General features: G+C 38.4%; 1 protein-coding gene and 1 long non-coding RNA gene across 3 annotated transcripts; one reads left to right on the plus strand and one right to left on the minus strand.

Annotated features, from left to right (window-relative positions):
• Nucleotides 1-7,181: 7,181 nt before the first annotated feature.
• Nucleotides 7,182-14,797, minus strand: LOC142028610 (uncharacterized). Its single transcript, XR_012649639.1, has 4 exons — nucleotides 14,565-14,797; nucleotides 12,332-12,563; nucleotides 9,929-10,172; nucleotides 7,182-7,463 (listed from the first exon to the last, which is right to left on the minus strand). It is a non-coding gene; the product is annotated as an uncharacterized LOC142028610 (long non-coding RNA).
• Nucleotides 14,798-15,159: 362 nt separating this feature from the next.
• KIF5B (kinesin family member 5B) lies at nucleotides 15,160-54,310 on the plus strand. 2 transcript variants are annotated; one of them, XM_075046309.1, is made up of 26 exons: nucleotides 15,160-15,528; nucleotides 24,829-24,916; nucleotides 26,592-26,665; nucleotides 27,134-27,238; nucleotides 27,652-27,700; nucleotides 28,019-28,074; nucleotides 28,186-28,273; nucleotides 29,795-29,919; nucleotides 31,501-31,605; nucleotides 32,022-32,167; nucleotides 34,669-34,817; nucleotides 36,187-36,380; nucleotides 37,205-37,273; nucleotides 38,389-38,595; nucleotides 41,108-41,251; nucleotides 41,900-42,088; nucleotides 42,949-43,066; nucleotides 43,410-43,471; nucleotides 43,576-43,685; nucleotides 43,843-43,944; nucleotides 46,021-46,081; nucleotides 46,242-46,313; nucleotides 46,489-46,593; nucleotides 47,117-47,333; nucleotides 49,184-49,316; nucleotides 51,710-54,310. In XM_075046309.1, the coding sequence occupies exons 1-26, from the start codon at nucleotides 15,403-15,405 to the stop codon at nucleotides 51,714-51,716; spliced, it is 2,901 nt and encodes a 966-aa protein (XP_074902410.1). In that variant the 5' UTR covers nucleotides 15,160-15,402; the 3' UTR covers nucleotides 51,717-54,310. The 2 variants fall into 2 exon arrangements, with proteins under 2 accessions (XP_074902410.1, XP_074902420.1); XM_075046319.1 differs by having other exon boundaries at nucleotides 41,903-42,088.
• Nucleotides 54,311-60,948: the final 6,638 nt, after the last annotated feature.

Consider the following 60,948-nt stretch of genomic DNA (forward strand, 5'->3'; position numbering starts at 1 on the left):
TGAGAAGCAAAAATACATGCCTTAAGAGAAGGAAACAGCATGTACTTTCCAAAATGAATGAAGAAGTTTTCTGCGCAGACTTACAGTAGTTTATGCAGAATTGCTCATTGTCAGACAGCAGGCAATCAGCATATTGTGAAAACAATATAATACAGTCAGTTGTACAGACCTAATGTTCATGATTTAAAATTATATAGCTTGCTAGGGCAAACATTTCAAGTTTTGTCAATGATATATTTGTTCCTCTGACAAAATAATTGAGTATTCTGTTGGAAAGGATATTTTATTGTGGCAACCTCAGAAATATCAAAACATTTATGATAGATATCCATTGCATTCATTTGCACAGTTGAAAGGCAAATGATCTATTATCTGATTGATTATCTCTGACAGCCCTGAAGCTCCATTAACAGTATTTGAAAAGATAAGCAAGTGTAATGCTGTCAAATAGTTTGAATTTTGGCAGTGTATCATCATATACATGTAATATTAAGAGATGATACTTATTCTTCCGTCATCAATTTGACTCATCTAAAAATACAATATGGCAAAGCAGAAAAAAAGATCAAAAGGAAATTCATTCAATCAAAATAATTCTTTCATATTTTGATTTCAGCAAATAAGATTTCCATAGTCTCATTCATCAACTTTTTCCAATTATTTAGGAAATCATAAGCATTGCTGCAGGGTTAAAAATGAATAAAAAAAAAATCATAGATATTGTTTGAATGAGGACTGTTGCATATAGATGAATCAGTCTGCGAGCGCTTGCTTTCAGGAGTCTGGTATTAAAATACTAAACCATTTCCTATCTTCAAATTCTACATCTTGAATGATGTGGAATTCATTATTTTCACTTATAACTCAATTGCAACAGTGAAAACTTTCTCTTGGAAAACTGAACTTGAAAAGATTGCAGAAATTTTCATAATATTGATACTGCTCTTCTCTCTATATTTAATTTTGTTTGCACATGCTGAGAGTTTTGTGATTTGATTCTAAATTATTAAAATACATTTAATGATAATAAGGACCATTTCATAAGCTTTCATAAGCTGGAGCCTACAAAAACGAACTGTGTATTTAGAGACAAAAAGAAAATAGCAAAAATATCCCCTAACATAACATATGGTAGCCTATTTTTCATGCGATTGTCTTCACTGACCTTTGCAAAAAAAGATGATCACTCTGATAACCACATAAAATGATATATAAATTAAAAGGAAAATTGTATGCTGTACTCTGCCAGTGGAATGTCTGATTTTGATCATTGCAAAGTGTCAATTAAATACATATAATACACCAGTAGATCAAATTTTTTAACCCTGTGTGGGTAGGTAACCTCACTACACGATTCTGTACTTAGGGTTTGTTTTCATTCAATATGGCATGCATTCAGTGATAATAGTGTTTCTGTTCCCACCTGGTGGGAAAAGTGCATAGTATTCTGTTACTGGCAGGCTGTTTAGTCAATCTGTAAAGGATTCCATTTTGAAGCAGATTGTTCCTTACTTTTCTTTCAAATATACCACAGACATTTGCCAAATTTGCCTCTTTGACATAAAAATGTTTCTTTAAAACATTTTAAAAGCCAGTTTCAGTTTGGGGGTTTTTTTAAGAGGCAGTGCAATAATAGGGCAGACAGAACAACGGAGAAGTCATGGCACAGGGGGAGGAGAGGAGGGGATGTATGTACATGTACTGCCAGAAGTGCAGTTATCCCGGAATCACAGAATATCTGAGGCTGGCAGCGAGCTTGGGAGATCATCTAGTCCTACCCTCTGCTAATGTCTTACACCTTTCACTACGTACACAGATACGATTTGGTAGCTTCTATATGCTCATAAGTCACATCAGAGTCTAATCAGCCCTTTCAGAGGGCTAATGGCAGACGTCTTATTGAGAGTACTTCAGCACAAAGTTTGAATCAATAATATTTTAATGGATTCTGTTTGATCTTTGAAAAATACAGACAGAGAACCAATCTGATTCTACATCATTTGAACACTTTCCTTCAAATGAGTGCCAAATACAGCCTCTGGTTTGGAAAAACTGTTCTAAAAAGTGTACTAAATATGTGCAGCACATCTGAGACTATCGTATAATTAAAAAGGATCTTCTGAGACTGATGCACTGCTGCTGTAGGCAGTTTTCTGGAAATCTCCTTGAGGTGGATTCAAATTTACATTTAAGAGCTCTGTGAATAAATTTAAGCATCTGAATAAAATTCCCCTACTTAGGAGCCCAGCTCAGTATTCATCCTACCTGAGCTTTAGGCATCTAGGATTTGGCTGTCCAAAGCTAAGTTAATTTACTTGGGCTCTTTTAGAGTCAACAGGAGGTACATGGGCCTCTCCAAATGACAGTTTATCTGACCTATCTTACGATGACATAAATCACTTTCTGGGTATTTAAATTTGTCCATAGACTATAAGAGGAGACTAGGAAGACTAGACTAGATGCTAGACTAGATTCTAGGTGCTTATGATAGGTTAGGTGAAATCCGCTCTAGGTTTTAATTGTTCTGGTTGTTTAACACTCTAAGAGGCCTCCTGCCCCAGGCAAGGTCAAAAAAAGAAAGTAACACCTCTCTGGCAGACCGAACTTCAGCTTTCCCCAGTCAAAATGCTGAAGAGACTCTCCTGGACAACAGCCAGACTACAGACCATGAATACCAAGGTTCCTATATACTGTGGTATATGATGTTTCCTTAGACAATCTGTTTTCTCTTGGTATTGCTCCAAAAACAAAGTTATTAGCAGAAGAACAGTGTTCCCACAGATAATAAATTATTATTTTGGCTGTTTTTTCTTTGTGGGAGCAAAGTAAACTGGAAAAATTAATAATCAATTAACCAGTTGACAGCAACTTTAAAGTCTTGTTTATATGATTTTGTTTATTTTAATGTTGAACCTTGGGGAGAGATCAAAGGCATGAACACCGGTAATCTCATGGGAAGCCTGTCTGAAGCAAACCAAACCTTTGGCCCTTTTTCAGTGTTCTCATCAATTTACATAAATATATTTGCTAGCAATACAGTAAATTCTGTTGACCATGTACAAGAAGGAACAAAATTCAGCTTATTACCTCATACAAAATTACCATGTCCAACAGGAATAAAAAACAAAGCAAAATTACTTTTGTCACTTGTGTGTGCAGATAAAATCCTTACAGACAAAGAAATGGATTTGCTAAGTAAAAATCTGTCATGTTTGTATAATTTTTTTTCTGAGAACATAAATGCTATTTAAAGTAAAAAACTTCTGTGCATCAGAACACACTTGTGTGTGGACTCTGCTATACTTTCATTAATACATACGAGATTTTCTGAAAGGATTTCCTCTACAATCTTGTATATTTCATAAAGCCTTCAGTGATCTTAATGAAAATTTATACCACATTGGATTTTTTAGTTAATTCTAAAGTGATGCAACCAGCATGCTAGTACTTGTCTTTTGTAAAGACCAAGTCATGCTGTTGAGCTGTGAAGTACAAGAAAGAAAGGGAATGCCTGCCTCCCAAGGAAAGAACTGTGCCACTTCCCACATCTACATGTACAATAGGAGAAAACAAAAATGTACTCGTATTCAGAGCAAAAACCAGCTCTTGTTACACATTCAACATCCACCAAATGCTCAGTTGGGAGTTCTCAAGGAATCTTTTATTTGGCCAAGAAAGGAAAGTCCTAAGCAGTTCAGAATTACAAAGAGCCAGCCTTCCAAGCTTACAAGCACTGCTAATCATTCTCTGGATTCAGATCTTAGCACAGTCTAGAACATAGCAACAGACGACTGAAGAAGACTACTTAGGTCACTGAATGATGTCCCAGGCAATCCAAGAACCACTGCAACAGACACTTAGTCTTAAAAGAGCCTTACAACTACTCCATGAACAATCCCATACCTGAGAGTGCACACCGTTCCTGATTGCCTGTAGACATGAGACAGAGGACAACAGCTGTACCTCTGGCGTACCGTAAGAAGAAAGCAGGAGTGATCATTTCCCAACATCCTTACCGCAGTAAGAATTGGAAGTAAATTGAACAAAAGATCCTTAAGTTGTTCCAAGAGCTTCTAACACCAGAAGCAACAGTAGTGTACCTCTCCAAGCACTAAGCCCACCACCCCCTACCCAACCCCATAGCTAAGTAACACAAGTCCTGTAATGGGAGGCTAAAACATTGCAAACACACTCCTCTCCAACATGCATTTGGGTACCAGCCCCACTAATAAATTGGATACAAAAGAACAGTTATCTCAAGCTTTTACTTCTAACTTCAGAGTCATTCTTATCTTGTTTTGTGATTCCCATCCAGAAACTTATCAACCTCCATCTTAAAACACTTTGAGTTTCTTATAACAATGTACCATTGTTGTCTGTCTTTTCCCAGGGAAATCTAGCCGTGGGGAATACGACAGGAATCTAATACATTTTTTCTATTAAATCAACATGAACTTGAGTGTTAGCCCTTACATTATTCTGCTAAATATTATATGTCTAAAATAATAGCAACCAGTGCTGCTTCCTGTAGAACAGGCTGTACCTTCCAGCAGTGGAAGTAGGACTGATGTACCTGTAATCAGTATAATCTGTAAACCTTACACAGAAAGGGCAGCTGATCCAGATAATCAATTCATGCATAAAAGACTGATACAATTAACCTTGCAAATCCTAGATTAAATGCAAAACACATATGTACGCAGTTTTTTTCAAAGCATACTAGGTCTGGTACTCACCTATGCCACTGTGAACCATGAGATGCTGATAATGTTAGAGAGCGAACATTTCCAGAAATTGTGAAGGGATTAAAGAAGCATCCTTTCCTCTCCCATTTTTAAATGAATTTGGGGAATTATATCTGCTCTGGATACTCAATCATTAGTACTGAATTTTATTAACAATGGGAAATATATACATGATTTGAATATCACACATAAAATACTGATAGTATATTTACAAAGTAAATAAATACAAATTATTTACTTTTGAATGACGACAAATGCACATAACAATAGAAGTGGCAATTTTCTGCACTAAAATTACTTCAGCATGTTGTTAATGCTGTTGATGATACCTCTGAAAATAGGAGGAATTAAACTGTTGAAAATAGAGAACACCAGTATTGTTGACTTGGAAGTAAAAAGGAAGATGAGGCTTAGAATTAACAGGTAAACAAAGATGGAATTTTATAACAGAAACATAGAAGAGCCTGTTCCAAGGAAAACACTTGAAAAAGGACCCTGTTATCCATACAGATATTTGTTCCAAGGTTGCTAACTCTGACCAGTGTTAAGAACAATGTAAACTGCGCCTAGAGTGTACAAGGACTGTTGATGTCTCATATAAGAAGTTCGACATTAACTCAATTAATTTCAAATACATCTTCACTTTAGAAAATATTCTGAAGAACTTTGAAGTCTATCTATAAAACTATTTTACAAGTTATTCTAAAAGTATTTCACTGATTATGATGAGTGAAAGCATTTCCCATCAAAGTTTCATTTAAGTTTTTTCCAGACATTTAAATTTGCCTGTATCAAGATACTCCTCCATCCCTTTGGGAGCTAACTGCAACACAAGATATCAGTACTGGAAGGAAAAAAACATGATACTCCTTATGCAAATGAAATTCTCGCTGTAAGAATTTCATTTCTGAGCAGGCTACAAAACCAGCGCTCATCTGTGCTACACTGCATATTTTGAGTATGCGTATACCTCAAGTATGTGAAGAGTGGCTAACTTGGACACCTCTAGTGATCTCAGTGTGACAGCACGAGGTCCATGCAGACTAACTATCCTTCTGAGCCATGACCAGGTAGAGGTCCGGTGGTTGAGATAAGAGGAACTAAAGGCCACACAAGACTTCAAATCTACAGTGGCTTTAATAACCTTTTACAGGCTGATCTGCCAGGTTGCAATGGCCAATGAACCATTTGCTTCAGCTTCCTCCCTCTCAGCTCCCAGCCCTCTTCTGCCATCCTAAGCCTCACATACTCTTCAAGGTAAACCTTTAGTTCACATCATTGAGCCATACTCAGAGGAATGGAGAGATCTATCATCACCTGTGTGTGCTGCCTGTTAAATGCTTGGCCAGCGCAAGGAGCATATAGGAAATTCTAATTTTGCTCACGGTATGCTACATAAGTTCCAGCTACTGCAAGGGGCACTTTGTTTCCCATTTTAAAGGACATAAACCTTATCGAAAACTTTGTTTCCTTTCCTTTTAGTTGGTGGCGAGTCTAATGCTTTTAGGGGATTCCAAAAATGGAGACTATACCAACTGAGGAATCCATTTCCTTATTTTTCCATCTAAGTACAAACCCTGTCTTCACAGCTGTAACCAAGGAAGGAAGCATTCTTTGCCAGGAACGATGATACTATTGTTTCTGAAAGAGGTGCATATGGACAAATAGGAATACAATTATTTAAGAGGTGTGGGAATCACAAAGGCAATTTCAGTTCCACTATTCCATTTTTTCCCTTTATTTCTGGCAATGCTTTATAATGTTCTCCAAACAATTAGGAAAACAACAAGGTTGTTGATGTCTAGTGAAGAAGAAGAACTTAGAAGTACCACGGTCAAAAGGATGGATAGCTTTGAAGATGAATCCATGTCTTCTTAATATCAGAAATAAAAGGGGTTTCATAAATTGTTCTCACTGTTCTTTTGTCTTTGCCCATATTATTCACCATTTTGGCAGGCATCATGACAGAAGTGATTCTTCCAGACAATTTGATAGCTGGAGTGATGCAGTAGAAAGCATTGTGGCAACTCTGGGAGAAAGAAAAACTGTATCCTGTCACCACTACCAGAAAAAAGAGGACAGGAAAGCCATGAGCACAGGCAAGGACAGATGAACAAACAGCAGCAAAGTCATACAAATCATGGAAGGCAAAACCAACTATCTTTAATGCTGTGAAGGTACTTAAGGAAGAGAAAATTAAATATAATTAAAGCAAGAGGCCAGAAAGGTTCTATTAGCAGCTATACTTTTTTGAACTGCTTGAGATGCCTGCTGGACATTGGGAAAGCAACAAATATAACAGGGAAAACCATTACAGGGCTGGATAGACAGGGTAGGGCTATATAAAAGCTGAAAACTGACCACATACATGAATGAAATACGGATGTGATGGAAGTTTATTTAGGATGACAAAAGCTCTTTAGATGCTGCCAGAAAGTGATTAGTACCTGTCTCATCCCTTACCTGATTTTCTTTTCTTTACTCAGCCACTCCTTAGTGTGCTAAATCAGCACTTTAGCACCAAAGCTTCTGAATAACCACCAAGAACTGGTGCTTTCCCACATAGAAACTCCATGTCGTAAGACGTGGCAAACATCCAGATTAAAAAAAAAAAAAAAAGACTTTTACTAAACATCTTGAAAAACTGATGAAACCTCTCTATTGTATCCTGTATATCCTCTGGACAGCATGGTAAACGAGCTTGATGAAAATATGACTCTGAGGAGATGGAGAAAATGGTATGAATTGCACTATGACAAATACATGTGCATGCATGCACACACACACACACACCTCTCCCTTCACTTAGGGCGGCTCTCCAGCTAATGAAGATTCTAACTTTTCTGCATGCAAGGCACGCATCCATTTATGGGAAGATTAGCAGTCAGGATGGTGACTCTGTGTGAGGTCAGCAGGAACATAATATAAAAGGTTGATTTTGAAGCACAGTTGTCCCACCCTCTCACCCCCCCATGAACAGTTTGTTTACCGTTGCCAGAGAAATTTCTTCAGCATACAACTTGAAAAAGCACTTTCAGCTTAGCAGTTTCAAACTGGACTCTGAAAGTCAGCTCTGTTCTGCATAACTCATGTGCAGTCACCAACAATAAATGTCAGAATTGAGATAATTCTGTTGATAAAAGAACTAGAAAAAGGTTTGGATTCCTCTCCTCTGGCATTATTTCTGCAGAGCTTATAAAGTAGAGAGAGATTAATAAAATATATTTTTGCCAATAGATTTCAGACATGATTTTGAGTATAAGCATGTTTCAAATTTGCTAAGTAAAAAGATATGTATGGTCATCTTTCTAAAAAGAATGACACTTAAAAAATAAATATGGATTTTTATAATAATTTTTTGTGTGTGTGCGTGTGTGTAGCAATGGTGAAAAACACCGTTTCCCTCAGTAGTCATAGACCCTGATGTTTTTTCCTGCATGAACTGAACAAAAAAATCTAGACAGGTATAATTTTTTGGAACAATACAGTGGGAGGCAAACCACATACATCTTAAACTGATTCTGTCTTTAATTTTCATTGGCTGATAGAAGCGTGAAAAACCACGCCAGTTAGCCACAAGAATTAATAAACAAGAAGGAATGCAATATGCTAGCTCTGCTCAGGCAAGATTTTTAGGTCCTTCCCTAAGAAATCAACTAGACCTTCCCAAATACTAATATCTTTTGAGCTTTAGATTTTGAAGAAACATATGAAAAGATGGAGTTTGAACTGCTACATTTAAGGGCTTTTTTATTCCTTTGATACCTGTAAATTCAAATTCAGAAAACCGAAGAATTTAGATATATTTTTTTTGCAAGTGCCTGGTTAACTACTCTTCATCACAGTGGTGGCTAAAGTGTCAGAGAAGACTCCATAAGCTCCATCAAAAGTTTTTTTGAATCACTGAAAACAAGATCTTGCTGAATCACCTGCACAATCTCAAGGCAGAAGCGCTCTCAAAAAAAAAAGACCCAGGGATTTGTTCCTGCATGCTCAAGATGGGACATTGCATACTATTTCTGACACCCTTACAGCCAGCTATATGAGACTGCTGCAGACACTGTGATGTGCTTTAAAGTACACAAGATATATGACACTAATGTATTTTGATAGATAATACATATCATAGCTATACGATCATAATGCATAGCCTGACATTTCCTTATCATTCAACCTACTTTCCGTTCTCCCCTTTCTCTGAGTCTGGGGTCTGAAGGAAGACAAATTAGCTATGACCCAACCTGGATTATATTAGAGTGGTGTTTTCTGGCACATAAAAGCACTTAGATTAATAAAGCAAGGTGATCGATACGTGATATCAATGAGGAGCTGTGACTGACACTTTAAAGGATGCACAATCTTTGGATCTATTGCTGATTGTAAAGTTCACAATGTAACTTGTGTCCCCTAAATTTTTTTGCCATTTGCAAGTGAAGAAATAAGCAGGGCTATATTTTCAAATATACATCTTTTATCCACAATTTTGCTACTTCCAAGCAAGGTTACTGGGATACGCTCCTTCAGAAGAGCAATCCTGCAGTGAAGAAGAGGAGAAAGCAAAATTGAAACCAAACAGGGGAAAAAAAAAAAAAAAAAAAAGGGCAACTCTGAAGTGGGGAGAAAAATGTTGCATTCTGAATACACTGGTGTTACATAGTTAAGGCTGACTTCCATTTTGCACTTCAGGTAAGGATCTAGTCTCTGCTTGCTATGAAATGCTAGTTTCACCAGCAGCTCAGTATGTGGCAGAATGATGATCTCAGTGGATTTCTTGTCATTTCTGGATGCAACCTGAGATGCAAACTAATGATGTTCATAGCCATCAGTGGCTTGACATCAGGCTATTGTGAGACCACCACTCCTGTCAATACCTTATCTTTACAGTTGGATGAGCCAAGAACACTTTTGTGTCCTTTTTAAACATTTGGGTGCTAGTTCTTGCAAAGCTTGACCAGTGTATAATTTATTTGTCTTTTAAAAAGACTGGAAATTTCTCTATTATTAGACCATACTGGCATCAATTTTGCTCTGCAGCACCTGAGCCAACTCTTTTCTGGAGTACCTCAGTTTTCACACACAGACACTCTCATGATTGCACTTCAGGTCCATTGCCCCTGTCCCTTTCACTAACAAAGCATATGGTAGCTATAGGGTGGTGTCCCTCTGCATGTGCAAAGCTTCACCTGCTATGCTGAAGTGTTCCACATCTGTTTGCTGACAGTAGAAAGTGAGGAATCTTAGTTCCCATTCTTGATGCTGAAGGAGTTCCTGCAGCAATCACAGACTTTTCTGCCTGGCTCTTTTATGCCCCCAAACTTGGTTCTTCTGCTCTGCCTCTTCTAGCCCAGCTACTTTTCTTGATTCCTTCTGTGAATAAAGCATCTTCGTTCTTCTTGAAGTCAGGAAAGTCATGCTCCTTGCCTTCAGCTCCAGTTCCCAGGTCAAACAAACAGATAGAATGCAAAAGGAAAACTTGTTAAAACCCTGCTGCCTAGACATGAAGCAAGTTCATTTTTTCAGTGATTCATATATAGACGTTAGTCACACACAGTAGCTGTGACGGGATGGAGCTTTTACCTCTAGTAAAAGCTTCAGCAGGACTCTAAAGAATTTGTTCATACAAGGTTTCTTCCCCAAGGCCAGCCCTGAGCAGTTTTAGATAATCTAAAGCAGAGCCCTGACATGGGTTTCCCCACCAAAGTTTGATCCTTAGGTTTGCTGCTATAACAACTCCCACATGAAATCGTTATAAGAGTTTTCCTTTAGCAACAATGGCAAACAATACATGTCTAATCTCACTTTTTGAAACAGCTACACCATTTTTGCCACAACTATAAAAAACTGCTTCAGGCAGGCACCTGGCAAGCTAAGAAACAATTCAGTGGTGACTTTAGTAAGGGTGATAAACAGTGAAAAGCAACTGAGAATAGGGATTTATGATGGGATGTTTCAGACAACAGATGCTGAATGTTTTTAATGGTTGAAAATATAAATGAGGTCCAAAAGTGTGTTCCTTCTTCAAAGAGAATTCAGAGTCAAAGCTTTAGGTAGCAAGCTGACAAAATGTTTGCATGAATTTGCACAAATTAGCCAAAATAAATACCTAAAATGTGATATTATTCCCAGAGCTTGCTTTTGCTTTTAATTAGTCTAACGCTATTAGAAATACTTAAATATGATTGTGGTAATTGGAAACAAACTAGAGGTTTTTCTGGGGTTTATGCATTTCCAGTTAAAAAGTAAAAATAAAACTGATTTTTAGAATTATTCATATTTTTGTCAAGAAGAAGTTAATCTGTACAAGCAGATACATCCTCAAGTATGTTTCATCCTTCTAGTTCACATAAAAGCCTGAACTTGATTGGGATGGGAGATACATTCCACACCATATTATTTGCTGGAGTGAAAAGAAGCTTTCGAATTTCATAACTGAATTAGAGCTTCAGATAATCTAGTTGGAGTCCAGTAGTATCTTAGGCCACTAAACTCCATTCGCCAACCTGCTAATCTCAATAATTTAGTTACTGAGTTCCTCGAGCTGAGTTGACCAGACAGTTTGTTGGTAAAGAGACTTTAAAATGTATTTGAATAAGCTGTCTGAACCATAAAATTTTCTTACTTTTAATTATGCTTTTCCAGTGTTAGGCAATGATGCTAGACTTCGTAAATCATCTTAATAGCCTTTATTTACAGAGTCTGTTACAAGCAACAAAACAATTTTGTTTGAGGTATGCCATATCTGGCAGATTAATCACTCTTTTGTCCTACAAACTGACATGCAAATTTGGAATAAATTTGACCTGGAATGCACCTTAAATTCTCAGAAGTCATGTGCTATATTTTCCCAGCACATTGCAAATGAAAATGAGAAGAGCACTTGTGTTTGCATTAGGAACACTGAATGTCAACAAGTACTGTCAACTGATGAATCTCAGAATTTAATTCTTTAAAGAGCAGGAGGAAGCAGCTTTAATTTGCTTCTCCACAAACACCTGGTTTAAAGATTTATTCAAATATGTAATATTCTTTTAAGACCAAATTAAGATCACTTTTACTCTGCTGGATAATTTTGATGGTTAATTACATCACTACCCAGATATAGCTTCACTGTAAGGCTCAGGTTTGCCAATTCCCTTTGCTTAACATGCTTTTATTGCTGGGAAAGACTGGAGATCTAAAGGAGCTGTAAATCATAAAAGAATTTCTAGAAGTTTATTGCACAGATCATAAATGGGAAGAAACATGGTTAGTGAACTAACAAACACAAATTTGTTAGATAAATTACTTTTATTAAAACACATTGGTCTTTATTGAGAAACCTTACCAAATTTATTTGTCAGATAAAGAAAATGTATTTGATTTGTATGGTCATACTAAGCTTAAACACCAAACAGAAAGATTCACTTTCTATGACAACTGATATATCATTTTTTCTCATTACAATAGATTACTTTTAAACAGAGCCTTTCATCCTAAATGACAAAAAATGTATGCTACAGACATTACATAACAATATAGAGGACAGAAAATACATTTACAATTGGTAAAGAAGGAGTATTCTGTAACTGTGACAAAATGGGACTTACCAGGATGTCCAGGATGTTTGGTCTCTGCCCTGCCTTCAATAAAGTGACAGTGCATCTTTCAACACAAGTCAAGACTGCCGTTTTGACATATGTTAGTGCCAACAGAGATAACATACTGCCCTCTTTGAGCACTCTGTATGGTTGTGTCAGATTTTAAGTAGGTCATGTGAAAGAACGGTTGCTGAGTATTTTGAACAGCAGATCAGAGAAGAGAAACTTCTTGACAGAATCCCTGAAACAGATATGAGAGCACTCACGTTCAGTTCAGCAGAGCTCATTTAGTAAGGGCTTCCACAGCCAGTATGAGATACCATGTCAGTTCTCCTACAAGTTTGCACAGAACCAACAGCTTCGAAGTGGGCGGTTTCTTCTGCATAGTTCACACATGCTGACATATTTGTTTCAACGTAGTTAAAATAATTACCTATGCATGTCTTTGTGGAGTGACTGCTGTTTGAAACATTGAAAAGGTAAGCAAGCCCAAGCATCTATTTTCTCAAGAATCACATCATTATGAGGTTTCTTCCTTTACTGAGATGTTCTTACATTACGTACTATATGTCAGCAAACATAGCTAACGATACATCCCCTTTGCTTATGGATAATGAGAACCAGAAGTTTCTTAAACAGATTGGGGTAAAGGATGTCTCAGCAGCTGAGACATGTACTTCTGGGAGTAATAATCATGAAGTTGTTAATTTTGCAGCTAACGTTTCTTTTTCCTCATACATGAAAGCAAATCAATTAAAAAGTAGTAAATAATTTACACACCTTTCATAAAAGCAATAACCTCCTATCATAGGAATTCTGTGAGGATCCAAATTGAGCAGCTGTATAAGAAAATTCCTAGCCATAAGCATGTGAATAATCCCAGAAATAGTTGAGTTAGATGCGTTAATATATCTTGCTGACTGTGATGTAAATTAATAATTTCTAAAGTAGCAATCAACAAAAATAGGCTTTCTGATACTTAAAGGCTAATAACAATTATGTTAAAAACATTTTATTGAAAACACAGACAAACAGAACTGTAGACAGATGTCTATATATATCATATGCCAGATGTTGTGGAGCAGCACTGCACCTTCTAAAGACTGAGTATGTATCTTGGCTTTACCACACAACTATTTCCACATGTACTGATAGGTGGGGAGGTGTAATTATTGTTGCCCTGGATAAGACAGCACAGTCCTGCAGAGTTTTTAATCACAGCGGAAGAATAAACTTGTTACAACATGAACTCAATTTAGAAGACTTAGCTTACCTCATAACATAAACTAGGCACAAAAATATTTTTGGTATGACTGTGTGAAAGGAAGCTGTAGATGAAACTAGATTATTAGGTAATTCTTCTGTCAGACAGAGTAGTTTTGATGCAGTGTTCCCTTTGCACACCTATCCTAAGTGAAAACACACCACTGAAATCCCTAAACTGAGAAATGGAGGATGCCTGATTTCAGATGGTCCCTGTTAAAACTCACAATCTTTTTCCCTTTTTTAATGAAAAAGGGAATACTTTTAAGGGAAGGACATTGCTATTCTGAGTCAGTCTGGCCTACTAAAATTTACTAATTTAAGAGAAAGGCTCCCTCTTTTTTTTTTTTTTTATTAACTTCAAGGCTATTTGAAAATTTTCCAGTAGAAATGGTGATTTCTGTCAGGAAGCAGAGTTAACTTAGCCAAGCTGTGAGTTTGTACTTTGTCCCAATTTGAAAGTTCATACCTGGATGTAAGAGGTACAGCTGTAAACTTGTGAGACTCTCGAGAATCTCTGATCAGAATGGTTTACCTGACGTTCTTTGTCTAGATGCAGTCTGTAAGTTTTGATTAGACTAGAATTAGACTTTGATTTGACTAGAATTAGAGCCCCCTGTAATAAATAAATAAATAAAACTTGCAATAAGCTAAGCTCAAAAAAAATACCGTGCAGACTCTTGTTTTAAGTTGGGATGGAAAGGTGGGGAGAGACTCTGTCACTGGAGGCGACACCAAAAGCTGTGCGCTGCGGTGCACCCTGATCCCCGCTCCCCCAAATACTACTACTACCTGCCGCCCAGCTCCAGAAGACCTGCAGGCAACGAGGTTGAGGGACGCTTTAGGAAACACTAACAGCTCCCCGACATCTGCGAACACCTCACGGAAGTGCTTTTCTCCCCCCCCCCCCCTTTTAGCTCTCCGAGCAAGGAAAAAAAATAAAGACCCCAACCCCACAAGAAATACCGGAGGTTTCTACCTCAACCGCCTGCTTTAAGCCTTCCCTTCACACCCGGCCCCTCAGTTTTCAGGCGCCTTACAAAGCTCGGCTCCAACCAGCACTGCCCTGCTCGGGCGCGCAGCTGGGGAGCGGGCCGTGCCGCGACCCCCCTCACCGCCACCGCGGGCCCGGCGCCGGCCGTTGACCGCTGCCGCCGGCCTGAGGCGGGAGGCCCCGCCCCCGTCAGCGCTAAAGCGGCGCTCGACCGCTGTCCGCCGAGGCGGCTGGGCGACGTCTCCACCTACCACCGCGGCCGTGTGGCCGCAAACCCGCTCCGCTCCATGCGGGGTGGGAGCGGGGAGGGGGCTGCGCCGGGGAGAAGGCGGGAGGCGGCCGCCTCCCGCCTTCTCCCCGGCGCAGCCCCCTCCCCGCTCCCACCCCTGAGGGGAGCCCCGCCCCCCCGCACAGCCCCGCCCCCTCAGGCCCACGGAGCCCGGGGAGCCGAGCCTGGCCGCCCGTGCGTCGGCGCGCCTGCGCAGCAGGTGCCAGCCGAGGGGGCGGGGCCGGGCGCTGCAGAGGGTGACGTCACCCCCCCGTCCCCGCCGCCGGCGCCGCCTCTGCCCGGCGAGGGAGGGCCGGGGCTTTGCCGGCTGCAGGCGCCGCCATGGCTGCCATATTGGGGAGGAAGTGAGAGCGGGAGGCGGCGGCGGCGGCCAGGAAGGAGCCCTTCCCTTTTCCCTTCTGCTTGGGCGGACGCAGGCTTCCCGGCAGCGGCGGCAACGGCGGCTTGCGAGACCCCCCCCCCCGGAGCCGGCGGTGTAGAGGCAGCGGCGGGTGGCGGCGGAGCTGAGCGCCCCGGAGGCGGCGTTGGCCTAAGATGGCGGACCCGGCGGAGTGTAACATCAAAGTGATGTGTCGCTTCAGGCCCCTCAACGAGTCCGAAGTGACCCGCGGCGACAAGTACATCGCCAAGTTTCAGGGCGAAGACACCGTCGTCATCGCGGTGAGGGGCCGCCCCGGACGGGAAAGGCGGGGAAGCGCCGGGGGGGAGCGGGTGTCAGGGGTCGGCGGGGTCAGATACCGCGGGGATGGGCGCGGTGTGAGGCGGGAGGGCAGGGCCGAGGCGCTCGGCAGCGCCCGCGGGCGGGGACGCCTCGGGAAGGGGGGCGACCTTTTTTGGGGGGTGTGGGGGCAAGGGGAGGAGGGCAGGCAGGGCTGTGGAGGGGGGCCGGCTGGTCTGGAGGTGGGCATGGTGGGGCAAAGAGCAGGGCACCGGTGGGGGCAGAGGTCCCCGAGCGGTGGGCGGTGGGTTGTAGGGAGACGGCGGCGGGAGCGGGTCAGGAAACCTTGGACAAAGGCGCTGGCGAAAGGCTTGCGACTTGGGGCGTAGCGTGAGGTTCCGTTGGCGAGCCCGAGCCACAGGGCACGCTTCGGTATGTCCACGGAAAATGCGTGAATTACGAGGTGGAGAGTAACAGGCGAGTCCTGCAGTGTGTCCCCCGGCTAGGCTGTCCACGGTTTCGGTGACCGCGATGAGTTTGACCGCTAAATTCGTGCTCAAAATGCATGCGTTGGAGCTACCTACCATCGAAGTAATTGTCTACAGAGAGTTGGGAAGAAAATGCAGAACAACAGTGCAGGCTTCAGTTTCGTGGTGCTTGTGACCTGTAAATCAGTCTCGAGCTAATAAGTTTTGTTCTTAAAATCAGAATAAACAGACCATTTGGCTTATTAAGTGTTTGTAAAGTTATTTTAACTGAAGTCACCTTACAAAGTAGGAGGCCTGTTACAAAACAGTCTGGATGTTACAGGGGGAAAGGTAGTCTTTTCCTTTTTGTTTGGTGTATCATATTTAGCCACACAGTGGAACTGGAATGTAAAATTAAAGTGCAGTAGTTTATTGCCTGGTTTGGTTAGTATTGTACAAACACACTTTATTCCCAATGTTTGTTTTATTTTTGCTAACTTTTAATCTGTGTTTTCATATAAATACTTTCCTCTATAGAGACAGTGCTGGTTCTGCATTACGGAAGGTAACTTAGATGTCAGTTATTATCAGTCTTCAAATTTTCTTTTTTATATTCTGTTTCTTGAGGCTACTAATGATAGCTTTTTTGCACAGTGTTTGAAGTTGAAGGACGTGATATAATAAAATACTTATTTTAGTATGACTAAATATTAGTGCTCTAGTCTGTTAATATTCAACTGAATTTGTCAATAAAATATGGAATTCCATGAGTCTGCAGCTACAAGAACAATAGCAAGCTTGTGAAATGAGGTAATTCAGGCTTATTTCAACTGGCCACTTAGTATCTCGAAGTGCATCTCTTCTTCCTGAGGTTGTACAGGTAAACTCCTCAGAATAAGGAACCAAACCTGGAAAATGGAAAACTTAACTAGAACAAATGATCTTGCATCCATCAGTGAATACCCATTCATTGTGACACTGCATGTTCTGTTTAAAAACCATGATTAAGTTTAGAAACCTTGAAGTTTTCTGACTTTTAAAAAATATTTTTTCCGTATCTTCTTTCAGTAGTTCTAGTCTAAAAGAAAACTTGTTTAAATACTCTTTAAGTATGCTTTTCAAATATCTAAAATGTAAATTGGGCTGAGGTGGTACTATATCTGAGTAGAACAGTCTGATGGCATGCTCCTGAGGGATCATGTGGGGCTTTCTGCTTGGGATTAGTGTTTAGTGTTACAGCTGTACTTTGGTGTTTTCTGCATTGGTAAAAATGACAACAAAAAAATCTTTTAGTGGTCCTAGGGCCAGGACTTGCTGTGTCTGACTTTGGAAAAAATGCCTCCCAGAATTATTAGATTGGTTAGTGGTGGCAGTATTTGTGTTCTGTTTCACAAAATCTTAATAAAGGATTGATATTCTGTGATTTTGTTTTTATAATGGTGGATATATGACAAGATCGATGTTCTCAAAGTTATGACTTGATTCTCTAAAACTGCTAAGACAATTACTTTAACTTGTTTTTTTTAATTTTTATTTTTTTTTTAACAAACTGACTGAGTTTATTTTATAAAGTTACGGACCTTCCAACCTAAGGCTGTAGGCAGCCACCTCTTGTGTGTGTGTGTGTTGTAGAATTGCCCAAGGGAGGATAGTAACAGAAACAGTCCTTCTCATGAAACAATTTCTAAAAACATTCCTCAATAAGTTGTATGTTTGGTTACTTTCAGCTATTTGGTTTCTGTCTTTATTGCTACATGTCATATGGGCTGCCTGTTGAACAGTAATTGAGTCACTTTTTTTTTTTTACATAGCTGCTTTCCTCAGCTGCCTGAAGGACTTACCCCTTCTGTGTGCACTGGGTCTGTGCTGAAACCGTGAAGGCTTCTTTAATAATACTTGGGAGTTGCCTTTAAAGGTAGATAGAAGGTGAAAACTAGGAGACATTGGAAGCAGAGCTTATACCAGACTGCAGATTTGGCTTTCTGGAGGAGGGTGGGGAGGGAAATCAGTGACTATAACCAAACCCTCCTCCTTCCTTGACTCCCCTGTCATCTCTGGTGTATCTATCCTCCCTTCTTGTTCTAGCTCCTATGTAATTACTGGCATGGTTGTCTTTCTGGACAAGTGAGTTGTTTTGATTTGTGTCAGATAAAATACTTGTTTTAATTGTAACTAGTGTGTAACAGCAATTTGAGGGGACATATGGGGTTGGTATGTTTTAAAGAGCAGGCTTTGAAAAATTGCTGTCCTTCCACAGGATGAAACTTTTATAACTAGCAAAGAGCTTTTAAAGTATTAATCAAAAGTGGCTTCTTTCCACTTTAATATTTTTTATTAAATACTTTTTTCCTAATGGTTCTTCCTGTTAATTCAATATAAGGGTTTTTTTTTAAACAGATAATAGGGTGACTTGTTATGCGTCTATGGCTTTTATTTTAAACATCATAAATGTACCTTTATACAAAAACTGACAGCAATTTGCACATGAATTTCAGGCTTTTGAGTAAGATAAAACAGGGAGGAATAGCAAGCTTATAATATCTATATGATTATGTCCTTTATTTTTTTCAAAGGTAAAACTGCTTGCAACTAAGTAGCTTTATAGTTCTGCATAACATATCTATACTTCTTTTTAAAAAAAAATCTCTATACCTAGTCTTGCTCATCTTAAAACTGTCCAAAAGCGATAAGATAGATTACTGAATACAGTGACACTCAAGGATTTTGGACTGAAGCCTAAACTGAAAACAGTACTATCAAATGACTGAAGTGGCGAGGTGTTATGGGCATTCACACAAATGGGCAGTATCCCTCTATTATCCAAACTTTTCTAGTAATGATCATAGTATATTCCTTATTTCTATGGCTTTTAAGAAAGAATCATGGCTATCTGCCTGTATTTTCGTATTTGCTGAGAGTACTATTTTTTTGTATGTAAGATATAACCCCCGTAATCCTGGAAAGAGCTTGAGACATGTAGCTTGCTTTTTCATTACCTTTTAAACTAGTATTGGATAGTAAATGAGAGCAAGGCTAGGTTTAATTTATGTTAGAATCAGGTTAGTGAAGATCACTTGCTATTAGTACAGCTCTTGGCAGAAGATTATTCAAAAGGAAAATATGCATTGCAGAAAAAAAGGCTGTGCCGGACTGTATAAATGCAAGAAGCAAGGTGCATTCTTAAAACAACTTTTTTTGTCTTATTTGCTAGGGCGAAGGAAAGCACTGCTTAATTAGAAACACATGAATAAAAATGCTTTATGTCTACAGTGCAACTTTAAACATGAATCAGAAATTGCAATCTGTAGCTGAAACAATCATACTCTTTTAGTGTTACTCTAATTTTTTTTTTTTACTTCATTCCATGAAATGGTGGATAATAGAGACATTTTGCAGATGATACTGGTATGATGATTTAACAGAAAGCAAATATTCTAGCTTACAGTAATATGTAAAGGAAGAGCTGTATTCCCTGGCTGCTGTACCACTTGCTTAGAAACACCTCTACTCATATTTGGTTTTTGTTCTGAAATTCAATGATCATTTTTATGCCAGCAGTGCTTGCTTTCCTCTTTAGAAGAAACTTTTTACTAAAGCAAAGCTTGGCTGAAACTCTTGTTCCAAAATTCCTCTCTGTTTTGATGCTGGAAACTGAGTTTCTAGTCACAATTTTTTAAAATAAAATTACATGGTTTAGTCCTTCTGTAACAATAAATAACTGCTGTAAAAGTTGATATTTGAGTTGCAGTATTTGCACAGAAATAAGAAAAATGGGTCAGAAAGAGCTGAGATCCACTAACTGTTCTGTATTGTCTGCAGTTTTGTATGCATAGAGCTAGGACAAGAAGAAAATCCTTTTTCCTTATCCTAAAAATAAAATACTAATTTGGAACAGTGCCTTTTCACTCGTTTGCAGTCCTGGACTCCGTTAGGTGTGTCAAAGCAGCAGTACCTTAGCTTAGTAATAGGAAGAACTGACTCAGGTATTTGACATCATACTTTCCAGAAATTATTCTTTGTGGGATTTTTCTTGTAACATATTTTGTGCTGATGGGAAGAACTTTGTTTAATAAAGATGCAGAACTTAAAGGGAAGGTAAGCCCATTACTTATTACTTCAACCTCTCACCAAGGATAAGCTAACCATGGGTGGGTATAGCATTGTTTTAACTGTCCATTCTAGTAAAAACCGGTAAAGAGCATCTGGGCATGTTGTGGTAGGAAAATATGCTACTGATTTTTCAAGTAAATTTTCACTGCTGACTTGGCTTCAGATGCTAATGCATAAAAAATAAGGTGAACTCAGGTAACTTACAAATAACCAATTCTGTAGTTTATGGAAAGTTATAATGGTAGAAATATGTTGTGCTTTTTTTTTTTGTTTTTTTTTTTTTTTAATTTCTATGGGGATAACCTTAAGTATTTCTCGGACTTTTGAGGTAAGATTTCAGTCTAGTTGTAATTGCAGATTTTTGTGCAGTCCTCGTTGAAGGTACTGACAAAAACTAACTTTTCTGAAGAAACTTAATGCATTCTCTAAATCTTGTATGATTTAGATGGGTTGAGTGTCCTGTTATGTAAGGATAACAGGTAACTAGTCTTCAAGTTAACTGCAGAACTGTGTACTTGAGCATAAACCCTTTATTAAGATTCAGTTTACTGCTAAATCGTGTTGGCAGATGTACTTTTTTGAGGGCTGTGAGAGTGCTTGCAAAGTTTTTGCTGCGGGACCACATCCCTTCAGTACAAGCAACTATGGGAGCTGAAGTTGTCTTGTAGTTGATTACTGACAGAACAAATGCTAGGCAAGGATTCTATTCTATTTGGAGCAAGGAAGTCAGGAGCTCTGCTTGTTTGCTTGATATTTTGTGTGTTGCTTATAGGTCATATGTATTAAATTTTTATTCGGATTTGAACAATGCTTGCTGAAAATTTCTGGAGTATGTCAAAGCAGCACCATATCATGGTAGTGACACTGCTACTACCACTGTTATGGACACCATGTGGTACTGTTGCTTGGACCTTTTGTGTTTTCAGTTCATCATAATATCTGATTGTTTACTACTTGGGGAAGAAAAGGCATCTGGTATAGAAAAAATATCTGACACTTTAATCTTTCTTGATTAATCTCTTAAAGGTAATGAGACAGCTTTCTAGGGCAGTGTAATCTGTGTAATACTGTTTTAGCTTTGTTTACAGCAGAAAGTAGACTGTAAAGAGAAGTGGTAAGACATAGTGTTGCAGATGTCAAAGATGTGAAACCATACTGAGTGAGAGTAACTTGTATTCTTAAAACGTAATTATCCTGGAACCTGCTTGGCTAAACCTACTTGGTTAGATATTGATTCAGTGATGATGGAGCAGGGACATACCTCTAATGTGGGTTTTCATAGGTGTGATAAGTGTACTGCAACCTGGGAAGGGAGGGAAATATGTAATTGGATTTTTGAGTGCTTTGAAGTTGTGTTGTGGCCTCATCTAGGAACATATAATACTAAGGACATGTACAAAAACCCTTCACTTTCCACCTGCGAGGGATGGGGAAGTGACAAGCAGTATAAACAGGACTCCTCATGAGGATTCTTTTGGCCAGAATTGTTAAATTTTGGGGGTATGTTGGTAGCAGTTGTTAACATGAGGGAAATTTGAATTTGTCATGTGCCTACCAGCTTTCACTGTATAAATAAACAAGATCAATTAAAGGCATTACTGACCAAGTGAAGTCGTTGCAGGTTGGTTTTCTGTTCTTACTCGTCCATGGCATTCATCATACATGCTGTTCTTTATTTTAACATTTTGTCCAACAAAAGAGACTGTAATTATATGGGATAGTGTAATTTGGCTCTGTTCTCTTATGAAGGCATTTAAGAGGCAATTGGAGAGTAGATAGTCTAAAAAGTATTCTGTGTCTTTGTATTACTCTTAAATTAGTAAACATAATTTTTCTTTAACATAGATAAAGAAGAATAGTTCCATTCAGTCAACCTTTGCTTGGCAGAAGAATTAAAAAACCACAAACAAAAAAAACACAAACACACACAAAACCCTCTAAATACTGTTTAAAAATTTAGAGAAGGAAAGCTTTTTCAGAACCTGCTGCAAATACCTGTGGATTGCAGGATGGTTGCAGACTAGTGCAAGTTGTGCCTACAGTTCTTTCTAAACAAGTTATCTTCCTGTACCGGAAACTAGGCCTGATATTTTAATTTATTTTTTTTTAAAGTTGGATTTCACTGAAGTAAATAAGAAAATCTGCTATTTGGCATCAGAAATATTCTGTAGTAATATATAAACACATGATAATGTATGTGTATACATTCACACATATACTATGCAAAATAATGTTTGCATTTTAATGTACTTTTCTGTTCTCATAGTTGTCATGGTCTGCTGGGAACAGCAAAGATCAGATATGTTGGGATCTGTGAAAAACAGTATTGTTAACAGTTGCTGCATAGGCTGTCAGAAGATAGTATCCAGGAACTTTCCTTAATTCTTCTGAAATCAATTTAATTGGAATACTTGTCATCTATATATTTTTCTGGAGTAATAATTTGGAGAAGAGTTTAAACCTTACAAGTACAACCACACAAATTCCTAATGCTGCACAGATTGTTTGCAGTGACATTGCACACTATCACTTTTCTTACTATATTTTTCCAAGGTGTAATTGTAAATATGATCCTCTAAATTGGTATTATTTCAGTGCATATAAATATGCACTTGAGCATGAAACAGATCTGATGAATATTTTGTGATGTAGGTGACTTGCAGTGTGTAGTGTGGCTGATTGATATTTGTGAAGTTGGAGGCTTTTTGAAACTACAGCTGCTAGTGAGAAAGAAAATGTATAGCTAGTGTTATCTTTTTCTACAGTGACTTACCTTTTTATGTAATGTATTCTCAGTCTTCATTTTCTTACCTCAGGGTTACTTGGAACTTGTTAGTTATTTGTCTTCTGGTATATGTAATGGCCTCAATCCTACCTGTAGAACGTAGGAATTTGAGGTGTATTTGAAGCTAAAATGAGTAATCAAGAAGGCCTGTGTTTTCCCTGCTGTGAAATAAGCATTCTGACAAACTTCAGCACCTTAGGGATAGTTTCTGCCTACTGAGTCTTGTGGTTTCTTGAGCATATTTACACAGTGAATGCTGTAATTATTTTTTCCAAGAGGGAGCTCATCCACCTGAATTCAAGCCCTCTTAGCAGATAGATATATGTTGAATCTAAAAAGCTTCATTTAGTGTTATGCTAGATGTTATTAAAAGACAAATGGAAGGTCAGGCTGGGGAAGGGAATGTGGTGGGTGGGTGAAAGATGGAAGCTATACTTGTTTCTTTGCCAGAGAGGCAGTTCCAGAATATCCTTGAGGGAGGATGATAATGAATGACCATAGTGACTAGCAGGTTGAGGGAGTTGATTCTCCCCCTCTCCTCTCCTCTCATGAGACCCCACCTGGAGTACTGTGTTCAGTTCTGAGACCTCCAACATAAGAAGGACATGGACCTGTTGGAGTGGGTCCAGAGGAGGGTCACCAAGATGATCAGGGGACTGGATCACCTGTCCTATGAAGACAGGCTGAAAGAGTTGGGGTTGTTCAGCCTGGAGAAGAGAAGGCTCCAGGATGACCTTATAGTAGCCTTCCAGCACCTAAACGGGGCCTACAGGAAAGATGGGGATGGACTCTTTAACAGGGAGTGTAGTGATAGGACAAGGGGTAATGGCTTTAAGCTGAAAGAGGGTAGATTTAGATTCAATATTAGGAAAGAATTCTTTACTGTGAGAATGGTGAGGCACTGGACCAGGTTTCCCAGAGAAGTTGTGGGTGCCCCATCCCTGGAAGTGTTCAAGGCCAGGTTGGATGGGGCTTTGAGCAACCTGGTCTAGTGGAAGGTGTCCCTGCCCATGGCAGGGGGTTGGATGATCTTTAAGGTCCCTTCAAACCCAAACCATTCTATGAATTAAATTTAGGCAAAATGGAGCACTTGCAAGTGAGCGTAGCAGCGGTAACTGACCTAGGTCCCTTGTAAACCTTGCCTGTCTGCTTCGCTGCCTGCTAAATCAAGCTCTGAAAATGCTAAAAAAATTGGAACTTCGTAAGATGAGCATAATAGTTCATATCCTAATGGATTGTCAGCTGTGTAGAACGGTGTTATGAAAATATTTTCTTTAAAACAAACCAAAATCCAACATTCCTTTAAAAAAGCTATGTCAGAGCTTCCTCTTACAGTGTCTTCCAAAATAAGTCTTCTGTGAAAGGTTCCCTTCCTCCAAAGTGGCCTTTTCTTCTGTTTATGGAACTTTATTTTAAGGATATCATGTAAGGGGAAATAGTTGTTATGCTGACTGTAGGTGATCTGAATGTTTCTTTTTGGTTTGAGGTTTTTAACAAATATTACCAAGATGGATGTTCTGTGTGATGTGGTATAAACTGGTTTTAATAATTGGGTTTACCAGAGTAAACCTGCTACCAGAGTAGAAGAGAATAAGGGATTCTTAGATGCACAGACTAGGCATTGGCTTACCTTGTAAATCAAGTAAATTGAGGTCATGTGGCAGAGTAGTTTTGGAGAACCATTTAGGTTGCACTTTGAAAACAAATGTATTTAATTCAAGGCCTTACTTGTAGGCAAGCATGTGAAGATTTAGGCAACACTATATAAGCCGATTTCCTTGCTACAGTCTTCAAGTGCTTAAAATAAAACAAAAGATTGGTTTGAGACAGCATAGGCTACTTCTAAACTATATGAACAAGCACCTTCCACTTCTCCTTCCAGCTCTCCTTCCAGCATCTGTTTTTTAATAGCTCTTCTGTGTCGTCTTTTTTTTTTCCAGTCCAAGCCATATATATTTGACCGTGTATTCCAGTCAAACACATCACAGGAACAAGTATACAATGATTGTGCTAAAAAGATTGTCAAAGGTAAGGTAGAACAGCAACTTTAACCATAAGGAAGTGTCTCATATTCGTGTGGATTTCATTGTGAAAACTGATACTTCTGTTGCTCCCTTTTGCTTTCTGAGTGTTTAATAAGAGCCGTCATGGATCATAGCAGTATAAAATCATCCTGTAGTTGAGCCGATAAATTATGTCAATGCTTAACTTGCTGTTTCAGTCAATTGCAACATTTGATAACATTTACCTGTCATATTTTGGTTTTTTTGCAGTTCTCTGCAAAAGATTGTTTACAACAGTTTGTCAGAAATTTAATCAAAGTAACTCTTATGAATAGGTTTGTTGGGGGGGGTGGGGTTTCCCCCCTTAAATTTATTGGTGAAAACATCCTGCATTAGTTTGTTTGGAGGAATATAAGAGGAAAGGAAACTTGTGAAATCCCATGTATGCTATAGATCTTTTCTAAGCTTGTTCATTTAATACGCAGTTTAAGGAGGATTTTTTGAATGTGATTTTTAGCTTCACAATTAAAAGTTTAAACATGAGTTATTGCTGTGCATGTCAGGGTGTACAGTTTTTCCAAACTTGAATTGTCAGAATTAGCCTACTAACTTCAGAAAATCAAGTCTCATCACAAAGAAGGTTATACCACAGTAAGTTGTTGTAGTAAGCAATTATCTAGTTCTCCGAAAATAAAATTGATTTATTTCTTGAGGGAGATCAGTAATAAGTTCTAATTGACACAACTTTCAAAATAACTTCAACAAAGCCTTGTCAGAAACCCCTGAAATATCAGCTATTAGTGACAAGAGAAGGTTGGGTAAATGTAGGGATTTTTTGGTCATTAGAAAAGTGAATTGCTGTGGGGAAAGCCATGCTGTTGCAACCATTTAACCCTTTAATGAATTCAGTAGTAATCAGGATTAGATCAGAAGATTGCTCCTTAAAAAACAAAGTTAACCAAGAATTGTAATGCTGCCCCTTTCCTCCATCTAAAAATCTGACCTGTTTCTCTGCGTGGCTTTTCTAGGCTGTGCTACATCAGGTGGCAAATGAGCTCTAGTGGTGGTACAAATGGATTATGGGTATGATGGGCTGGCAAAGACTTCCCTATTTGGAGTATCTCATGCTTGTTTTTGGAAAAGAAAAGTTTGCTTGCAGGATGTGATTCTATAGTAACTGACTTGTAAACAAGCCAACCCACCAGCCCTTCGCCCCTCACTTTGGCTTGATTCATTCATAATTTGAAATATAAACTTATGGCCAAAGAGTAGGATGCTTAAAACTTACAGCATAGCCCTTTCTCTTCACAATTGGACAATTAAACTTTCCTGAAGGCAGAAAATATTATAGTGTTCTCGTCTATGGTTTCTCCTTCTGAGTTATCAAAGACTTATCTATTCAACCTGGCAGTTGTATAGATTTCCTTTTTGTTCCTGACTCTGAAGTCCTGATTTTTCTGGTTGAAGGAACAGATGCTTCCAATACAGTAAACTTCTAAAATGTAGTCAATGATGACTTAATGCATTAAAAGGGGTAGGGAGGAACACCCTCCCTCCCCCCAACTGTAGCACAGAGTTCCCAAACATTGAATGATTTAACTTGCTGAACATTTTAGGAACTGCCTGCTTGCATTCTGTTTCATTTGACTTTCCTTTAGAAGAAGGAAATGAACCCTAATGAAAATACTCTTTCTCATTAGATGTGCTTGAAGGATACAATGGTACAATATTTGCTTATGGGCAAACGTCGTCTGGAAAGACACACACTATGGAAGTAAGAAATCTTAAAATAATTTTCCTCTTAATGTCACTGTCATCTCTTTTCATCACAGTAGTCTTATCTTTGTAGAAATAAGATGCCTACTTGTTTTCATCTTGCAACTTTAATTTTCTTTCCCTTTCCATTGCAACATTTTGGTACCCAAAATGTTTTTTTAGGACCGAGAATGGTGATTACTGTATTTTTTCAGCCCTCAGTAGCAGGATGAGAAATGCAAGAATAATGTTATTAGTACATTTTCACTTGTAGTAGTTTGGGAGATTTCTGAGGCTATTCTTTTCACTCCTGGCAAATGCTGGGGCTAAATGGATGGTCAAGACTCTCCTTTATAGGTAAAACAAGTGCATCATACCTGTCAGCATTATTTTAAAACTAATTTGTCTGTTAACTGTTTGTTTTGCCTTTGGATACTGTTATGTTGGATTCAGTATGTTTCATTTTATTGTATTTTTTTCTAATAAGGGGAAACTTCATGACCCAGATGGAATGGGTATTATTCCAAGAATAGTGCAAGATATTTTTAATTATATTTACTCTATGGATGAGAATCTTGAGTTTCATATAAAGGTAAAATTTTCTTCTTTGTTACTTATTTAATCTATGTTAAAACTGTAAGTAGTCTATGGTTAAATGGATGTTCTGTATCTGTTTCAAATGCCTGTAACTTGGAAAATCTAAACGTGAGTTATTTCTGAAGTAACTGACTCTTCTTAAAGAAGAATTACGTTAACACTTTAATCTTGTTTCCATTAAACATTGATGGTAGCTATCCTGATAACCTATGGCAGTGCTGAAAGTGTTTGAAGCTTTTGATCAAAATAGTTTCTTCTTAAAGGTGTATTTTAGTTCAGCCTTAAGGACTAGAGCTAGACGTGGTATTATGTGGGAGGTCATAGTAATCATGTGGGGATCCTTCTGGTCAAAAAGCAAAGCATTTGTGCTTTCTGATGCTGTATCTTTATTCCCCTTCCCACTTCTAGGTGTCATATTTTGAAATATACTTGGATAAAATAAGGGACCTTTTGGATGGTAAGCCTTTTATTTATATTGAACATAGAAAATTGTTCTGGAGAGAGGTATATTAAAAAAAACCCAAACCTTATCATGATACTAAGATACGTATGCAGTATGCTGATAACCTATACATGATAAGGGTACATCAAAATGAGAAAGTATGGAGCTAATTTATATAATATTACTAAAGCTGCAGTAGTGGTGGTTTCATGTGTATTAAGTTTTTATAATGTGTTGCTGAGAAATAACATCTATGACTTGGACATGTATTGTACACAGCTCATTCATCTTGAAAAGAAATATATGTTAGCTTTAGAACTTTTTCTCTTCCAGTTTCAAAGACCAATCTTTCTGTTCATGAGGACAAAAATAGAGTTCCCTATGTAAAGGTGAGCATTAACCTGATATGTTTTCATCTTTCAGTCCTCTAGTGTATGTCATTTACTTTTGGCTTGTTGGTGTGGTGGGTTTTTGCCTTTTTTTTTTTTTTTTTCCTAAAGGGTTGCACAGAGCGTTTTGTATGTAGTCCAGAAGAAGTTATGGATACTATAGATGAAGGAAAATCAAACCGACATGTAGCAGTTACAAGTAAGTATTATCTTTTGTCTCCTTTTAGTGCTTTATTGATTTGCTTCTGGTATGCCTTAAAAAGTAGGGAAGACAAAAATAGTAAGCTAAATCATTCAGGTTTTTGAAAGGGTCTAGCATAAGCAGTTTCGGTGTGTCTTTCAGAAACAAGTATTTCATTTCATTTCTTGTTAGATGTTGTTACTTAGGCTTGGACTGAAAGGAGAAAGTAAGTGATCAGTGAGGAGCTCTGAATCATTGGAGAAAAAGGTGCAGTTCTGCATTAGGAATAGCACAAAATCCCAGTTCGCGGAATTTGTTTCAATTAACCTATGAATCCACAAGTAAGGCACTGTGGCTCGTCTACAGTTTGGCAATTCTGCTGCATATTCTAAGAAAAGCTGGTCAGAATATATATTCAGACATGCTGCAGGTTTAAGCAGTGTCCCAACGTCCCAAGTTTTTTGGCCTGTGGCATGCAGCTGTATTGCAAGGAACCATGTCATAGGTCTCCAAATTCCCACAAGAAGCAGGATTAGGAAGTGACAGAGGGTTTAAAAAAAAAAAAAAAAAAAAAAAAGACAAGGGAAGATGAGGTACATGCAAAATAATACTTAAGTTCTTAGCAACTGAAGTGACTGTCAGAAATCTTTGAGAGCCAGTTTGAGGGTGAGTTTCACAATCTTCCTGTGTCTAGTTCTTTATTCAGAAAAAGAAAGAATATGCAGTCATTAAGAAAACAAGAGATTTTTTCTTCTCATTTCTTTGGTTAAGGAACAAAAAATAAAAATATGATGTTTCTTTTAAGGGATGACTCAGTCCTGCACTTTCACTTTATTGCTCCTAGGTAGTAAGGTTCTGAAGCAGGGACCAGACTAAGTAATGGAGAAATAACAGAAATTTGGATAGAAGGATATTATTCTATGTTGAGCTGCTTCTGTGGCATCAGTAAGCTGGTGTTTTTAGGCCTGTGAGGGATTTATGGTTAAAGGGAAGAAGAAATAGGCAGACATTCTCATTCACATTGCAGTCAGCTTAAATTTTGTTAATGAATTAAAATCGTTCTTTAAATTCAGTAAGTCTTGTTTAGTCTACATGTTTCACAGCAGAGGGGACAGTAGGTATTTAAACCAGAAAAGGGTGAGAGGTTTGGGCCATCCAGTTCAAATTTTCACAAAAGGATAATATGTGATACATTGCAGCTCTACCAAAAAAAAAAAACCCAAACCCCCCCAAACCCACTATGTTCTTGTTTCAGAATGCAAATGTCCTTTCTGTTCTATAAGAGTAAATTAAATGTGTGAAATCCATAGTTGACAGGCTAGCAAATCTTATCAGTGAGCTTATGTGGTATTAATAGAAGCCCAAGGAAGACTGGATCTTTGTTACTCAATTAGACGATACTATTAGTTTTATTGTCATTGAGAGACTATACAGTTTCATTAGCTTTAGATCTGTTGCTTCACTGTGGGAAGATACTGTTTTGTTAAGTTAGTTTGGTTGTACAAATATTTTTGTCAATTTTTATATTTTGGATTATAGATATGAATGAACACAGCTCCCGAAGCCATAGTATTTTTCTTATTAATGTAAAACAAGAGAATACTCAAACAGAACAGAAACTAAGTGGAAAACTTTACCTTGTGGACTTGGCAGGTAGTGAAAAGGTAATTCTAAATTTCTTTTTCTGCTCTGAAAAACTCCAGTTATTCTTTACAATCAAATATTTTACATTAATACTGATTCTTCAGTTGTCATTTCTGAAGTGTTTTAATTATGACTTTGAAATGTGGTCTCTGAATCGTAGTCTGGCTTGATTATTTAAGCTGATCTGCGTTTCTGCAGTGAGGGTTTGTAAATATGGAATAAGGTGGGGAAATAGGCTAGAGTTCAGTCTTGGTATCTGAGAGAGCAAAAAAGTGTACAGTTGTGTTGGCTAGCCAAGTACTGGAATAAAAAGAGTTTTATGGATGTGGAATATCTGGATTTTCTTATGTAGTGGTACCAAGTTTCTTAATTTGAAATTTTGATTAACATTGTTTAAAATGACAGCTTGCTTTCTTGTGTCAATGGTTTAAAGCAGAGAAGGAAATATGTACCATTTTGCTTATTCTGTATCACTTTTTATAGACTGTAATTAGCCTTTCAAGAGCTGGATTTTTGACATTCTTTTCATCTTTGCTTCTGGGTTTATCACCATCTTTGTCTCTGGCATTTTTCAGTCCTTTCTGCTTGCTGTTGTCTTTCCTCATGTCATTGTTCTATGGCCTTTTTGTTGTCTCTGGTCCTGTGTTTATTCTGAAATGTTTTTCTTAGTAATGGTCTTTTTTTTTTTTTTTTTTTTTTTTTTTAATGCTTCCAGTTTCATTCTCATTAAAGCGAGAATGAAGTTAAAGGGCTGGGTTGCAGGTCTCCTTTCTCTGTAGTTTTGTTTCTTTCACTGTATATTTCAAACTTTACTTTTGTGCTTCTCCCAGTCTTGTTGAAATACATGAGGTTTTCTGAGGCCTTGTCTTGAATTGGTTTAAACATGGGTAAATAGAATTGCTTAGTTATAGTCATGATCAGAGCTTGGTGAGAAGAATAGTAAAGAGAGGGTTATAGGACTCTAAGTCAAATTCAGCCCTTGAGGCAGAAGAGCTAAGGTAAATAGAATGGTGTCAGGGTAGATTTTTTTCACGTTTCTGCTGATATATACTTAAGTTCCTCAAACACTCATGTAGGTCAGATTCAGCCTCTAAAATCTGTTCTTACAAATTCTTGCTAATATAAACTGCTGTATTCTCGGGGGGGGGGGGGATGCTGTTATGTGGTTTGTTGGGATTTGGGGGGGTTTTTGTTTGTTAAGGATGACCTCTGGACAAACTATTCATAATGCTTCTTTTCTTTTACTTGAAGGAATTAAAATTTTCTTACAAACTTCAACTTTTGAATTTGTTTATTTGATGGAAGTTTTTAACTATACATGTATCTTCTATGAAGAAGTGTACTTTGCAGGGAAAATACTCGCTTCAGTTTAAAAAAAAATCAGAAACATCTTCAAACACTGAGTTCTGAATGAAAAACTGATGGTGAATCAGGGAAAGAGTCTGAGGAGTTGTTTGCTTATTCTAATCCAGCTTGTTTATGATTACCTCAAAGTCAGGGAGACTGACTTAAAAGCAGAAAAATTACTCCAAGTCTTTATATTAAATGTGGAAGGTGTTTTTTGAAGATGCATTTAGTAATTTACTGAAATATTTGTATAGGTTAGTAAAACTGGAGCAGAAGGTGCTGTGCTGGATGAGGCCAAGAACATCAACAAGTCTTTGTCTGCTCTTGGAAATGTCATCTCTGCTTTGGCAGAAAGCAGTGTAAGTGTTCTTTTTTGTATTTTTATAGTTCAAGGTTAAAGGCTTGTGTCTCTGAATGTGATGATATACAGAAATTCTTTACTAATCTCAGTGATATGCATGGAGTCTTTTAAACTAATCCAATTGCATAAATGCATTGCAAATGGCTGTTATATGATAATTAGTGAAGTTACATTTAATGTTGAAGAACCTAACTTTCAGTATGGTACTTTTCTTGTACTCTGGAAGTTAGCAAACATAGAAATACAATTTTATGTCACCCCATGTGTGTTCAGTCTTATGATTTATGAATTAAAGTAGAATTTAATGTCTTTCTAATGAAGTTATGCCTAGCAAAAGCATAGCTCTTATTCCAGCAAATTAAATAATGTGTCTGAAAAAACCATGACTGATTCATTTAACTGTTTTCTTGGTAGACTTATGTTCCATATCGTGATAGCAAAATGACCAGAATCCTTCAAGATTCACTAGGGGGTAATTGCAGAACCACTATTGTTATTTGCTGTTCTCCATCTTCATACAATGAATCTGAAACTAAATCTACTCTTCTGTTTGGCCAAAGGTGAGTAAATGACTTCATATTTTGCTCTTACTATGCTCAGAAAGAAATGCAGAATGAGAAATAAGTAAGGTACTCTGTTAAGATTCCTGAACCAAATTAATTAGAATGTTTACTTTTCTTTCTGTAATTCTTCAGTGCACATGTGGCTAAGTGATGTGATCTATCTTATATTATATAAAAATCTTTAAACTGGGCAGGACCCTGAAGACTGTGTATTTCAAGGACAGCATATAGTTTGGTTCAAAATGTGGTTTAATGTATAGTCTTGGAGGGTAATTAATACTCCCACCCCAAGTGGAAGGAGGGAGGGAGGAAGGAATTCTCCCTTGTTAAGTTGAATCCTTTATTGCTGGGAGAACCTGGGAGAACCTGTCCTCTGCCACTCTTTCTTTGATAGCGTGCTGAATTACATCTGGTCTGTTTTCTGTATCTAGCATTCCAGTAACATTAGAGTTAATACTTCTAAATTCCTGTGTCATTTGTAATTGAATTTATAAGTACCCATTTCAAATTTGGCATTTTGTTAGGTAACTCTTCTTTGCCCCTCCGTTATTAAGGCTTCATCGTAATACTCCAGTTCCTGACCACTAGATTTAATTACTTCATTTACTGCAACACATTACGAAATCTGTCAGCATTTTACTTGGTTCATCTGGTCTTCTATGTTGGCATACATCTTCCACTTTAGTTCAACAAGATAAATTTCTACTGGTCTTTTCAGAGAAGTGTTTTTATTATGGAAAGTAGATCCGATGACTTCAGAACTTCTTAAAAATCTGGCAGAATATAGGTAGTTAGTGGGTGTGGAGTAATGACTGCATTCCGCAGTAGTAGAGGACTTTTTGTCCTCTTTTAGAATCTAGGAGGTCTTTTCCTTTCCTCTTAGTATTTCTTGAATGAGCTACCAGGAGGTGTCTCCCCGCTGTAGCTCTGGTGTCTCCCCGCTGTAGCTCTGGTGTCTCCCCGCTGTAGCTCTGGTGTCTCCCCGCTGTAGCTCTGGTGTCTCCCCGCTGTAGCTCTGGTGTCTCCCCGCTGTAGCTCTGGTGTCTCCCCGCTGTAGCTCTGGTGTCTCCCCGCTGTAGCTCTGGTGTCTCCCCGCTGTAGCTCTGGTGTCTCCCCGCTGTAGCTCTGGTGTCTCCCCGCTGTAGCTCTGGTGTCTCCCCGCTGTAGCTCTGGTGTCTCCCCGCTGTAGCTCTGGTGTCTCCCCGCTGTAGCTCTGGTGTCTCCCCGCTGTAGCTCTGGTGTCTCCCCGCTGTAGCTCTGGTGTCTCCCCGCTGTAGCTCTGGTGTCTCCCCGCTGTAGCTCTGGTGTCTCCCCGCTGTAGCTCTGGTGTCTCCCCGCTGTAGCTCTGGTGTCTCCCCGCTGTAGCTCTGGTGTCTCCCCGCTGTAGCTCTGGTGTCTCCCCGCTGTAGCTCTGGTGTCTCCCCGCTGTAGCTCTGGTGTCTCCCCGCTGTAGCTCTGGTGTCTCCCCGCTGTAGCTCTGGTGTCTCCCCGCTGTAGCTCTGGTGTCTCCCCGCTGTAGCTCTGGTGTCTCCCCGCTGTAGCTCTGGTGTCTCCCCGCTGTAGCTCTGTAGTTCCACTACCTTATGCTCTTCACTTCTTCAGGAGTTAGAGTATGCTTCTATCTTAGTCACCATAGTTAGTCTGGTATATTAATTCAGCTTTCATAATGAAACCCTAAGCTGTAGAAACTGAAGGCTAGATAAATATCATGTAACTTAGTAGGAAATCATGTGTCTTTTGGTAGTAATCAGTCCCAATAAGACTTTGCAGAAAGATGTTTATAGGAGTCCTGTTGGGGTGGAGGGGGAATTGCTAACTACCATTAAGCTTTTTTTCCTGTTTTGATCGTTGAGGGGGAGTATTTGGTAGTAGGACACTATACAGAAAAATTACTGAGGTAAGTGAGGTATGGCACTGAAGTAAAAACTACATTAACTTTATGATGATACATTATTAGTACCCGTAGTTTCATCTCCTCATCCAAAGACATTAGCTTTGATTTGCCTGACTGAATGTAGAAAATCACATCTGAACTTCATAGCCTGTATGCCTTTTTGGTTAATGGAGATCTAGTAACTGGGTTTTTAGGTTGAAATGAGCTGTTTCTTAAATAAGCTACATGGTTTATACCCTAAAAGTATTATGCTCTCCATCAGAGAAATGTTTGCTAGGTGTGGTGAATGCTACCCTTTGGTCAAAGCTGTGCACTACTGTCTTGACTCGAATTCTTTCAGGTGAAAATATGCAGCTGAATTTTTTGAGCTTAGCCAGCCTGAGATTTTTCAGCCTTTCCAAAGTTTATTGTATTGCTCTGTCCACTAACAGTTGTATCAATCCAATTGAAAGCATACTAAGTTGACAGGGAGTAGAAATAAGCTTTTGGAAGAGGTGGGAATGTTTACATTTCCACCAGTGATATGTAGAAATTTTATTTAATAGCCTTTAATTCCCTTCTTCAAAAACAAAGTTTCAGAGCTTTTTTGCTTTTTTCTTTGTAGAGCAAAGACCATTAAGAACACAGTCTGCGTTAACGTGGAGCTCACTGCAGAACAGTGGAAGAAAAAGTATGAGAAGGAAAAAGAGAAAAACAAGACTCTGCGTAATACCATACAGTGGCTAGAAAATGAACTCAACAGATGGCGGAACGGTGAGAAGCGATTATATTTTTGTTCTGCAAACTTTAGGCAAGACAACAGACGCCGAATGAGTCTTCAGGATACCAAAAATAACTAAGAGCACTACGCAAGACAGTAATAAGAATATTAAAGCTAGTGTATTAAGCTGACATTGCAACTTCGTATTTTTCACTGTATGCAACTGGAACAACTTCTAATAATCACATAATGTCAGAAATGTCTGGAAGTATATTGGTGCTAGGTTCTTCAACACTTGGTTTACTAGCAGAGCTAGAGTTAACATATGTTCTAAAAATGTTATTTTGGGGGAGAAAAACTGATATTAATTGTAAATGCAGGAACTGAGTAAAATATTGCCTCTGGTTTTCTAATTCAAATCAATATCACAAGAACTTGTCCTCATTTGAAGCTCAAACATGTTAACAGGCAAAAAACCCACCCAAACCCCCAAATTGCTGACAGTACAGAATACGAACTCATCCTTTCTTCCTGAATAATTAACTTCGTATTGATTTGAAGTGTCTGGCAAAATGCAAGTTATATATGAAGCCTTAAATTCAGGAAAGGAGGAACATAGGTCATACTTACAGATGTGTTCTGGAGTTTGGCAGCTGTAGAAGATGATTTTGCAGTCTTGTAGACAACTGTACCACATCCTGATGTTAATCTGAGAAAAATGGGCTCACTTAAATAAGTTTAGTAGGATGTGGGGTTTTTTTTGTTGGGTTTTTTTTTTTTTGTAATCTTTCATAGAGATGGTATGAGGCCATACCTGAAATGTTAAGTATCATTCTTGCAGAATATTGACACAAGATACTGGAGTGTCAGAAAGAGCCCGTACCTTCCAAGAACTGCATAAAATGTTTTGTAATAAGATGCTAAGGAATTCAGTTTAGTTTACCAGAGAAGTGCCTTGATTAGTGTGCGGTATTTTTTCTATGTGAAGTTAATAAAGGGTTCTCATCAGAAAAGGCTTAATGAACACAAAAGGATAAAAGTGTAACTGAAAAACTATTTTAAATTGGAAGCAAAGCAATTTAAAAGTAAATATGGCTACTTCGCAGAACAGACTGCCAAGGGAAAAGAAAGGGCTTTCTGTCTTCAGGGCAAGTTAGGTGCCTTTCTAGAATATAGTTTGATATGAGATGTGGAGCTCATAGCAGAGTAACTGGGTGAAATATAAAGTTCTGTGATAAGCAGGAGATATTTAGATGATCTAGTGGTAACTTTTTTTAAACCATGTAATCATGGGAGCTTGACTGCTTATTAACTGTGGAGCAGTACTGTTAGTAGGGAGCGTGTAATACTTCTCAAGGCTAACTTTGTGGAAGATACTTCATGGCTGACTGTTCTAAAAGTAAGTATATCCTTTTCTTTAAGGGGAAACTGTACCAGTTGATGAGCAATTTGACAAGGAGAAGGCCAACTTAGAAGCTTTTGCAGTGGACAAGGATATTACTGTTATTAATGATAAACCAGCTACCACAATTGGAGTAACGGGCAATTTCACTGATGCTGAGAGAAGAAAATGTGAGGAAGAAATTGCCAAACTATACAAACAACTGGATGACAAGGTATGTCATTCTTACTTAATGTAAGACCTCTTGGAAATTTATCTTGAACTATATTATGCAATATTTAATTTGCCAGTCTTCATTTGTTAGTACAGCTTGCTTAAGTATTTGCTGGGAGTGTCTACTCTAATTCTGAAGCTCTGATTAAGAGAAATAAAAATTTCCTTATCTGGTGCTAACTTAGTATCCTTTCTTAGTTGCTCTCCCTTCTTTGCTGAAAATACTAAAAAAAAGCCCTGAAAACTGAAATATCAGTACATAGGGAAAAAAAAAAAGATAAAAATGAAAGTTAGGAAGGAAAAGTTAATAAGTGTCTTGAATGGTATTTCTACTTTCTGGGCATAGAACATTCCTAGCTGATTGTTTGGAATAATACTATAGCAGAGAAAGGAAAATAATGAGAAAGCGGGGAAAATGAGTAATTTGAAGACAGCAGGTTTTTTTCCTTCCATCTTATGGATATTTTATTTGAACATAATTTTAAATTGAAGCAGTAGTACTAAATTTGGAGATGGAAAAAAAATCTTTTAACTAAATCTTAATTGTTTCTTGGAAGTTAGAACAACTTGGAGAAAATTTATAAAAGCACAGGTATAAGAGTTTTTTGTCTTTGAAGCATGGTGTTTTACACATACATGCCAGGTTAAGAGCTTAATGGATCAGCCAGTGAAGTCAAAAGGATTTTTTTTTACTTTTGTTGCTTTCTGTTGTGTATTTGTCTCAGAATATGGAAAAGTTAGATGCCTAACATCTGCTGTCTCTTAGATTATTTTTCCTGAGTGCTATTTGTAAGTTTATTGAACACAGTCTTACTTCAACTGCAGGATGAAGAAATTAATCAGCAGAGTCAACTAGTAGAAAAACTGAAAACACAAATGTTGGATCAGGAAGAGGTGAGTTTCGCTCTTGCATCTTTATTTTTGTTTGTCTTTCCTTTAAAGAAATTGGAGACGTTCTGAATAGGTCACGTATAATGACCAGGGAGTAGAATGACTGCTTACTAATGTACAATAGTTCTCTTTTATTCCTTATTTAAATGTTCTGCCTATTCATTCCCCCCACTTACACTGTGCTGATGGCTAAACTTAAACCAGTTTACTTGAACCTTAAGTATCCATGAAGATCGAAGCAGTTGAAATATATTATGCAAAGACATCAGCAGGTTTTTTCCCCATGCAAAGTTTCCAGTTTGTCAAAACTGAAGATACCTTGATTTACTGTAAGAAGTCTGTTTTAAGGCTTACTTTTGGTCAGCTGCTGTACAGAGAGAGAAGGGGGAGGAGGGAAATGTAATGGCCCATAATGGAAAAGGAAGTTATCTATGTGTTACTTCAAACCATACTTGCTAGAATATTCAAATTATTTGTATGCATTTTGCCAGTGATGTAACTTAATTAAATGGAGAAAATACCTATTAATAATGAAATTGTTAACTTCATTTAGCCAAGATATTAGAAAAAAAATTCTTTATAGCACAAAGATTAAAATAATAATCTTTGTGTACATGGCAAGAAGGAAATGGGTTGAGGACTCAGGAAGTTGGAGCTACTGTTTAATCTTATTTAAATAAATAAATCTGCCTGTTTAGCAGCTGTTCACTTTGTCTAGTTACTCTTCAGCAGCTAAAATGTTAAAATGCTGGAATTTTAGTCCCTAGCCTGTTGACAATTTCAGACTCATGAGTAGTAATGGGTGGCTTTTTTGTGAACTTGCAATATTCCATGTTCATTTCCAGTTGCTGTCCTTTATGTGTCTTGATTTGTAATCATTTCCATTCTGAAGATACTGTAAAAGCTAAAGAACTATGGTTATAGATGATAAATTAAATTTGTTCATTATATTCTCACTGTTCCTGTCCTTGGCATCCTTATTGGATGATGCTAGACAGCAAAAATGTAGATACAAACTATTGTAGTAGCTAAAAGCATTAGTAAGATTCAACTTATACATGGAATTTTCTTGATTATTTGTTGTTGTAACTTTAAATAAATCTCTATCAATGTTGCAGCTTCTAGCATCGACCAGACGGGACCAAGACAACCTGCAAGCAGAGTTGAATCGCCTTCAGGCTGAAAATGATGCCTCTAAAGAGGAAGTGAAAGAGGTGTTACAAGCCCTTGAAGAATTAGCTGTCAATTATGATCAGAAGTCTCAGGAAGTAGAAGATAAGGCAAAGGAATATGAACTTCTTAGTGATGAACTCAATCAAAAATCGGTATGAAATTGGGATAAGAAATTACTGACAGTCTTCAATGTAACTTTTCTTGCCTTGCCTGTATTTCTTGCTTGAAGTAATTTGAAGGTTTTTCACAAGGGAAAATGGGAGCCTAAGTCTAAAACTTCTTTAGTTTTAGCAAAGGATGATTTTCTAAAACCAGTAAGGTTCAGAAAAATGCACAGTGAATATTGACCTTGACACCTCTCATCTTTTTAGTCCCTATGGCACTTTAATACCTGAAGGATATTCAGAAAAATCCTAGATATCAGACATTAACACATTCATTACATGCTGGTGATCTGATGCAGTTTTGTTTCTCTTTCTGGTGCAGTTGGGATAATCCTCACTTAAGAATCTGCTCCTTCCAGTCTTGAAATTGCTGTGAGCATGGTACAGCTTTTCTTGAAAGGAATGTTTATTTACATGCTGTATTTATGGCATGTAAAATAACTTATCCTGATGCCTTCAAAAATAGGCAGTTTATTTTACTTTCTGAAAGGAGTAGTTCTGAACAGTGTGGACATACTCCAAAAGATCACCCTGATTAAAATACAGATGCATTGGTCCCACAGGATGAATACCGTACACCTCCTTACATACCTGCATAGTTTCTGAATTGACTGACAGTTTTGGTAGCCAATTATTTGGCAGACATCAGTGAGTTTTAAACAGTTAATGCTCTACCTGCTATCCTAAAATTCTAAGTACTGGAAAGGATCAGCATGTTTGCTGGCATTGTAGACAGAATATGTGATGGTGCAAGTCTCATTCTTCTCTGTTCTTGAAGATAGTAATTGAGTGGGTCTGGTTCTTCTAGGGAATATTAATTTCTAGTGAAATTCTAGTGAATTTTCAGTTAGTAAGATTTGACTAGATAGAACCACTGGCATTAAAATTGATGTTCACAAGATCATGAAACTTCTTAAACTTTTAAGTATTCTGAGCTAAGTAATCTTTACTGGTAACTTACCTCACTTGAAAGTCGGCTGAAAATCAGATGATCTCTGGTCTTCCTATTATGAGCAGCATTTAAAATTTGGTGGGATAGGCTAGCTGTATGTGTGTATGATTCTTAAGTGTGTGGTTTACATTTTTCCAGGGTTGTTTTTTTTTTGTTTGTTTGTGGTGTTGGTTTTAATTAGTTTATAGATAGTTGAGTGATTCTGGATAGTATAACTAGAGTCCATTGAGTGTCATGCATAACTCAATCCACAAGAAAGCAACAACTGTTCAGACATATAGTAAAATCAAGATATTTCAATGTTCTCAGTCTGTGTTGTGGTTTAACCCAGCAAGCAGCTAAACACCATACAGCTGTTGGCTCACTCCCTCCCCACAGTGGGATGGGGGAGAGAATTGGCAAAAAAAGAGTAAAATTAGTGGGTTGAGATAAAGAGAGTTTAATAGGACAGAAAAGAAAGGGGAAAATAATAAAAGAATTAAAATACACAAGTGATGCACAATGCAATTGCTCACCACTGACTGACTAATGCCTGGCCAGTTCCTCAGCAGTGGCCCCTGGCTAGCTTTCCCCCTAGTTTATATACTGAGCATGACATCATATGGTCTGGGATATCCCTTGGGTCTGTTGGGGTCAGCTGTCCCAGCTGTGTCCCCTCCCAACTCCTTGTGCACCCCCAGCCTCCTTGCCAGTGGGGTGGGGTGAGAAGCTGAAAAGTCCTTGATTCTGTGTAAACACTGCTTAGCAACAACTAAAACATAAGTGTGTTACCAATATTATTCTCATCCTAAATCCAAAACACAGCACTATATCGGCTACTGGGAGGAAAATTAACTCTCTCCCAGCTGAAACCAGGACAGTCTGTCACAGCTAACCCATGCAGCAACCATCCTTTGGCATCAGCTGGCTGAAACTTTCCTGCTGTAAAACTTCTGGCATTTTTTTTAAAACTGGAGAACAAAGAGCAGACAATTTCTGAGTATGCAAGCTGCTGAGCTGCAGCCATTACAACCACAGCAGCTCAAACAAGCTGAAAAACTGCTCTAGAGTAAGTGTAGTGTTTATGAACTCTAAGAACTTGGGTGCTGTTTTCTGATTTGCAAGTAGGAAAGAGTTAAGAGCTCTGCAGGGAAAGCTGAAATTATTTTCTTTCACCAAAATATGTTGAAAAGTGTTAGACTTGCTGTCCATGTACCTTTTTCCTATAAATGCAATTCTCTGCAATATTTAACCATATATAACTTTGAATGCTGTTTAACAATGTTGATGTGAATTTGTTGCAGAGTTGTAAGATTGTATTTTTGTGAGCTGAAGGCCTTGGTCCCCAGTACTTTACGTTTCTTTCAGAAGAAACACTGTTACTCTAGGACTTCTAAATTTTTACTATATGGTGTATTCACATAGGTTGATACCAGTCTGGTTTTAGACACAAAAATGGGACATTTCAGTAGGTAACCACATGTTGCTGTATTTAAATAAATAGTATGAAACTAGTTCTAAAAATAAGAGTGTGTTTTGTTTATTATAGTGTAACTTCTTTTACTGTAGGTCACTCTAGCCAGTATAGATGCAGAGCTTCAGAAACTTAAAGAAATGACCAACCATCAGAAGAAACGAGCAACAGAAATGATGGCCTCCTTACTAAAAGATCTTGCAGAGATAGGAATTGCAGTTGGAAATAATGATGTCAAGGTAAGGATTAGTCAGTGCAATTTTTAATGCCATGAATTACAGACATACATTGTGGATAAGTGGGGTCAGGTTTCTTAGTATGATAAAAATAACCACCATAGGAAGCCTCATGTATATTAATAATATGGGTATAAGCTTATCCATTGCTTATACTGTGACTTAATCATGTCCCAAACAGAATTTGATTATGCAAAGACAAGGAGGAGCAGGTATGATTTTTTTTTTTTGGAAGTAGTGTTTTCTTTTGTACTGTTAAACTGCTATATGAAATGGTCATAATCAACAGCATCGTCCTGGCAATCTAATGCTGACCTACAGAAGCAATCAGGATGATACTTGTATTAAAAATGGAATGAGGAACTGAAATAAAAGATAAATCTGGAAGATCACTGTAGGACAAGAATGTAAGCAGTGTTATAAATCTGTATTAGTATAAATTGTATTTCCCTCTTCAAGTGACTCATTATCTTTGTGCAAACCTCTAAAAAAGCAATCAGAAAACTAAAAAAAAAGTTACATTTTGATGTTTAAATGGTCTGATTATCAGCTGAGGCGGGGAATGTGTGCTGGGCACTAAGATGCTCCAGCTCATCTTTAATTCTGTTTCGTTATCTGAGCTTTCTAAATGTGTCATTCCACACTTCTCAGCAGCCTGAGGGAACTGGCATGATAGATGAAGAATTCACAGTTGCGAGACTGTACATTAGTAAAATGAAATCAGAAGTAAAAACAATGGTAAAACGTTGCAAACAGTTAGAAGGCACACAAGCTGAAAGCAATAAGAAAATGGAAGAAAATGAAAAGGAGTTGGCTGCCTGCCAGCTCCGTATCTCACAGGTAAATGTTTCTTTACAGTGTACTTCCTACATGTTCTTTTGAATTTATTAACCTACTGGGGGGTAAAAGAAGTTGCTATTTCTTTTTGATACCTAACAAAGTATATTGTGAGCAAACAGCCACAAGACTGTATCCTCAATACTCTCTTCAGTTTGGATGCTTCTGAGTGATTGTGACAGGATGTCAAAATTTCTGCAATATGTCTGTAGCCTGATAATGCTTTTGTAGCACTTGTAGTAAATACTAGCGTCCATACGTTCTCCATCACAGGATCCTTTACAAATAGAAGTCTTACAGAACGAGTGGCCAGTGAGCACTCTGCCTACTAATGGAGCAAGTTGGAAGTGGGAGAGAGCAATAGCACAGTAAAATGACAGATATATATATAAATAGCAGATTAAATTTACTTATAACGTGAGAAAGGCCATTTTAATGTGATTGTTAGAAAAGATCAGTAATGTGTCTTCTAACACTTCTGAAAATTGTGATCTACATATGCAATTTAATTTTTCTATATTTTGTTTTACATACAGATGGTCATCTTATTTTAAATCAGGAGATGCATATTTCTGTGCAGTCTTCTAAATACAGCGGGCCTCTCTTACCTCTGATAGTATTTAACATTCAAAACATCTCTTCTCCCAGCCAAAAATGTATTTCATTCCAATCCAGAATAAAGACATTGTCTTAGAGGCTACGTTACAGATCTACTTGAGTAGTCATATTCTTCTTAGAGTTTAGCTGGCACCATTTTTGTTTTGAGATCAGGTTACTTGTTTAAAAATAAGTATAAACTGTTTATGCAGATGTAATTCTGTGATACCTAGTTCCAAAGTAAATTAATCTTTCCATTCTACAAGCATGAAGCCAAGATCAAGTCATTGACTGAATACCTTCAGAATGTGGAACAGAAAAAGAGACAACTGGAAGAGTCAGTGGATTCCCTTAATGAAGAATTAGTTCAACTCCGAGCACAGGGTAGGAATTGCCTCCCCACACGCCACCCACCACCATCACCATTTTAAGTATCTAGTGATAAATATGGAATTGTTCTGTTCTGTTTAGATTGAAGGGCAGAGCTATAGAATGGCTTTTTGCTACTGAACATGTAGAATTAATCAACAGCAAAGCATGCTTGCTATTTGAAAGAACTGCTATGGATAGGATTAAAGATGTTACTGATTTAATTGATCTTTGTGGTGCGAGGGGATTTTTTCCAAATTTTACGGTGTTGGGAAGGGAAGGGGGAATTAACTCCATCTTCCCTGTGATCACCTAGTTACCTGGCTGAAATGTGTTTTCCCTCCTCTATCCCTACTAGAAAAAGTCCATGAGATGGAGAAAGAGCACTTAAATAAGGTTCAAACTGCAAATGAAGTCAAGGTAAGTTAATTTCTTTTTTTGTTTGTTTTTTTTGGTTTTTTTTAAACCAAAGTGAAATATGGTAACTTCTTAAAGCGTATAAGGCATACTGTTTTTCCTAATAGCAAGCTGTGGAACAGCAAATTCAGAGCCATCGTGAGACGCATCAGAAACAAATCAGTAGCCTAAGAGATGAAGTTGATGCAAAGGAGAAACTTATCACTGAACTTCAAGAGTAAGTAATTGTCATTATTTTAGTAGTGCCAAATGTCTCTGGACTGGGTGAGTACGGAAGCACAGTATGGTGGTAAATGTCTTTCTAACTTGTGTTGCTTTACTGAATATCCTGTCTGACAGGTTCAGTTGATATAATATTTACTTTCTGTGTTCAGCCAAAACCAGAAGATGATGCTTGAACAGGAACGTCTTAGAGTTGAGCATGAGAAGTTGAAAGCGACTGATCAGGAAAAAAGTAGAAAACTTCATGAACTTACGTAAGTGATAATGGTGCATGAAACAAATGTGTGTGGGAACACTTATATTTTAAAAACTAGCGACCTGATATGATGAAGTGGCTCTCACTGTATGATATGCCTATTAAAGAGAGAAGCTCCAGAGCCTTCTTGAATTCAACTTTTTTAAAACCTTTGCACTGCCTTAATATTTAAAATTGGAAGTAAAATGATGAAAGGTAGGAAGGACACAACTTTTTCTTTGTTAATATGCTATGGGTTGGAGTAATGAACTTTTCAATTTGCAGCTAAGTATTGCATGCTCTAAGACTGGAAGAGACTTGTAAACAGTTCCTTTTTTTGTTGTTGTTCTTGTGCAATTTAACTAGTTAGGTGGTTCTAACTAGCTTGTTCTTGAGATTAAACAGCTACATACTTGGAGTGATTAAATACAGTGTATTAGTGAATTAGAGACTGAAAAGGTATTGCAAAAATTAGAATTGAATTCTGCTTGCAGGTAAGTATACAATGGTCAAGATGAAAACCAGTTCTCAACTTCTAGAAACCTGACCATAATCTCCTGGAAGTGTTTCTAGAGTATCAGTAGCGACCCCTTTCTGGTGTATATGAATTTATCTTTACAGAAGTTAAAAATACATTATACTTAAAACTTTTTCAAAAGTGCATACTTTTTGGCCATGTTTAAAAGCACACAGTGGCTTTCAGGTTTTTATCGTAGAATTTTAAATAATCAGAGGGAACTAACTGGTCTGTACTGGTAACCAATAAGTAATGTTTACTTATTTCTTTTATGTTTTTTTCTTTTAGCCTTACTGTGAAATACAATGTTGGTTTAACTGACTAAAATTTTAACAGTACTCTGGTCTTGTGAATGCATCTTACTCTGATTTATTTATATGCCATAATGATTACAAAAGTTACATTAGTTACAATAGGTTTTCTTGTCTTGTAAGATTTGATATACATACTACATTACTGCTTCTTATTTCAGTTTGCCAGCTAAACTATATATAACATTGCTCCCTTAAAGGTGCTTGCTATATTAGAAACTTTCCTCTCCAAAAGACTTGCAAAGAAACATTAAAAAATTAGTTTGGTATTCTATGTCCTCCCCCAGCCTTTGAATCTATTTATTTTCTATTGTATGTCATAAATGTGCATGGTGAATGACAGGCCAGAAACAATGCAGATTATTCACATTTTATTCTTTCTGTTTTTTTGACTTAGAGTTGTGTAAGATGCCTGGAACTACTTTTCCAGTGAGGTCTGGGAAATGGATTGGATGCTGAGATATTCTTTAGAATATTTTATTACCTCAAATGTTTAATCATTTAACTGTGGGCTAGTAGTGGAACTGGCCAAGTGAGGAGAAATTTCAAGAGGAAAAGAAGCTTTTTGGCTACTTAATAGGAACGCTTCATTTTCATGTAGTCCCTGGCCTTCCTATTCCAATCTTGAGTCGTAAAAAGAAAAGTCCGCATTCCTTTCCTGTATCCTGTCATCTTAGTAATTGTGCTGCCTTATAATTCTGAGAGAGAATGTTAGCAGTGCAGTAAAAGCACTCGCATTAAATAGGAAGACAGAAGCTCTGTAAAGTGATAATCATTAGGTTATATTCCTGTAAACTGAGATTGTTGTTTATGATGCTAGCTTTGGCAAATGTGTTGGGGGTGAGGTGGTAGAACAAAACAAAGAAAAAAAAAATCCTTAATCTGTCATGTGATACTTATGTCAGCTGGTCAGAGCTAAGAACATTTGTAGGATAAGATCTCCCCAAGTATTCATCCTGAACCTGACTCAGAGTCCTTTTTTACATATTCTAGAAACTTAACATTATGCATCTGAATGTACTTGTTTGTATTCCTTCAGTATTACAAGTACTTCTTTTTTTCTTTCTGCAAATCCCCCACTTCCACACCCCCTTCCCAAATGGATTTCTGAGTGTGGTGTCATCTGTCGGTTGCATCCTTAATTGAGGACTTCAACTGAAAGACATTTTTCATTTGTACCATATAGTGTTTATCAATCTAGTCTTCTAAAACATTAAAATTTCCAATTTTGCTCAGATGTTTCAGGACAAATTTACTCTCTTTTTAGGGTTATGCAGGATAGACGGGAACAAGCAAGGCAAGATTTAAAGGGTTTGGAAGAGACTGTGGTAAGATAGAATACATTCCAAAGCAAATGCCAATACTTGCGTGTTTGGGGTGGTTTTGTCTTTCAGAGTTGTGTGTTGGCTTTTGGGTTTTTTTGAGGGGGTTGTTTTGGTTTGTTGGTGGGGTTTGTTTGTTTGTTTAATTTCTTGTCCTTAACTGTAGGCAAAAGAACTTCAGACTCTTCACAATCTTCGGAAGCTGTTTGTTCAAGATCTGGCTACTAGAGTGAAAAAGGTAACGTGGTGCTGTAGTGAAACTTGGTGTTTCTGAGAATGCTACATAAATTTTAGTTTAGAACTAATGAGGAATTGGTCTTTATGTGGTGTAGTTTTTCTGGCTTGATCTTAATATGCAAGTTCAGATTTGTACTCAGCCTCCTCTCTCCCTCCCCATGCCTTTGTTACTGCAGAGTGCCGAGATTGACTCGGATGATACAGGAGGCAGTGCTGCACAAAAACAGAAGATTTCCTTCCTTGAGAATAATCTCGAACAGCTTACAAAGGTTCACAAGCAGGTACAATGAGGCTTAATTTCAAGTTTTAATTAAAAACAAACTACTTAAGGTGCATTATTGTAAGAGTGACTGCATGCATATTGGTCATAAAGTAACTGCTTCATAATTAAATACTTCTACATCTTGAGTGTGTCTCTTGATATAAAACAATAGACTAAAGTTTTCCTGTAATGTAAATTAATAGCTATTTTAAGTACATGTGAGTATGTAGCAAAATAGCTGCATTTAAACTGAAGAAGATCCAAGTTAGTGTTCAGAGTTAGTGTATCAGTCTAGGGGATTCTTGCCTGTCTCTGACTGGAGAAGAATGTAGACTTTAAGTGCTTATGTTGGGTGGCACGTTCTTCCACAGTAACTGATTTTCAAATGACCATCTTACTGATGAGCTATTAGATTTACTAAAAGCTTAAGCAAAGATAATATAGTATCCCTACTGCTTTGCCTGTTTAGGGGCAGGAAGGTGTTTGGTTGGCTCTCCCTATAAAAAGAGATACCAAGAAAATAATAAATTCTGGTTTTGTAGCTGGTACGTGATAATGCAGATCTTCGCTGTGAACTTCCTAAACTCGAGAAGCGACTTAGAGCTACAGCTGAAAGAGTTAAAGCTTTGGAGTCTGCACTGAAGGAAGCCAAAGAGAATGCTTCTCGTGATCGCAAACGGTATCAGCAAGAAGTAGATCGTATAAAGGAGGCTGTAAGATCCAAGAATATGGCCAGAAGAGGACATTCTGCACAAATTGGTTAGTAAAGAATCCCTTGCCCCTAAAGCTTCATCTGTCTCCTGATTATTTTTTTTTTATCTTTGTGCAAGTATGCATCTTTCAACCTTAGTTGGTACTGCATGTGTGAACATGATGCATTTTCTACCATGAGTTATATTTTGGTTCACAGACTGTAAGTGTGGGTGGGTGGTGATGTATGATTGTTTGGGGTTTTTTATTTATTTGAAATGGGCCTCTTCCTGGTAGCTGGATTTTTGTATGTGCTGGGAAAGGCTTACCGACCTAGAATTCTAGCCTGAATGTGCGTTCCATTTCCTAAACAAAACAATACAGTGAATGTGAGTCTTAAGTCTGTAACATCATTCCAATTCCATTCCAATTTCTAAGGCTAAGTAGGTATTCCAAAGCAAGGAGAGAGATTAAGCCATCACCTTAAGCAACAACAAATCATCTTTCTGTCTTTTGGTCTTCTCAGGGAGAGGGGCAGACAGAAATGCACAACTAACATCCCACGGTCCCTAATTACCTTTTCGGTTCTTTGTTCCAAAACATATAGCACTCCGTAGCCCTAGCTGGGGCAAAAGAATGGAAAAAACCAAATCTGTAGTAACTAGTAGTCTTTCTTTTTATGTAGTGGGAAGGCAGTCATATTCCCTTGGTCCTCCCCCTGCCATTATGCTGTCAAGTGCTGAGGGCCAAGAGGGTGTGTGACCTGTGGAGGACTTAACTGTGCCTATTACATTATTGTTGTAGAAGTAACGATGTTCCAGCCTTTTTGTTGTCCTGTGTCAGGACTTCAGTAATCAATATGCTTATCTTAAATGATAATGCAACTGAAATGACCATTGCAGTTAAACTTTGCTCATATTCTGTAGGTCTGCAAAGAGCTGTTGCAGAATAAAGTTATAATTTTTTTTTTCTTGGTCACTTCAAGTGGCAGCTTGAAGACAGGTGCTTTCCTGTCTTACATTTCTCTCAAGTGATATCCAAGATGACAAAAAAATTCTCTAGTGAGCTTGCCACAGCTATAAAGCCTCTTGTACTTAAATGTCTAGATGAACTAGTCATGTCTTGCTGGAGATCAGCTTCCTGTAAGGCAGAAATTGAGAAGTGTTTCTCTGATGCATTTGCTACCTGTAGGTACTTTTTATCCACTCTTACCTGCTGAAACTTTAAATGCTTCTGTTTAACGTTACAGAACTTTGTAAAGTCATAGTTGTGCATGTCCTGTTAAGAGCTAGTACAAAACTGATTGAAAATATAGTTTGTTTATCAAAGCGTATGCAGCTTGTGAATGACCTGTCAAAACTACTGTTTTTAATTCAGTAATAGAGCAAGTTTTATTTCTATATGGTGGTAAGAAGTTGATGAAGCAGTGTTATCTGTGGAGTAATCAGTATGCAGAATCACTTGCAGAGCAGAGTAACTGGTGGCTTATCAATCAAGTAGATGTGGGAAATACAGCAGGGTATAATTATTCCTTACAGGAACAGAACCCTCATGAAACTTTGTCTAGCAATGTGTCTTATTTGAGTTCTTATTGCCAAGAAATGGGACTCTCACAGGGAAATGCATTAGGTGGGGCGGATAATACATGTGAAGTTAATAATTATCAAAAGCTTTGCTAGCTTTAATTCTAATAGGGACAATAAAAGCAAAACCTTGTCTATTTTTCAGGGCTTGTTATAGTTGGCACTAATCTGTTAGGTTCTCAGAATACCATCTCTTAAACTTGTTTTCTTATTCAGAGTGCATTAAATTTTGATTATTACATTTGGGATACTTTAAAATAAAGCATTAGTAAATTTGAATAATAAAAGGTAAAATTGTGATGTATGTGTTTGTAAGTCATGTTTCTTTTCATGCAGCTAAGCCTATCCGTCCTGGCCAACATCCAGCAGCTTCTCCAACTCATCCAAGTGCAATTCGTGGTGGAGGTGCGTTCACTCAAAACAGCCAGCCAGTTGCGCTGCGTGGAGGTGGAGGACGGCAAGACAAAGTGTAAGTTTGTCTTGTAGGATTTTTTTAAAATGTGTGATTAAACCACTTTGTATTACAGTTCATTCTGTGGCATAAAATCACTTGAATAATCAGTTAACTTCTTTTTTTACAGAATTGTATAGTTAGAGGAACAGTATGCATATACATCTGACTAATGCTGCTGCTGCTTTTGTTATAAAACTGGCATTTGTTGTAAAATGGTAGCTCTGGAGTTGTTCTGCTGGAGTAGAACAAAACATGAAAACAGTCAGTTGGAGATAGTTACCAGTCACAGCCAATAGCTACTGTTTGGGAAAGGAGTGGACAGTTTAAATTCTTTTGGCTTGCTAGTATCTCTTTAAATATGGTTTTCTTCAGAAAACATTCTGCAATGAAATAAAAAATTACCCTATTCTCATATGTTGTTTATTTACTGTTGATACTACATTTGCACACTGCTTCATGTGTCAGTAATTTGGAAGTATTTAACAGAAAAATTCATGTCTTCATCTGGTAAATTTAAAATGTTAGCCTAGCTAAAATACAGTAATTGAAATTAATACGTGCACTTATTTGAAAAATGTCTCTAATCTCCTAAGTAATTACATGTAGTCCGGTATTTAATATGCTTCGGTTGCTCACAGAATCATGTCTCTTTTTAATCAATGTCTGCATTATAGTTGGTCTGTTGGTCACTTAACAGTAATGCTTTGCTGCGTTCTCTGTCATCATCTTGACTTTTGACGTTTGTATAAATGTCTTCTAGGCATTCCCTTAGTTAAGGTTATCTGCATCTTCAGTTTGAAAATACTCCTAAAATGATTGTGTGGTGTTTGAATCCTGGGTGCTTCTCTTCCGAAGGGGAGAAGCAGTTTATGTTAATCTTGTTTCCATTTGTTTCTTTTTATTAGCTGACTGACTTTTCAAAGCTTTCTCTCCAATTTAGAGAAAATCAGGCTGTGGTACTAGTTAATGTACCTGGTTCTGTTCAGTAGTGTCTCTTAGTAAACAAGAGGTTGAAGTGATAGTACTTTAACCTTGAATAACATTTACCTTGAATGACTAAGGAGCTGGCAATTCATAGATTCTTGATTACATTGATGTGATGAAATTAAACTTCTGATAGCTACTTTGACTACAATGGTAATCTAGCTCGGGTGTCCACTGTAGAGACATTTCAAGATATGATTGACCCAGTTTATTTTAGATGCCTACTTTAGTGTGAGTTTGCACGTGCTTTGATGTTGCCTAGAATTCTAACCTATGAGCCTATTTAGTCTCATACTTCTTTAAAAGTACTTAGAATAGTTGATATAATCAGCAGTAAATAACTAAATTTTGAGCTTGCATCTTGCTTTGGAGAAGAGCTTTCATTGTTGGTCCTGGGGAATTCAAATAGGAGCCTTAGCACTTTGACTTTTGGACTGTGTGTAGATAAATCATGAAGGAGTGGAAAATTGCTAAGTATTGGCTAGAACACCTTTTGAACAAACGAACTCCTACGTAATATGCTTGCAGAATCCCTTAAGCAGTTGTAAAGCTTTCATATAATTCTTCTAACATGAACATGTTACCTATTGCTGTAGAACAGAGCAGAGTTTAGCACTTAAAGGCAGGAGACTGGTCATAATTTATTCCAACTTTCCTATCTTGTTTCTGGAAGAACCTCTCCCTTATGGAAGTAAAGGAACAAAACTTTTTTGAACTTTATTTTTCTATTAAATATGAAATTGTTCTAGGCTTGTGAATACTTGGGTAGCTAGTATCATTCTTCTCTGTAGTAGTGTCTGTCATACTTTTTTTGAGAATTAATACATATACTAAGCATCTCAACTTCTGGTTAGAGAACTTCTGGTACAGTAGGAACATGATGTACTGTTGTACATTTGGAGACCACTTTAACAAATTACTCTGGAAACATTAAAGAAATACAGAGATGGTAAATTGTTATTTCCCTATGCAAATCAAACTTTAAGATAATTTATGCCAAATGATCTCTTCATTCCCATTTCATCTTCCCAAAATAGCAGTCAAAACTTTGCAGCAGCTGGCAGGTGGTATCCAGACAGTTCTCACTGGCCTGGAAAAGTAGCAATGGTCATGGGAAATGGAACTGGGTTATAATTGGCTTGTATTTGTAATGTTTACTCTGTTAAGGCAATCAAGATTGGATACCCAGTCAGTTTATTGTGCTGTAAATTTGTTGGTAACAGACAGCATTGCTTAAATGCTTTGTGTTGTGTAATTTGTTATTCTAAAGTAGATGTTCTATTAGCACTTATCTGAGTGGTCTAAGAATTGGGCTCTTAAAGGCTATGTAAATAGTGAATATGGTCTACTGTAAATATAAATAACTTGGCTTTTTTGGCTTATGAGGTACAAGTATGTAACTCTGTTATTTTTCTCATTTACAGTTGCTGAAAAGTAAATGCAACATGAGGAGGATTCGATATCGTGTAGAGGGAGTCATTCCATGACAATAATCTTTCCCTTTGGGGACTTAGGATTATTTTTTGAAAATGTATAAATTATACCTGGCCTGTACAGCTCTTCCCCCTTCTACAAATTCTGCTAACTGATTCCCAAAAAAAAACTAGAGTGCAATTTTGGCGTCTTGAAAAACGACATGTTACTTAAAGTGTAGCTCTGCTCATTACACAGTTTGTCTTTCATGTCTTAAATTTAGTCTGCACTGTGCCAAGCTGAATGTACGTTGAGAAAATCTTAGTTCAAACTTTCTAGCTTAATTTGTGTACATCTTATTGTCTTAGGGAATGTGCAACAGTGTTTAAGTATACTTTCATTTTTATTACTTCACATAACACTACATGTCCCACTGAATTAGAACGGCACTCTAGATTACAGTTTTCTTTTGGAATGCTACATAGGGCATTGGAACTAAATTTATTTGTACAGTGTAAGAATACTGAAGTGTGCTTACGACAACTGCCATAAGGCACTGCGATTGCTACACCACAGAACTAAAGAGTTCAATATGAACAAGGCTGTTTAACTGTTATCTGATTAAATGCCCGTTTATCGGGTAATTTAGAATTAAATATTGTACAGTAATAAGAGTAAACATAAGTTTACAAAAAAGACTTTGGCAATGGATTATCCCATCTGTCCTGTTCCTGATTCTACACACAGTACAGTCTGGTGGAGTGAAAACATTCTGCTTCATTCTGATGAGCCTGTCTATCCATTTGTCTGTATCTGTGACAGTTCACTTTTGCTATTTTATAATAGTGAAATGAGCACAATCTAAAATTTAACTTGATATTCCACTACATATACAGTACTGGAATTTTTTGGCTAAAATTTTAACTTTCAATTAAAAATTTTTTTTCAGCAACTGGCCAATGAATTCAGATACACTAATAAAGGATGCAACTTTTTAAAACTGATGTATTGGGAAATCCTAGAGACAAGTGTTTAAAAAAATAATAAAATAAAGTGCTACCCTGAATTGTATTTGTAATCCGTTTGTAAGTAGGTATATGAAATGTCCAAAGTAGTAGTTGTTGAATATTTTTCTTCTCTTTGCAATAAAGTCCTGTAAAGTGGCTAACAAAATGAAACATGGGTTTTTTTGTTTTGTTTTGTTGTTTGAGCTCTAATACTTCCACTGAGCTGACTCTGTGTTTTAAATTTTTATAGTATAATTTGCCTAACTTATTCATAGGGTTTAGCCACTATAATTTTTAGAACAGCTGCCTTCTGGATAGAAATTGGTTACCAGGTCTTTGAGAAAGAAGGAACTTAATATTACTGAAAGAATTCAGTGAGCTTTCCAGACCCAGTTGGTACCACTTTGTGTGCTGTCCTGAATTTTTTGCTGGGTATTCATCAGTTATTGTGGAAACAGTAGAGACTCTATGACTGTTCAGACAGCAAATCACTTTCAACTTTTATATTATAAATAGACAAAATATTTATATTATGATGGCGTGTAGTCAGATTTTAGACCTTGAACCACTTTTTTCTATAACTACAGTAGTCTGAATTTTTAATAGTTTGATTTTTAAAGGTTGAGTGTATCGGTCGGAAATCTCACTATTTTGGAGTTTTCAGCTTTTGAGACTGTTTTGTTCATTAAGGCTGCCAAACACTCCAAACTTGCAGTTGTTTTAGAGCATGATTAAAGACAGCATACTGAGGAAAGAAAAATAAATGAATGGCAAACTAGTTTGAATGAAATTTCTCATAATGGAAACAGCACTGTCCGTTATCTTTCTCAGTGTTAACTACAGGTTTTCAGACCTTCATTTGTTAGTATGCAATCATAAAAAAAAAAAAAAGAAACCACTTTCTTTAAAATACATTCAAATGAAGCAGGATTTTTTTTCTCATGCCTGTGAATGGGGGTTTCATTCCTGTAGGTAATTATCATGGGGTTTGGTGCTGAAAATTGCTGTGTTTAAAAAAAAAAAAAAAAAAAAAAAGTAACTAGCCTGTAGCTCAGTGTACATCACCTTTTTATATTTAAACTTTTTTTTTTATTTTAAACCTTTTATGAAGTTTACCAAGAACTGCCTCTTAAAATGTAAAAAAGAAAAAAAAAAAACCAAAACCAAACAACTTTTTTTGTTTTCTGGTTTGGCTGTCATAGGTCAGCTGGACAGGACAATTACTTTTTTTTGTAAATTAAAATATTCAGTCTATACAGGGAATGTTCAACACTGCTGTTTCAACTTGCAGTCTTTGAATGGTTCTTATTTTTATGTTCCTCTAGATCATATTTTTTAAAAAGATGGTTTAGGATAGGAACTTGGTGAAATAATATTTATTTCTGGTGAACAACTAAATTATTTACATAACTTAAATGCTGACTCACTACTGTGTGTATCTCTAAATTTGACATGAGGACAAGTCTACCTGTGGAATATGATTTAACTTCAGTACACTTAAGATGCATTAAAACAATTGGTTTGGGGAAGACGCCATATAGTTTTAACTTACCTGCATGCTGTAAATGTATTTGTGTTTAAATAAAGAGAAGAAAAATCTTTGAATTTTGTGCATTTATTCAGTCTCTTCACCTGTTTGTTACATTGTGTCCAGATAATACTTTTCACTTGATAGGTTTCATGACCAGTTATCTTTATGTAAATAGTGATCACTTGATGTCTTGTAACTTCTTGTTCCAGTGTTTGTTAATATAAGTAAGCTTTCCCACAAATATGAATATTTAAGTCTTAGTCTTCAAAAGACTGTTCATGATAGAAAAAATACACAAACAAAAAAGCCCCAAACCAAACAAAAGAACAACAAAAAAAACCAAAACCAAAAAAACAAAACAACTCCAAGAATTGCTGCCTGTGGAAATGTACAGAAATTGATTACAGCCACAGTATATCAGAATTTGAACCCCTTCAATCTTTAATTACTTTGACCTCTCCCAAAGGCATATACTCCATGTAGTTCATAAAAATACCAATTTAATAGCCATTTTTAATGGCTTCTCTTGGTTGTGTATGTTTTGGGGTTTTTTTTTTAAACATCAACTTCTACCCTATCTATCTTGGACACAGTGACACACTTGAAAGAATTCTCCCTTGGCATAGGGTGTAGACACAGTATTCTTTCTCTTAAAGGAGAGATTTCCTACTATTAGTATTCCTTAGTATTCAGCTGCTTTTCAAAAAAAGACCTGAAAAACAAACTCCAGAACCCTCACCAACAAACCCAACCCTCTTCTCCTTAGGCTATGCCTACATGTAGTTATTTCTTAGCTGTAATTGGGAGTTAGATATGTAAGATTATTGCTGCATCCTATTCACCAAGGTATTTCTTTTTTTAAATTGCATTCTAGAGTAAGCTGAAGTCAGCTTAGAGTCAGCTATACTTTCTTCTTCCCAGGAGCAGAAGGAAATAAAAGAACTAGAGGAAATTGCCTTAATTCAGGCCTACTGGCAATTGAGGAAGCATAGATGCACTTGTTCTTTAAAATGGAACTTTGATGTGAAGCAGTGTAGAAGCTGATCAAGGGTTTGGGCACATGACGTGCATCTGATTTGATTCCTGGGGATCTTAAAAATCCAATTTTAAAGACTTTCTAAGATGACAATGCATTTGTCTGTTTTGGGATGCATGAAGAATGGGTGCCTGCTTGCAGTGGTTCATCCTGCAGATGACAAATTGTGAAAGCTGCCAGTTCATCTGTAGCACCTGATGCCTACTGTATTTTCAGCTTGAGCTGTAGCTGCTTGTGCTTTTATGTACTCCCAGTTAGCCAGTGAAGGAGGGAAGTGAAATGGAGATCTTCTCTTCTGCCAGTCTGACAGAACAAACAGTTGCTTTGGTTCAGACCAAGAGCTCATCTAGCTAAGCCTCTCTCCAGAGGTGCCAGATATATGGGTTGCCCAGAAAAATCAGTCAAACATGATGATTCCTCTCAGTAGTCTTCTCTAGACGTATCACCGCAGGGGCTTTCCTGAGTGTGGTGTCAGTTGTCTGTATGGTGATGCTCAAAGTTCTCATTTTATCCACATACTTGGACAGTCTTCTCTGGAATCCATGTAAACTTGTCTTGGTTTCAGTTGGAAAGGAATTCCCATGAGTTACCACTTCCTTCATGAACATTTTTTTTTTTAACTTGGCTCCTGCTGATTTGGTGACTCGTCGTTCTTGTTTGAAAAGGATTAATCCCTTTCCAACATTTCTGTGCCACCTTGACTTTTGTAGACCTCTTCTCTTTTTCTTTCTCAGGACTTGTTTTCCTTTCCCAGGAATCTGTAAGAGTTGATTCTACTTTTTCTGAGTGCTATTGAACTGAGGTTTTTTTATGGAGCAATTTAGTTATGTAAGGCTGCAATCATCTTCTGGATAATTTTCTCAGAAAAAGATTTAGCTAAATTTGTAGAGCTTTGATATATAAATATATATATACACAAAAGCATAAAGGAGGTCTAGATTTAAGTCTGCCAGTACAGTTATGTAGAAGAAAAGATCTCAGGAGGAAGAAATTGCATCTGTAAAACTGCTCAATAATGAGCTAATCTGATACTATCAAATATTTCGTAGTGTATCCTATTAACGGAAGATGGCTCAGTCACACCAGTGAGGTGCTCGCTTTTGAATAGACCTGTGTCTCTACTAGGGGATGACCAACTCAAACCCTTTTAATTGTACACAAGGACTAAAGGATGCTCAAAAAGGAAAGAAAATTTCCTTTCACTCTGAAGTTTCTTACGAGCAATAGCATGGCCTGAAATGACTTCTGAAATTAATAAAAAATATTATTATGTCTCTGACAAGGAAAAACTGCAGTTACATGCACTGATAATCTACAAACTGCTAAGGAATTCACTGACAGAACAAGTTTGTTCTGTTGGCTGGCTTGGGGTGGCTTCCATCTTGAATGTACCAAGAAGTTGTAACACCAATTTAGGAAGTGTCAAATGCATTACTGTATTTAAAATGTGCTATGTGCAGACTGTCTCGAGTCACTTAAGTACATAATATAGCTTCTCTAAGTGACGTAGAAAACATCTGGAAGATGATTACTGAAGACTGTTGGGTGCATCAGAATTTTTGCCTGTGAAGTTTTGAGCTGATGAATCTTCCTGAATTCCCTGCAGGAATGTTCATCATTTTATGTTTTAACCAATCCTTGCTGGGGGGGAATGACAAGTGAAGTGGGACTGGGCAGGGAGAGTAATTTGAGCTGCTAACTCCTTTTAGTGTTTCATTATGAAAGTTGAAGGTGCAGAGGGTATCAGTCAGCTAGGCTATCCAGTGTGACGGGAAAAGTTACCCGAAGAAGAAAAATACAATGCAGAAGAAAAAAATGCTTGCAAATATGACTATTGTAATAAAGCATATTTAGCCTATTTACTTTGAAAAGGAAAATAAGAGGCTAATGACTATAAAGGGGAAAGAGGGGCATTGTGTAGGATGGTGTGGCATATCTGCACCCTGGATGCCTTGCGGGTGTACGTTTCAGCAGCATACTCCATCTAGGGTCTGTTGTGCTCCACAAGGTATGCATACCGGTATTGCGGAATGGAGCTAAATCCGTCCAGTGTCTTCACCTAAGGTACCAAGGGAAGTGTTAATACGTACCTCTGGCAAGTAGGGAGAGCAGCATAACCCACATTCTCCGCATTCCTAAATCCACAAACCTGGGTGTGGAAATGACTCCGAGGTGCCCCCAGGTGTGTGTTTTAGAGAGCTATTTCCACAGCATCTGTTGTGAGTAACAAATACCTGGGAGCCCCTGTCTTGGTCTGAAAGTCAACTCAAATTGTCTCCTGCAGTTGGAGACAAATACACTTCACAGCTGATGACACCATATTGGAGATATCTGCAAAGCTACTTACTGTTCAAGTGGATGTTTGATTTGGCTTTTGTCGGCAGCAGCATTAAAAATTGTGTTAAAAAGTAAATTAGCTCAGCAAAGCATAAATGTCAGTGTTATCCTGTCTGCTTATTACCTCCATCAACAGGTCTGGTTCTGATCAGCCCGGGGAGGGGAGAGTGTTGTGCTGTCAGGATAGGTGTTTTACGTGATCATTCAGCATCCTATCCTGTTAACAAGCAGGTATTTGCAGAGTATTTTGCGCTGGTCTTTTCCTGAGAGGGTGTAAATGATTCTTTCAATGCCTTTTGCTGCAAGAAATACCTGTCAGCAGAAACCATGACAGATCTTAGACTGCTGCCCAGGAAAGCTGGTTTCAACCGCAGCTTACTGCAAGGCCTTTCTGTTTTTCATGTCAGCTGCATGCAGCAGCCTGGTGACTGTCTGTGTTTTCTAGGGCCTGATTTGCAGTGGGGACTGCAGCGGGGTGAGCCCCCTTCCCGCTGCTGATGGAAGAGGGAAGCTCCTTTAGGCTGTGGTATCCTCTCATACGTGCTCTAGGAGCTGTGCCTTGCCGCGTTTCCACGTCCCAGTGATAGCAAAATGCCGGTTGAAGAAACTCTCTAAGACTCGTTTTGGAGTTTTAGAAAGGAGGCATTCTTTATTGCAGCACTGGATGCATGGAGGATAGTTCCACCTAGCGTGCATACCACAGCTTTAGCACAAACAGGTTATATAGAATAACTAATTGCATATGAATCAGATTAGTATACATATACATAAAAATTATTATAACTGATTATCGTAGTACTGCCTGTATCCAACCATGCACAATGAAGGATCCATTTGAGTTGAAGGGCTGCTTTTACGACCACCGACCCATTTGAAGTTCTTGTTGGCTGTCCTTGAAGTCTTTATTCTTGTCCTTGTTCTTTGATCTTGAAGCTTAACGCAGTTTCAATCACATGTGGTCAGGTTCAACATTGTTCTCATCTAGTGTACAGGAACATCTAGTCATAAGAGCAAAGAGCTGCAAAACTTAGGAGTAACTACCTCTACTAGTTAATTGCTTGGCTATACTTTTGTCTATTGTTTCATAGTGTTATTATAAGATTTCTAATAATTATTTACCAAATCTTACTTTTACAGTCACCTAGCAGCAAACCAGTTTCCACGGCTGGTACGAAATATTAAAACCATCAAAATATTTAGACATACCGTGCAGAACGTATGGAAATATGCCATCACTGGTGGGTTGTTGTGCAGAGGCAGCGCAGCTCCCTTTGCCGGCAAGCGGTCAGTCCCGAGTCCTGGTCCTGCCGCCGCCCGCCTCAGCCCCTGCCGCCTTTCCCCTTGAGGCCGGAGGGCTTCCCCCTGCCCACCTTGGGACCCTGGCGTGAGGGACGTGTCACTGTGCTGGGGGAAGGGAGAAGCTGCCTGCTTTTCCTGGGAGAACTTTGTATTCCTGCTCCTACAGGTCTGTCCTCCTCTCTAACTGTGAGGCCACAGGGCCACGGAACAGGAGAGGAGCTGAAGCGCAGGTCCTCGAGTGGGAGAAATACAGGCCAGGCTGTGAAGTAATAAAAGTTTTGTTTGGTGTTTTGTTTTTCTAGGTCTGAAGTTCAGCTTATAATAAAAAATGAAGAGTTCTTCCTCTGTCATTGCTGAGGCCTTTCTAGCCGCCGAGCCTACAGGGTCACGATGAGGTGTGAGCCACGCTTGTCGTGCCGTGCCGCTACTTGGGGCAGTAAAAGCGGAATTGCCCAGCTGGGGTTATAATTTCAGCTGTGCAGAGCTAGTCATTAACGCCCATAAACTAACCTACCGGGTGCAAGCCCCTTCTGAGGGTGCTTTGTTAACCCGAGGCCTCGCGGACACGAGAGAGGCAGGAGAGGGCTGCCCCGCCGCAGAAGGGATCCCGTGCGCTGGGAACCGCCGGTGCAGGGACCCGGCTGTTGAAGCCGACGGATTACCGAATCCCCGCTCTCTCCCTTGGCCTGCGCCCCTTTCCCGCCTTTAATCCGAAGCCCCAGTTTGGCAGCCATGCCCCGGCCCCGTCCGGAAGCTAAAATGGGGGCGGCGCGGCCTCCCGGCGCCCCTCGGCCGGCTGCCGGCGCCGCTAGGGGGCGCCATGGCCCGGCGGGGCCCGGCGGCGGGCTGAGGGGAGCGGGGGGCCGCGGCGGGCCGTGGGTGCGGGTCACCGCGAATGGCGGCGCACAGCGTCTGCGTTTATAGCGGCCTGGGGCTCTTGGGCGGTGCTGCTCACCCGCCGGTGTTTCCGCGTCCCTCTCCCGCCCCCCGCAAGCTGCGTTTTCTCACGTTCACGGGCAGGCAGGCAGCGGCCGGGCCGCGGTGCAGCCCTCTCCTCAGGGGGCTGAAGCTTTACTAGCTCTTTTCAAGTCGCCGGCTGTTTTTCTTCCTTTAAACGTGTTTATGTTTTGTGCAACTCCTTCCCGTCCCACAAACCTCTTCCCCGTCTCTGATTTCGGAGGGGACGCTTCACCGGGTAGCAGAAGAACTGGCTTTGGCGCCGAGTACGTAAGAATACTGCTAACCCACCCCCCAGGGCCTGCTGGCCCCCGCTTTCCAGATGTGGCTCAGCAGGCAGTTTGCCTTTTCAGCACATCGTCGTGTCCCCCAGAACCCCGACGTCCTTCGCCGCAGGGCTGCCGCTCAGCACCTTGGTTCCCAGCCTGTCCTGATGCATCCACCTACCTGTGGGGAGAAACCCTGTGGTCTTTCTTCAGGTGTAGTGTCACTGCGGACTCCCCTGATGCGTGGCCTTTATAAAGTCACTTAAATAAAACCTGTAGAATTCATACTTATGCTAAATACCCAACTAGCTCTACTGGCATCGTGCAGAACGAATGCCATTTGTCACAAAGAAAAGGGCTGGGAACAGATCCTGTGTGTGTCTTTATATCATGACATGTAAAGCGGCAACTGTAAAACTCTTCTGTCCCACAGAGCTGCATAGAACTGAATCTTGACGTTAAAATATTGTGAAAAGCTGCACATTATGTTTCTGAATAAGTACCAGAATATTCTCCTAGGCATTTTCCACTCCTTACTTAAACCATTTTTTTTCAGAAAGATACTTCAAAATGTCACAAAATTAGGTATCTTTATTTGAGCTGCAAAACAGTGATATAAGATGCAGAAAGTCAGACCTGTGCAGTGGGTGAATCATTATCAAATCCACTCATAGATGAAGCTTTGAGGCATTTTTGTATTTTTCTCTCGTTTCCAGCTGACTTATCTCCATTGATCCACAGACACATGAGCAGCACGAGAGAGGCAGGAAGAGTCATTCCTGATGAGAAATGGATTTTTCCCCCCCACGCTCATTAT

Source organism: Buteo buteo, chromosome 2 (assembly GCF_964188355.1).
Source record: "Buteo buteo chromosome 2, bButBut1.hap1.1, whole genome shotgun sequence".
Taxonomy (NCBI): domain Eukaryota; kingdom Metazoa; phylum Chordata; class Aves; order Accipitriformes; family Accipitridae; genus Buteo; species Buteo buteo.

What these genes read in the sequence shown, in the direction of transcription:
- KIF5B (XM_075046309.1), top strand. Translation starts at nt 15,403, where the DNA reads ATGGCGGACCCGGCGGAGTGTAACATCAAAGTGATGTGTCGCTTCAGG. An exon ending in ATAGAGTTCCCTATGTAAAG is followed by an intron (nt 28,075 to 28,185) that starts GTGAGCATTAAC and finishes TTTTTCCTAAAG; the next exon opens with GGTTGCACAGAGCGTTTTGT. An exon ending in AGGACATTCTGCACAAATTG is followed by an intron (nt 47,334 to 49,183) that starts GTTAGTAAAGAA and finishes CTTTTCATGCAG; the next exon opens with CTAAGCCTATCCGTCCTGGC.